Below are 72,089 nucleotides of genomic sequence, written 5' to 3'. Positions count from 1 at the left end.
GCCCATGCTGAGTCCCAGACTGATGATGAACCTCTGGTGTTAACAGCACAGGACATGCTGGAGTTGCAGAGAGAGGTAAGGCAACATCTGGTAGAGATGCCAGAGACCACGCATGGCCATGGGCGGATGATGGAGGAGACCATCCATGCCACGAGTACTGCCATGTCTTAGGTGTGTGAGCACATGGCTTCGTCCATCAAGAGGTTGGTGACCCTCACGAAGAACCAGATCCCACAATTGCATGCAGACCTACACACCATTGCCTTGACCATGAGCTCAAACAGCAGTGCCTGGAGTTTTCTCCAGCTCCTGCACTTCTCTGGTCAGCATGGAGGGTCAAGTGAGCCTTGAAAGGGAGGAGGAGAGGCTGACCTGTGCAGCTGGGTGCTCCCCTCCGGGTGGTCCACGAGTGGACATCGGCTCCTCAGCCCCTCTGCCAATCAGCCCAGCTCCAGTAGCTGTGATGCCTGAGGAGAGTCCTGCACCAGTGCAGGAAACCATCAGGCAGCCGGGGCCTTCCAGGCCAGAGGACGCCTGCTAAAATTATCCCAGGCCAAGGGGTAGCCTGGTCAGCAGCCTGCCTCCAGCCCAGCTGCTTTGTAGGGGTCACACCTTGTAGAAGCACTCGCAAACATATTAAGAAAAACACCTAGATGCACTTGGGCTTTCAGAGGTGTCTGACATTTGCAATTTGTTTTGTATTCTAAAGTTTTATCATTATTGAAGTTAACATTCATTGTGGAAAATGCTTATTCTTTCATACCCTAATTGTGAGATGGTGAATTCACCCTTCTCCCTTATTGGGCTGCCGGTGTAGGCTCAGCCCTCCTTTGGTAAGCATCTCAGGTGTGCCAGAGCGCGTGGTTAAGCTGGACGCTAGGCAAGGAACCTAAATAGAAAGGAGGCAACTGACTGCATTGAGGTGAATCTTTATTGAGTTTACTCTGAGAGGACATCATGGTGGCTGGAAGCGAGTAAGTATGAGATTGTCTCTTGCCTCGTTGGCCCGTTGCTCAATGTGCCAGGCCTGCAGTGCAAGAGGTTCAAGATCCAGTGCGACCATCTCATTAGCCTCCTCTGTATCCTCTTTCTCGGTTTAGGACTGGTGATCAATCATGTCCTCTTCATGCAAGGCCTCCCCCCTTTGCAGTGCCAGATTATGCAGAGCACAGCAGACCACCACGATGCATGAGACCCTTGCTGGGGCATACTGCAGGGTTCCACCGGATTGCTTCAGACACCGGAATCTCAACTTCAGCAGTCCATTGGCCTGCTTGATGGTCGCTGGGGTGGAGCTGTGGCAAGTGTTGTACCACTTCTCTGCTGCATTGCAAGGGTTCTACACAGGCGTGAGTAGCCATGGCTTCAATGGGTTCTGAGAATCTATCCCTAAATGCAAGCAGGGGGCCTGAAACTCTGTGGCACCTGGGACTGTCAAAGTATGTAGGCATCGTGGTTGCTTCCCTGGAAGAAGGCACACACCTGCAGGAAACATTTTCGGTGGTCACAGACCAGTTGAACGTTGATTGAATGGAAGTCCTTTCTGCTGATGAAGGTGGCTGGCTGGTCTGTTAGTGCCTTAATGGCCACATATGTACACTCTATCACACCTAGCACCTGCGGGAATCCCTGAATCCAAAGGCCCCTCGACCTAACTGTCAGGGTTGGTCCAGTAGCGCACATAGTTGGCAGCCCTCTTGAACAAGGCATTGGTCACCTCCTTGACACAGCAGTAGGCTGCTGCCTGGGAGATCACACTCATGTCCCCGGTGGATCCTTAGAATGATCCCGATGTGTAGAAGTTTAGTGCCAGTGTGATCTTCAGGACCACTGGCATAGGGTGACCACTGAATCCCTTAGGTCACAACTCATCCTTCAGCAGGGCGCATAAGTCAGTGACAGCCTCCCCGGAGAGCTGCAGTCTTCACTGACAATGCCGCTCAGACTTTTGGAGGTAGCTGAATTGAGTCTGGTACACCCTTCGGCACAGGTGTGCCCTTCTTGGCATGGCTGTCTGCTGTTGATCTTGTTGTGGAGTTTCACTGGCAGGCACAGCTGCCTCCTGGCCCTCCCTCCATCAGAGATACCACGCCACAGGGGTCCACAAAGGCAGGGTGCACGAGACCCATGCCGGGTGATCAATTGGCCACCAGGGCACTGTACTTGCAGAGATGAAGTTGCCTTGGTACCTTTGCCTCTGCAACTGCTTTCAGCTTATGTGCTAATGGCCCTCAGTGCCCACCCCTGCTGAGAGCCAACCCTCTCACCCTATAATTTGGTCACCTGACCCTCTCACCCAGCAGTATGGCCACCCGTGCAGACCATCTGGCAGTATAGCCACCCAGTACTGCCATTTGAGACCATGCCCACCCGTTACTGACACCCGAGACCACACCCACCCAGTACTGCCACCTGTAACCACACTGACCACACCAAAACCTTTCCACCATTTGCAAGGCACAAGTCAGGAGAGTTATGGAACATTCCCCACTTGCCTGGATGAGTGCAGCTCCAACAACACTCAAAAAGCTCGACACTATTCAGGACTAAACATCCATTTGATTGACTCTCCATCCACAACCTTAATCATTCGCTCTCCACCACCAGCACATTGTGGTTGCAGTGTGTGTCATTTACAAGATGCACTGTAGCAATTTGCTGAGGCTTCTTTGACAGCATTTCCCAAACCTACAATATCTACCACCTGGAAGAAGAAGAGAAGCAGGCAGTAGGAAACATCACCACCTCCAAGTTTCCCTCCAAGTCACACACTATCCTGACTTGGAAGTATATCCCCGCTCCTTCATTGTCACTGGGTCAAAAATTGGAATCCATCCCTAACAGCACTGTGGGTGTACCTTCACCACATGGACTGCAGCGATTCAAGAAGGCAGTTAACGACCACCTTCTCAAGGGCAATTAGGGATGAGCAAAAAATGCTGGCTTTGCTACTGAATAAATAAATAAAAACAAAGTTTAGAAAAAATAATCAAACCCTTAGAGCTCTTTGAGATGCAAACTAAAATCACAAAATTTAGTAAAAATTCCACGGAATCAATGTGCCATAGAAAGTATGGATGGGCGGAACTTCTACCCTCCACTCTGACCTAGCTATGACCCTGTAGCAAGGAGGGGTCATTTAAATTAAAAACGGTGGTGGAAACTACAGTGTAATCTCAGAGTGGCACCTTGCCACACTGATGGGTGGGTGGCAGTGTTGGGCAGGGGGGAGAAGTTTTCAAAAGTTCTACTGTGCTTAATAGGCACATAACTGTTGGGATTTCTGGGGTAGCTGAGGGAGTCCCATCCAGACACAACTCTATGACTCCAAATACGGGCTTGATGTAAGTGGGACGACCAGAAAAGTGCCACCCCTCCATCTGCTCACCAGATCAGGATCTCTTTTACCTTGGCCAATGGATTGGAAAACCAGCAGGTCTGGGTTCCATTTTTGAAACACCACCCATACCCGACCGTACCCCTAACCATGCACTCCCCCCCACCCAAAGCTGCTATTGTATTATTACTGAACAGAAAACATGACACAATACCGATGTTGGTATATATAAAATAAATTAATTATTCTGTAATGATATTGTCACATTAATCTTTGAGAAATGTTATAGCTGGGTGTGAATTAATTTATAAAGTAGTTTTTTAACACTGTTACTAAATAACGTACTTGTCACTAATCATCAATACTTGTAGTTATTTAAATGCCTGAGGAGTTTTGTAATATAATATTATGCATTTTTGTCAAATTTGCTATTGTTTTAAAAAATTTTTTGGGGAACTTTGCATTCATCAATGTAAAGTATAGCAGTGCTGAATGAGCACTTAATGTGTTTATTAACCATTTTAAGGTCGGGTGTAGCACATTTCGATGCAATGTCAAATCCCTCTGCTCCACCCAAGTAGTGTATTTTAGTTCCAATCTCAGAATAACACGTCTTATTGCACCATTGTGATATCATATTTTTCCCCACCAGCAATGTTAAACTTGACCAAACTCATTTCATATATGTCTCTATAGCCAGCAGAAAGAGGAGACTTTTGTCCCATCTGACTGGGTTAGATTTGAACTGTGATCCTGGAGGTGAAATCAATGTGCAACCCCTATACGCTTCATGTTCACTGATGCTATGCTTGTTTCACATATTGGATAATGTTCGTAAAAGCCTTGTCAAGAAAACATGCTCTACCAAATGAGGATTTTTAACTCATCAGTTGGAAACTTTTCAACAGGAGCTAGGATCCTATAGTTAACTTTTAAAAAACTGGCAGCCAAGATGGCCACCATAATTTGCATCAAAATACCTCACATTCCAGGACATCAAATTGGAGATGCATGTCTAACAAGGTTCTATCCAGGATAATGCCTCATGAATTTGGAATCAGCTGACAGCTTCACTTCGGATGGCAAAACATTCAAAGCCATCTTGGAACATTAACAGTGGAGTCATAACTCCAGGGGATGAACATTGAAACAATGAGACCTGAGAGAGATTTAAAATACCTAGACACAAATCTAATTAAATTTCAAATGAAGACACTGGACAAACATGTGACCACCTCCCTATCTGTGGAAAAACTAGCAGTCTTTTGCAAAAGAACAAGCTCCTGAGACTTGGAAACAGACAAGCTTTGAGTGCTAACCAGAGCAGACCCCTTTGGGGGCTATATGTGTCTCTCTCACTCTCTCCTTCTCTCTTTCTTTCCCGATAACATCGCAAGTTTAAATCCTGTCTGTGACTGTGGAACATTCAGGTCTACCACTGCTACAGACAGAGACTCCGGGGAAGAAAGCCACCTACACTCTGTCTCCAAGAAAAACCTGAACCAGATGGACCATCCACAAAGTGCACTTCTACCAGCCAGAGACTTCAAGATCACAATTTCATCCAGAAGGCACCAGAATTACCTGACCCCACAGACTATATATTATTTTTACTTGTTCTGGACTCTAATCCAAACCAGACTATTCCTCATCACTCTGGACTCTATTTGTGTGTATGATTCTCACGTGCGTGTGTGAGTGCAAGTGTAGCACAGTGTTAATCAAACCCCCACCTGCCAAGATTGAGACACACATTATTTTGCCACATGAACATTAAAACTTTAAAAATTGCTATCTCTGACTGGAAATACATTTCTATGGTAACAGACTATGTTGAAACAATGGGGATCCTGCAGTTGCTCTCCAATACACAGAAGTGGTCAGACTAGTTTTAGTCACATGGCGAGCTGACTGGGGCAGAGAAATTTGAGCCTCCAACAAGGGATGTGACGAGACTGTTCCATATAAGGAACTAGTCACATGACTAACCTGCTGAGCACTCTGGGAGCTTTTTGAATTTGACCTCCCAGACTAAGGGTTTTGAGGCAGAATGCCGAGTGTTCTCCTGGAACTAAGAACACCTCTTGCCTGCCAGATCAATCAAAGACTACATTTTCCCCCTTTTAAGTAAAGACATTATTTTTGAATTAAAGTATTCTAAACAACAAACATATGTACATCAAGTTATTTCTTAGTGTTCAACTTGTCTATTTTCTCTAAGTACAGAAATAGTCTTTGAGATAGAAAGGTCTCTTAGGTCTGCAATTAGATTTACGAATTTGAGGTTGTGGATCTGTTTGATCAGCTGGATGAGGCGGATGATCAATATCACTCATAGGAAAAGGAAATGTATCCTCATAACCACTATCCTCAAACTATACTGGTCTGCTCCCTATCAAATGTCTCACATTCCACTTGGTGTTGTCATCCAACAGATAAGCATTGGTACCTAGCAAATGTTTAATCTGCTTCGGACCTGATACTGATGAAATAAGTTTGTGGCCGTGATTTGGCTGCTTGATTCAAACCCAATCTCCAACTTTAAATTGTGGTTCCCTTGTGCCTGTACAGTTGTCAAAGTATGCTTTTGCTTTACTTTGTCACTTTGCGATTTTATCTGCTTTCACTCTGACATTCTCGTTAACTGGTAGTGATGGCTTGAGAATGGTCAGTGGCATGCAAAAGTTAGGACCTACCACAAGTTCAGCTGGTGTCTTTCCAGTCAGAGGGGCTTTACTCAATCTGCTGCCACTGTGTAAACTAGATCATCAATCTCAGGTGCTGCAAATGTGTATTTGTCCTTGGTAAGCGTCAAATTGTGTTTTGCAAGTCGAGTGAGCATTGCTGATAAGTGTTGATCACTTCAGCTTTGTTTCTTCTGTGGTCAACGACATCATCAGGTAGGTCGAACGTCCTCTCAACATCCGACAAGACTGAAGAAACTATCTTCAGGAATCTGGAATGTACTAGGTGCTGAATTTAGCGGTACTGACACACCTTCATGGGTAACAAAAGCTGTAAGATATCGGCTTTGTTCTTCTTGAGGTATCTGAAGATAACTTCGTCACATATCAAGCTTTGTGAAGACTGTGGAGTCATGAAATGATGCTGACAGTTCTTGAATTGTAGTAAGTGGATACTTTTCTGGTATGATAGCTTTGTTGACTGCCTTTATGTCAATGCATTGTCTAAGTTCACCATTTTTTCATCATGCAATGACTAGATTTGATATCCATGGCGATGAGTCGATTCACTCAATGATACCATCTGCTTCTAGTTGCTTCAGCACCTGTGACACTTCAGCATGGATTGCAAATAACAACCATCTCAAATTTTGTGAAACAGGTTGAATTGATGTGTCAATGTGAGGAGCATGACAGTACCCTTTGATCTCCCCAAATCCAGTAAATAAGGAAGGATACTGGCATGTAAAATATGCATCATTAATTGCATTAATGTGTGCTCTGGTCAGCGAGTTTGAATCCAAGCTTATTGAAAGATTTACCCCCAGAAGGCTTCGGCCTTCAACTACATAGAAAGTGAACCTGTCTTGGATGATGTTTTTGTAGCGCACTGGAATTGTGTTCATCCCTGAAACTGGAATGATAGTGTCGTCATAAGCCTGAAGAGTGTCTGTTGCAGGAGTGAGAGAGAATTGTGAAAAATACCGATGGTAGAGTTTGTCAGTCAAAACGGATACTTTTGCGCCAACATCAATAAGAAGTGACACTGAGATGCCTGCGATCTCCACTGAGCACTTCTTAAAGTGACCTGGTGCTTCACGTTTTGTGATGGTAAATACTTGTTGTACCTCAATCTCAGGAAGAGACACCCCCACATGTTGAATCGATGTAATCTTTTTCTTCAACGACCTGCACACCTTTGTAAAATGGTTCCACTTTAAACATAAGTTACACATTTTCCCTCGAGCTGGACATGGCATTGTGACTTGATGAGCATTTATACAATTTGGGCTCAGTTTTGAGTGTATCTGACCATGATGGGACGCATTTTGATGAGGTTGCTGAGGTCTTAATGTACTCAGCCCTTTCACTGAAGCTGGGTGTGCAAGCTGCATCTGCAACCCTGAGTCTAAGGGTGCATGTGTGTAATGTCTTTGAATCTAACATGGCAAATTCGATCTGGACTGCTAAGGTTGTGGCTTTTTCCAAGGTTAACTCATCATCCTCCACGACGTTTTTCAGTTATTTGGTCATAAATTAGTTTGTTGGGTAGTGTGTCAAAATTACATGTAGACGCCAATTGCTGCAATGCTGTCATGTACTGTTTAATGAACTCACCATGTCCCTGGGATCTCTGACGGAATGCATATCACTCTATCATCACACTTTTCTTTGGCCGGAAGTATTTTTCGAGAGCACTTACTACTGTATCAAACATAGACTTATCTTCAGTGAGCTGCTCGAGTATGCACTGGCCTTCTGCTCCGAGAGAACATACAAGTATTGCTTTCTTACAGTTCGCTGCTGTATCTGGGCTGTCTATCCCTGTAGCGCGCAAGTAGGTCTTGAACTCCAAAATCCATTGCTCCCAGCATAAGGGAGGATTTCCCGCCATTGAAAGAAATGGTTCTGGAGCAGATAACATTAAATTTTGCTGAATCTTCCTCATCGCCATGTTTTTGTTATGTTAACCACAGGTTGCTGGATGTATTATATATCTGATTTATCTCAGAGAAATGCAGATATCACAGTTGCATTAAATCATTAACTGGTTTATTTACAGCACTTTAAAATATCTCAGCTCTCATAAGATATCAGTACAATGTCTTCTCAGAACAATCTTTGTCTCTTTTAGTCCCAGTTTCAAACTCTTAAGCTCAGCCCATAGGCTTAAGCAATCAAGCACCATGAACACAGATAAGTGGACAGACTAATACAATAAAACCCAGATCAATCAAACACTATACTGGATAAACAGGGTGCCCTCCTCAGGCCAAAAAGGATGGTTCTGAGAGTAAGAGTGATGCCCGAAAACCTGTGTGTTTCCATTGTAACAGGACAGGTCACCTTCAAGCTGACTGCTGGAAGTTATGGGGAAAACCTGTAGGATTAATCAAGGCACACCAAACCAGTGCAGGAAAAGGGACCCTGATGGAAAGCACAGCAGATCAGGCTGTGGCTTTAATTGTGGCAGTAAAACCCAGTAAACCTACTGCTGAGTGTGGGAAAACTCAACAAAATCCCTGAAAGTTACCAGGATATTGTGACCCAAGCAAAAGTGACCCCATATCCCTCGAATGAGGCAAGTAAGCCCATAGTCATATTTAGGAATACAGGGGCCACTCAATCCCTTCTGCTGGCAAAAGGCATGATCTTTCCCCCAGAGAGTGCATTGAATGCTAGAGTGATAGTGAATGGTATCGGAGGAAAGTATATGCCTGTACCTTTATACTGGGTGCACCTGGAGCGTGACCTCATTTCAGGACTGGTAACCATGGGGATTGTCCCTAGTTTACCTGCTCCTGGGTCATGATCTATCACAGAATCACAAAATTGTTGCCCCTCAGAAGGAGGGCCTTTGGCCCATCGTGTCTGCACTGGCTCTCCAAAAGAGTCACTTAATGCCATTCCCCACCTTCTTCCCATAACGCTGCATATAACAGTCTAATTCCTTTTCGTATGCAAGGGCAAAGGTGGTAGCTTCCCCAGTGGTTTTAGAGAGACCGACAGAGGTCAGGGAAACAGAGCAGTTACAGGAGAAGGTCCCCAGCATTTTCCCTGACTGTGTGGTGACCCACAAGCTCCAGGAGACTTAACTGGCACTGCAGACAAAATACCCTACTGTTTGGTTATCTGAAACTTTCTTTGGAAGATAGAGGACTGAAAGAATGATTTAAACAGGTTTTCCTTGGTCGAGGCTCAGCAAGCCGACCCAGTATTAATAAAGTTAACAGACTGCCCAAACTGAAACTGAAGAGTGCTACTATTTAAAGAATGAGGTGCTGATGAGGAAGTGAAGACCTCCTCACAGACCTGCGGAGGAAGAGTGAACAGTGGTGCCACCGAGGTACCGAAAGGAAATATTAAGAATAGCACATGAACTTCCAATGGCTGGACATAGCTGTTTACAAAAAACCCAAGCTAGCATAAGACAGCATTTTTACTGGCCAAAACTTCACAGAGTTGTGGTGGAGTTCTGTAAAATTTGCCACATATGCCAGGTTGTGGGGAAGTCCCAAACTGCAATAAAACCTGTAGCCCGAATTCCCATACCAGCTTTTGGGGAGCCCTTCAGCAGAGTGCTGGTGGATTGTGCGGGACCCCTGCCAAAAGCCAACGGGGCCTCCAGTACCTACCCACCATTATGGATGTGGCTACCTGATTCCCAGAGACCATTCCCCTAAGATCTATCTCTGCCAAGGTAGTGTTGGAGGGGCTAACCCAATTCTTTATCCGATACGGGCTGCCTGCTGAGATCCAGTTGAATCAGGGCACAAACTTCATGTCTGGAATCTTTCAAAAAGTCATGGGTAACCTTGATTTGCATGTTGATAGGTAAATTGGCCATGGTAAATTGCCCCTAGTGTAGGTAGGAGAATTGAGGGAAGGTGGGGATGTGGTAGGGAATATGGGATTAATGTAGGATTAGTATAAATGGGTGATTGTTGGTCGGCACAGACTCGGTGGGCCGAAGGGCCTGTTTCAGTGCTGTATTTCTCTATGATTCTATGACTCTAACCTGGGCATAAAGTCCTCAGCCTACCACCCACAGTCACAAGGGGCTTTGGAGATGTACCACCAGACCCTAAAGGCAATGATCAGGGCATACTGCTGTGAGTATCCCCATGACTGGGACAAAGGGCAGGGATTTCTCCTGTTTGCTACCAGGGACTTACCCAATCAGTCTACCAGCTTTTGTCCCTTAAATTAGTTGATAGACACGAGTTGAGAGGTCCTCTTAAGTTAATCAAAGAGAGTTTTTGGGAGCACAGGGATGAACCTTCCATGTTAGACTACATCTCCATGTTCCAGGAGTGGCTCATGAAAGCCTGTGCGGTGGCCCAGGAACACCTAAACACCTCCCAGACAGCTATGAAAAGGCAGGCAGATGAACATGCCAGGGCCAGAACATTTTGGTCTGGAGACCATATGCTAATACTACTCCCAATTCATGGTGAACCCCTGAAAGCCCAGTTCAGTGGCCCAAACTGAGTAGCAAAAAGGATTAGCCATGTAAATTATTTAATTGACACCCTAGACAGAAGGAAAAAGCAATGGTTGTGCCACGTTAACATGTTAAAACAGTATCACAGCTGGGAAGGGGGACAACCAAGCCTAGGTCTGATAGGCAGTTAGGACAGAGGAGGACAAAAAGGAGAGTGAGGACGAGTTAGAGGAGGGCCTGGAGGATTCCCAAATCAAACCCCCTACTGTCCGGTTAGTCAACACTGAAATGTTAGGAAAATTAGACACAGTTCTCTCCTACTTAAATGCAGAACAAAGAGGAGCCCTGACAAGGCTGTTAGCAGCATTTACAGAAATCTACAGTGACAAAGTAAGTTCCCAAAAGGGCAAGCCAAAAGTGAGGGGGATGCCTCTTCTAGTTGAAGTGCCACAGGGGAGTGCAGTGAAAGCAGGACAGACAACTGCAAGCAGTAATGTTCCAAAGGACATAGAGCAGATTAGAAAAAAAGGAAAAAGGGTAGGAAAATGACCTAAAGTTAACAGCACTTGTGTAACTCACCAGAAAACAAAAAGTGAGGTTATTGCGGCTCTACCCACTGAAGAATCCAATGATCAGGTCCAAAACCCAAAGCTAATCAAACAAAGGAAGGATAATGACAAAACTCAAAAAAATTAAAACAGAGCCTAGCTAGGGCAGTGTGAGTTTAGATTCAGGACTCAGCAAGAACAAGGGCCCCAAGGAAATCTCAGACACCTCACAGAGACTAAAACAAAATTTATCACCCTCTTTTTGGGCCTCCTTATCTCGAGAGACAATGGATACGCGCCTGGAGGTGGTCAGTGGTTTGTGAAGCAGCGCCTGGAGTGGCTATAAAGGCCAATTCTGGAGTGACAGGCTCTTCCACAGGTGCTGCAGAGAAATTTGTTTGTTGGGGCTGTTGCACAGTTGGCTCTCCCCTTGCGCCTCTGTCTTTTTTCCTGCCAACTACTAAGTCTCTTCGACTCGCCACAATTTAGCCCTGTCTTTATGGCTGCCCGCCAGCTCTGGCGAATGCTGGCAACTGACTCCCACGACTTGTGATCAATGTCACACGATTTCATGTCGCGTTTGCAGACGTCTTTATAACGGAGACATGGACGGCCGGTAGGTCTGATACCAGTGGCGAGCTCGCTGTACAATGTGTCTTTGGGGATCCTGCCATCTTCCATGCGGCTCACATGGCCAAGCCATCTCAAGCGCCGCTGACTCAGTAGTGTGTATAAGCTGGGGATGTTGGCCGCTTCAAGGACTTCTGTGTTGGAGATATAGTCCTGCCACCTGATGCCAAGTATTCTCCGAAGGCAGCGAAGATGGAATGAATTGAGACGTCGCTCTTGGCTGGCATACGTTGTCCAGGCCTCGCTGCCGTAGAGCAAGGTACTGAGGACACAGGCCTGATACACTCGGACTTTTGTGTTCCGTGTCAGTGCGCCATTTTCCCACACTCTCTTGGCCAATCACCCACTATCACGATAAAGGTAAGAATTATCAGGGTGCCAGAACCTGAATGGTTAAAGCCATGTGTTGTGAAAACAACATATAAGGGAGTTAAAGTTTGTACATACAGGAAAACTTGCCACCAGCTGTAATAGAAATTTGCCTGCCACAAGCTTCACTAACAGCCAAATGTTTATTGAGATGAATATTTTCAGAGTACTGCTGGTTGATGCTAGAGAAACTCTAAGCCCATTTGACAACACGTAACCCAAAAGAAATATTTTTTTTCCTAATGGTACCTCATCCAAAGGAAGGATAATGACAAAACTCAAAAAAATTAAAACAGAGCCTAGCTAGGGCAGTGTGAGTTTGAGAATGAATGTGTTTTTCCTTTCCCATGACCTAATGAAAAGATCCTGTTATAGAGAGATACAGCACTGAAACAGACCCTTCAGCCCACCAAGTCTGTGCTGACCATCAACCACCCATTTATACTAATCCTGCATTAATCCCATATTCCCTACCACATTCCCACAATTCTCCTACCACCTATCTACACTAGGAACAATTTACAGTGGCCAATTTACCTATCAACCTGCAAGTCTTTGGCTGTGGGAGGAAACCAGAGCAGCTGGAGGAAACCCACATGGTCACAAGGAGAACTTGCAAACTCCACACAGGCAGTACCCAGAACTGAACCTGGGTCACTGGAGCTGTGAGGCTGTGGTGCTAACCACTATGCCATTGTCACACTTCATTCCATGTGGTGCGGTGGTGTCAAGAAAACATGCTATATCAAATGAAGATTCTTAATTCATCAGTTGGAAACCTACATTAAACTTTCCAAAGGAGCTAGGATCCCACAGTTAACTTTTAAAAAGCTGGAATCCAAGATGGCCACCACAATTTGCACTGACATATCTCCGTCCAGGACAATGCCTCATGTATTTGGAATCAGCTAACAGCTTCACTTCTAATGACAAAACATTCAAAGCCATCTTGGAACAGTAACATTGGAGTCATAACTCCAGGACATGAACACTGAAACAATGAGACCTGAGAGAGATTTAAAATACCTGGTCTCGAATCTAATTAAATTGCAAACGAGGATACTGGACAATCATGTGTCTGCCTCCCCATCTGTGGAAAAACTAGCAGTCTTTTGCAAAAGAACAAGCTCCTGAGACGTGGAAGCAGACAAGCTTCGAGTGCTAACCAGACAAGACCCTAGTAGGGGCTGTGTGTGTGTCTCTCTCTCCAGATAACATCGCAAGTTTGAAACCTGTCTGTGACTGTGGAACATCCAAGTCTACCATTGCTACAGACAGTGACCCCAGGGAAAAAGCCACCTACATTTTGTCTCCAAAAAAAAACTGAACCAGATGGGCCAGCTACAAAGTGTACTTCTGCGAGCCAGAGACTTCAAGATCACAACTTCAGCCGGAAGACAACAAATTACCTGACCCCATATACTGTATATTATTTTTACTCGTTCTGAACTCTAATCCAAACCAGACCATTTCTTATCACTCTGTACTTTATTTGTGTGCGTGATTCATGTGTGCGTGTGTGAGTGAAAGTATAGTGTAGTTTTATTATTTTATCCAGATTGGGCTTAGTTCTTTTTTAAGTACAATAAACTAATCTCTTTTTTGTTTAAACTCAGGAAAACCTGGTTCTTTTATGATCACAACAAAGGTAAAAGGTTAAACACTCACTGAAGTAGTAATCACATCCAATGTTTCAAAAGGAGTACACCCTGTTGCAGTCAAACAAGGAGAAAGACAAGAGGGGAGCCTTGTGACCATTCCTCACCTGATTGTAACAGCCTGATGAAGCAACTTTATAACTGTGAAAGGGCCATACTTCCACCAGTGAATCACAATGATCTTATTTACAAATGAGAAATCATTGCAACTCATTGGATAGAACTTTTGCTTTAGGACGGTAAACAGAACCCTGGACTGTTTCTGGGTGCTGAATCCGTCTTGGGGTGTGTGGGGATAGTGGTCAACAGTCACTCTTTGTCATTTTGACTGGGTGCCCCCTTAATCAGCATGGTGACAGGTTCCCTGTCCAATTAAGGGCTGCAGGTGTGCTCTTGAAGCTGGAGGGCCAATCGGAGGCCTTCCAGCTTGAGAGGAGCACTTGGCTGCGGTAAATTGTAAGGAGCTGAGGCTGGGATTTTGTGAGGCCCCATAAGGTGGGATTTCAGGTGGGAGGACATGGAGTATCGCAATGGGTAGCTGGGGGGTGGGGCGGGGGGGGGTGTAGCTGGAAAGAGGGCCCGTCACCTCTCCATCGTCCAGTGATCTTCCCGGGGTGGGATAGGCCAATGACGGCCTTCCTTCCCAGAGGCCAATTGAGGCCCTTAAGTGGCCTATTAACAGCCAATTAAGGGCCTCTTCGCCCCGCCGCTGGGATCTTACCAGCAGCAGAGGCATCCTCCGCGCCCAGAGGATGCCTTGTAAAACGAGGCACTCTCCCTGTGGGCTTGTGAGGGCTCCCTCCTTCGTGGGCCATTTGTGGCCCACGGAGGACCCCAACAGGAACCAATTCACCCCCCTGGCATCCCCCTCCCCTGGCCCTCTGATTGGCCGGCAGCTCTTAGAGGCAGGTTCCCAATCCCGACAAAGTCTTTAAAGGGACGGGGATCCTGCCTCCTAAAATTTTGATTCAAAAAGACTGGAGGATTGCGTCAGGGTGGGGTATGAAAAGGCAGAGGCGGGGTTCTGCCCGCCTTTTTGGCCCGGCACCAGGAGCCTTGCCTGCAGCACAAAATCCAGCCCTGAGAGTGCACTTCAACAGGAAGGTGCCCTCTCAGCCACTTTTTAAAAAATTTAAATTAAAAAAAATAGAGAGAGCAGCCAGGCTACCACTGTTGGGGGAGGAGCCCCTCTACAGGGCAGCTTTTGGCTGCACATCCACCCAGGCAAACAGGAGAGCCCGACCCCTTTTGGCTATCGTTGGGAATGTGGTCAGGAAACCAGCAGGCTGGCTGGTCTTGTAATTTTCAGGCTCTATCCACCTCTGTTCCTGACCTCGGTGGGGACCAAAAATTCAGCCCATTGTTTTTGAGGATATAAATAATTTACAAAAAGAAAAGTTATCAGAACACAAAGATAATTTAGAGTTGCTGATTATTTTTAGAGCAATTACACTTTAATGTGAGGGTAGCTACAGGTAAAGCATAACATTCAAAGTATGGTAGCAGTGCATGTATTAGAACTGATGGCAACTTTGAAAAGGACAGATGCAGTGTTAGCAAGGAGGCAACAGCTTTCTTTGGAAGGTTAGTTTCAGTATTTGGGTGTGCAAATGGCAGATAGTGTTGGGGAGGGAGATCATAGCAGTCTTAGGGAGGACAGCTGTGGTTTCTGGAGTGAGAAACTAATTGGCAGGAATGCTAAATGAAAATAAAATAAATGAAAGGAATACTAGCTAGTGTTGAAAGGGGAAACTATGGCAGCTGAAGGAGAATATTTACCATGTTGGAGAAGAATAACTGCAGCATTAAATTTGGATAGTTGCAGAATACAGGTCCAATTAAGAAAAGGGGTGACAGCTTTGGGGAAGAGAGCTGCAATGTTGGGTTGGATAATTATAGCATTGAGATCATACTTGTGTGGTGGGGAGAGATTTAACAGCAGCATCACGCAAGTAGTACTGGCCATCGGGAGGGATGCAGGTCCAGGAAATGAAGTGGCAGTACTGGGATAGTTATGCATGTAACAGAATAAAATGGGAGTTCACAAATCCTAAGGGAAGTCAGATGATGATCTGTTTTAAATGTTTTAGTTTTGCTAAACATAGTGCTAGACTTGTGCAACATATGAGATTTTTAGGTGCCATATTCATTCTGTGTATGATTGTGCCTCATAAGTTTAGAATATTGTGCAGCAACTATAGCTATCAATTAACTCTTTGAGGTCTGCACTGTCCTTTCAGATTTCAAATTACACTGCATAGTACTACTCTTACATTTAACAGCTGACAAATTTATTTTCCCCAAAATAGTGATTACATTTCAAAAAATACTTCACTGGCTGTAGAGCATTTTTGTGACCTTCTGAGGTCATGAAAAGTGCTACATAAATGTAAGTTTTTTTTCTTTCATTCAAACTGATCTTTTAATGTAGAGCAGCAGCAATGTAGAGTGCCCAAAAATATACCCCAAAATAACTGTATTGAAACAATAAAATGAGAAACTATATTCTGGCTATTTTTGACTTTGCTTCGGAAATGAAATTCTGGTGCTCAAGTGGTTAATGTGAAAGAAAATCAGTAATATCAGGGCACAAACACTGCAGTAAGCACTACCAAAAGGTGATGGAAAGCTGGCCCAAATAATTGGACAAAATCGCTTTATATTTGCTCATATAATGTTTATATTTGTCAATGACTGCATATATTTCTATTTGTTGTTATTTGTTCAAATAAAACATATAGAACAAAGAACAGTACAGCACAAGAACAGGCCATTCGGCCCTCCAAGCCTGCGCCTAATGCAGTCTCAGCATATCATTTCATTTTTAATTCAATATCTTTCTTGTTCATGTTCTCAGTTGCTGTGACATGAAAAATGGGCATTTATCCTCCTGGATCCAGTTCTTTAAAGGTCAGTTATAATCTGTCTTAAACCTCACTCTGTCTCTACTAAACATATAATCTTTTCAGGTACTGAAGAGGTTAATATTATTTTTGGATTTGATACCTTTTGCCATCAATTTTTTTTTTGTGTGGTGTAAAAAAATCTTCCTGGACACCTAATTATGAAGCCAGCTCACAGCTGTCTGCTTGAAGAACCCATTAGATGCACCAGTTGAAGCTTCCATAATTCCCAAACTTCCTGGATCTGAATATTAAGAATAGATTTTACATGTCATATGCAATTCCAAGGTGGTGTGAATGGTCGTGGAAATGACTAGCTCTGAATGCTTGTCTATCACTCTATTCAATGGTTACAGGTGGTCTCATTTGCCAGTTTCAGATATCTGCTGGCTATGACAGCAGGCACATAATTTGCATGTTCAACAGACAACAAACGGGCTTCTGCATGTCAAAATAGGTGACGATGCGTGACAGTTTCTACACAATGCTGTCTCCTCTTTGCTTGACCTCTGACCTCCCTGCATGTCTCCTTTCACAATCAGAAAATCACACTAGGCTTTTTTGGAATAAATTTGATACCAGACTGATTATCTTATTTCTCCTTTCAAATATAGTATCCTTTGCAGTTTTAGCTTAACTATTACAAAACAGTCTCAATATCCTCAATAAAGTAAATATGTGTGATATTAATGTAGTTGGCAGTTGTAATTAGATTACTGATAAAAATTAATTGGAATTCAATTTGTTTAAGGAGTTTCCTATTTTTTAATGACATGTTAATAGACATTTATTCAGCTACAATATTCATAAATTATGTAAAATTATTTTACTTTTGCCTTGCCTTTAGACAATCAAATAATAAATTGGTTAGTGAAATTTGAGCAAAAACATTAAATTTGATTTTCATCTGCTATGTCATAGTGTAATTTCAGCTACAAATTCCAGTTCAAAAATACTATACTCATGTTGGACACAGTGCTTATTCGTTTTGGGATTAATTTTGACTTTAGATGATAGTTTAAAATGTGTGATTTCATTTGGTCACTGGTTAAACACCTCTTCCTATTTTCATTACCAATGTTTAATGTAGAGCCAGGGAAAATGACAAAGTAGAATGTAATATTAGTTAAGTGCTGAAATTGTTGCTGTTGTTTTGGAAATATCAGCTGCTAAATATTCAGATAGATACAGATTTTAGATTTAGATTTAGGCTATGTAAAGTTTGGGTTCTTCAAATCACGATATAATGTTTACATTAAATACAGAACAGAAAGATCACCAGCAAATGAGTAACATACCACTAACACATTGTGAAAGATTGGATGTCCGCTTATCACTGGCGCAAAAATGGTTTTAGAAGCACTGGGGAGCTTAAACCAAAATTCTGAACCTAAATGGACTTCATTTGGGCTAATTCAAAGGCATTTGCGATGCCTGATTAGTTTGATTAGTTTGGATTATTCCAACTTCAAATTGACCTTTACAATTTTTGTTTAAAATCGTACAGCACAAGTCCAAAAAGACACGTAAGAAAAAGGAACAGTCTGAGGATCAAAAAGGAAACTAGAAATTATCCGAACTGTGACAGTAGTAATTACTGTAAGTAAAAGCAAAATACTGCGGATGCTGGAAATCTGAAATAAAAACAAGAAATGCTGGAACCACTCAGCAGGTCTGGCAGCATCTGTGGAAAGAAAAGCAAAGTTAACATTTCGGGTCAGTGACCCTTCTTCGGAACTACTTTCTTCAGAATTACTTTAAGTAGTTCTTGGATTTGAGTGATGGTGGCTTGAGCACATTCAGGGCTAAATTTAGTGAATGGCAATGGACCCGGAAATGAGCGCTATTCCCGTTAGTCATGTGGATGGCCACCACCCCCCCACCCCCGCGATCACGTGGCGAACAGCCATTTTGAACAATGGAGGCGCAGAGGACCCCCCCCCCAATCACACAGTGGGTGGCGGGACTCAAGAAGCTGAATATGGTGTCAGAGGACTCCAGAGCAGATTTTGCCACCATATTTAAAGCCCTGCCAGCTCTGCTTGCATTCATTTGCTGCCAGCTGCTCAAGACTGTGACCAGTTCTGCATTGACTCTAGACCCCGCAAACCTCCTTCTCCCCCCCACCGAGGCAGACTCTGGAGGGTTACTGAGTCAAGTCACAGGGTGGCCCTACAGTTTAGTGATGCCTCCCTCCAGAATCTCCTCCAGGCTGCAAGGAGAAGAAGGGAGGTTCTCTTCCCTAGTGATGGCAAGAAGAAGACCTCCCACCTGAGCAAGCCAAGTAAGCCTGGATGCCGATCACTGAGGAGGTCAAAAACCATGGGGCCATCCCCGGAACTGGGTACAGTGCCGCAAGAGGGTCAACGCCCTCCTGCATTCTGCCAAGATAAGTGCTCCAGCCAATCTCTTTTTTAGTGATTGCAAGTGGCTACACAGCAGCAAGTGGGACATGGAGAGGCTGGCACTGCAACCGCGATATAGTATAAGGGTTTGAAAGTGTTAATGTTTGAGACAGTGTGAGAAATACCTCCCACCATGATGATGTAAGAGATCATATGTGAGAGGGACTGAAGGGAGATGCAGCATGGCTTCAGAGTAGTCATGCAGACATATGTAAAGCTGCACATAGTTAAAATGTAATAAATGAGTTGATTGCTGTAAATAGAGATATATTTTCATCTTGCACTCATCAGGACAGTCTGAAAGAATACCAATGTAAGGGAAAATAACAACTTTATACTGTATGAGAAGAGACAGCTGATTGATTGGCAAGTGAACTCTGATTGGTAGAGGTGTTGCCGTAGCGAATACATCAAGCTTCGTTTGAAATTTAAACCAGGCAGCTTGACTCTGATTGGTTAATGCATTGCCCTGAGGAATGAACTAGCGAATGGCTGTCAATTATTTTGTTTAGCTGAAATGGGCGCAATGTATGTACATGTACTTTCTGTCTGCAAAGAACAGGGTCCTGTATTAATATATGTCCTTGGGATGTATGGCCTATTTCCCTAGCATCACACTGGCAATGAACTTCATATATCACATTACTCATTTGAGTGATAGGCAGGACATCTTTGTGGCTTGACAGCAGCATCCTGTTAGTTGCTACTGTATAGTAGCAGCGTGAAACAGCTAGCTTCACCTATTGCTGAAATGTTTGGGATACATTACCCTTCCAGGGTAATTTGAGGTAGACTGGACACTTTTCAGGGCCGAAAATGACGACCTTAGGCCCATTCATAAGTTTGCGCAATATACAGCGAGAAATGATCTGATCAGGGTAGCCATTGTCATGCAGGATGCCTTTGATTTGCCCTATTTCAGCATCAAGCTTGCATGGTGAGCCTATTTATGAGGTTGCCGATAAGGCCAATCTTATAGCACATGGAACTGTAAGAATCCCAAGGTGTGAACTGACCAGTGAAGGTAGGCTTGTGGTAGACTGTGGTAGAGAACCCCTTAGCAGTCCCAAAGACTGGCATATCGTATCAAACCCTTCCGCTGTTTGCAACGGGCAAGGTACAGACTGTACCCAACGAGCCTGTGCTTGCAAACCTCAAAACACAGTGTCCAACGTTTGATGTGTTTCCACGATTGGACAACATTTGCTAAATAATCCTCAGTGTGTTAAGAATTACGCTGACAACCATCTTAGATTGACAGTAGGGCTCACAGTGTGGTGCATTTGCGCATACTGGAAGCTACATATATTAATACACAGGGCCCTGTTCGTTGCAGACAGAAAGAACATGTACAACCATTGTGCCTGTTTCAACTAAACAAAATAAATGACAGCCACAGCTGGTTCACTCCTCAGGGCAATGCCTTGACCAATCAGAGTCAAGCTGCCTGGTTTAAATTTCAAATAAAACTTGGCAGTCACTGTAAGCTGATGCATGCTCCATGGCAATGCTTCTACCAATCAGAGTTCACTTGCCAAACAATCAGCACTCTCTTCTCATACAGTATAAATTTGTTGTTTTCCCTTACATTGGTATTCTTGCGGATTGTCCTGATAAGTACAAGATGAAAAGCTTCGACAACATGTCTCTGTTTTCAGCAATACTCATGTTTTGTATTATGAATGAGTTAATGTTAAAATTACTGAAGACTCAGTGATCTCTTCTAGCTGGACTAATCAAATGCACAAATGGTGGCAAACTAACCAAATATACAACAGGCAATGGCAGAGGGGGTTAGGCATCACCTCATCCTGACAGATGCATGGCTGCATCTCAGCCACAGGCCACCTTCTTTCACAGCTCACCCACTTAACTTCCTTGAGCAAGGGTGGTAGTATGAGCTATATGTGAAAGCCCAGTAGGAGATGAGGGCTGATACAAGCAGAACTGTCATGTTGATCTCTCTGTAAAGTATGACCATCTCCATTTTTCCTCTTGCAGGACAAGAGGACCCACAACAGGAGGGAGACAACCCAAACAGTCAGAGGTGTAGAGGATCTTTGGCCTCTCAACACAGCTGAGAAAGAGGCATTAGAATTGGCAGGGACACTGGGCGGCCACACTATATCAGATGGAGAGACTTGAGTCTCCACACAACAGACTGAGGATAGGCTTCCTTCAACATACACATCACTTCTGTAGACCCACATCACATATGGCTGGCATGGCGAGATCTGCACAGCCTAACCCACACATGTTTTTGTTCTCTCATACAGGTCAGTGTCCACAGGCGACTCAACCACTAGGGGGAAAGCTGCCCATCTCTGAGGAAGAGGAGCACTTCGAGGATGCACCAACCCATGACTCATCTGTACCTTCCACCAGTGTAGATACTTTCACCTTGATGTGTTTCTGCTTGGCTGTAGAATCAGGATCACAAGCCGGTGAGAGCACTGCATATGCGTCCAAGCAGCTGGCTGAGGTTGAAACAGACGAGGCCAGTGACATTTGGAGTAGTATGGGTGGCCAGACCCATGCTGAGCCCCAGATTGATGACGAACCTCTGGTGTCGACAGCACAGGGTATGCTGGAGTTGCAGAGAGAGGTGAGGCAACATCTGGCAGAGACGCCAGAGGTCATGCGCAGCCTTGAGCGGATGCGTCCATCCATGCCATGAGTGCTGCCACGTCTCAGACATGTGAGCGCATGGCTTCCTCCATCGAGAGGTTGCTGACCCTCATAGAGAGCCAGATCCCACAGATGCGCGCAAACCTGCACACCATCGCCTTGTTCATGAGATCAATGCGACAGTGGAAAGGTGCAAAATGGACAAGGCACCTGGAATCTTCTCCAGATCCTTGTCCTTTTCTGGTCAGCAGTGAGGTTCAAGTGGTCCTTGAAGTGGAAGAGGAGAGGCTGACTTGCACAGCTGGGGCTCCCCTCGGAGCATTCTGTGTGTGGACAGCCCCTCCACCTGTGAGCCCAGCCTCAGCAGCTACAACACCTGAGGAGAATCCTGCAGCAATGCAGGAAACCCTCAGGCAGCCGGGGCCTACCAGGACTCAGGCAGCCAGAGGACATCCACCAAATTCATCACAGGCCAAGGGGCAGCCTGATCAGCAGCCTTCCTCCAGCTCAGCTGCTAGCACAGGGGTCACACCTCATAGAAGTACTCGTCAGCATATAAAGAAAAGCAACTAGCCACACTTGGGGGTTCACAGGTGTTTGATATCTGACATGTGATGGTTAATATTAAGTTCTTTTGTTTAAGACATTAACTTTAATTGTGTAAAAGTGATTATTCTATCATGCCTTAATTGTGAGCTGCTGACTTCTCCCGTCCCCCTTAGTAGATGTCAATGTAGGCAGAGCCCTCATTTCAATATGATCTCCCATGGGTACTAGCGCATGTTTCAGCTGGGCGCTAAGCACAGAACACAAATGGAAAGGAAGTGACAGACTACATGCATTGTGGTGAGTCTTTGTTGGTTTCTCTGAGTGGACATCAGGGTGGCTGGAAGCAGGTAATTATGAAAGTGTCTCTTGCCTCCTTGGCACATCACTCAATCTGCTTCCAGTGCAAGGGCTTCACCATCCAGTACTGATTGCTCTTCTCCCTCCTCTGTGTTCTCCATGTCAGTGGAGGACTGCCACTCAGGCATCTAATCATCATGCAAAGCCTCCCCCCTCTGCAGTGCTGGATTGTGCAGAGCAAAGCAGATCACTGCCATACGCGAGACATTTGCCGGGGCATATTGCAGGGCTGCACCGGATCGACCGAGACAGTGGAATCTCAACTTCAGCAGCCCAATGGCCTGCTCGATTGTCACTCAAGTGGAGCCATGGCAGTTGTTGTATCTCTCCTCCGCTGTATTGCAAGGATTCCGCACAGGCATAAGTAACCATGTCTTCAGTGGGTGGCCCTTGCCCCCAAGAATCCATCCCTGAAGGTGAGTGAGGGGCCTGAACAGCTGTGGCATCTGGGACTGTCAAAGTATGTAGGCATCATGGCTGCCTTCTGCCCTGTCAGGGTCGGTCCAGTAACGCGCATAATGATAGGCCCTCTTGAACAGGGCATTGGTTACCTCCTTGATGCACCAGCAATGGGCTGCTGCCTGGGAGACCCCACACAATTCCCTGGTGGATTCTTAGAATGATCCAGAAGTGGAAAAGTTTAGTACCACTGTGATCTTCAGGGCCACTAGCTTAGGGTAAACCCAAAATTCCAGAGGTCGCAACACATCCTGCAATAAGGTGCATAATTCGGTGACGGCCTCCCTGGAGAGCCGTAGTCTTCACTGACAATGCCGCTTAGATATTTGGAGGTAGCTGATGGTGCACTCTTTGATACAGGTGGCCCTCCTTGGCATGGCTGGCTGCTACTGATCTCGGCGTGGCATTTCATTGGGCAGGCGCAGCTGCCTTTTGTCCCTCCCTCCGTCTGAGGCACCGCATCATGCCACGGGGTCTAAAAAGACAGAGTGTCTGAGACCCATGGCAGGTGACCAGTGGGCCTCCAGAACACTGTCGATGCAGAGACGACCCTGCCCTGGTAACTGAGATTTTGCTACTTTACCCAGCAGACTCTCTGATGGGCCACAGTGCCTACCCTTGCTGATGGTCAACGCTCTCATCCAGTAGCATTGGTAAACACACATCTCACCCAATAGTTTGTTCACCGGATACAGTCACCCAAACCCAAGCACCCCCTCCCCACCCCCATGCAGAGGCCCTGAGACCCCTACTCCATCTCGCAGAGCCCCTGAGACCCAAACCCACCCTTGCAGAGTCCCCGAGTCCCAAATCCTCCTTGCAGAGCCCCCAAGAACCCGACCCCCCCCTTGCAGAGCCCCTAGCCCCAAACCCCCCCTTGCAGAGTGCACAGCACTACAGTCTGAAAATGGTCTTTGCAACCTGCCTCCTCCTATGCAGTGTTGGTCATGGCTGCCTTCCCATCACAGCACTGAAGCCTCACCTCGGTTGGAAATGCGAAGGCACGTGACTGCTGCCCACCATCCACTTAATCCCAAGCGCCCCCGTTAAATCACGATGAATGATATGAAAGTAAGTGTTCTACAATTTCAAATTTATTCCTGTCGCACTGGGGTGTCGATTTTGCCTTGATGCTTTTCTGCCGCTGACTAAATCTGGAACCGATGACATGAAGCCGGATTTCCGAGCGGACGCTTCCGACATGATTCTCCACTCCCACAAACCACCGCTTCAAATGGCCGCACAAAATTCTGCCCTTAGTGCCCATCGTTAGTTCCCTTGACAAGGTAGTGGTGGGCCTTCTTATTTTATTAGAATTATCTTGACAACTAAGAGACTTGCCATGCCTTCACACAAAGAGCATTAATAGCCAACCATGCATTGCGAGACTGGAATCACATGTAGACCAAACTGGGTCGGGGTGGTTTCCTTTCTCTGAAGGTATTAATGAATCAGCTGACTATTTATGATAATCTGTCTGCTTTATTGGTCATATTTGCTCATGCCAGTGACTGTATCAGATTTATTTCCTAACATTGTGTGATTTGAACTAAAACTTGGTGTGTTGTTAGTTTGCCGCACTATTGTAGCAGCTAAAGAGTTATGAAAGAAAAATTGAGGTTCCTTATGAATGCAAACAGAGTTGAAATTGAGGATAAGCTCAATTAGTTTACATAGTAAATGATAATTTCTGAAATTATTCACTAGAGAGGCTTCAAGTAACATGCCACCTACTGTAGGAGGTATGACCAGTAAACTCAATTTCTCTGAAATTCCTGGGGCAGAAAAAGGACCAAAACCTTGATTTTCACCTGGGAAAGGGTCCCAGGTATTAGGGATGTCAAGATTCTGCCACATTTGAACTGACCCTTTATATTCAGGTTGAGGAATCTATAGGTTGATTCTCCACCTATCCTCCCTCTGTCAAGGGAATATGTCTATGAGAGCTCCCAGGTTACCCTGGGCATGCTGCCATTTTCACCCCTGTAGATCTCAATGAGTTCCACTGTTACTCTTAAGGGGCTGTTAATGTTTACAAGGTGTGGTGTTCTTGGGACTGAAGTAAGATTTAACCAAGGTTAATACAAGATATGAGACTGCATGCTGTTGAACACAATGGATTCTTCTTTATTCTTTTACTTTCATTTTCCAGCCCCTCTGCTGGCATGTGTGTATAATAGCCTCAAGTGGACAAAATGCACAATGCAATTTTCAAAGCATTACATCCCTCCCCTTCTTTATAAATGAGAGCATGTTTCAATGGTTTGTTTCCAAAAATGTAAACAATAAACTTAAATAGTTCACTTTGTAACATAGTCATTTTAATATGGTGGACATTTTCTCTCACAAGTAGGATATCGTCTGACATCAGGTATAGTCTCATTTGACTCATGTTCTTCATCTGAGATGGCAATGTCAGAATCGGATTCAATGCTTATGAGCGGCGTTTTCATTGCTCTGAAGAATGACTCATTTTGTGTGATGATTTGTGAACCATGTTTAGCAGTAATCATTTGATCCTTTCGTGTTGGTCACAATAAATGGTTGGATGTCATAAGGGGTTGTTCATTTTCCAACATGTCCATCACGTTTAAAAAGTACTTTATTCCCTGGATTTAGCAGTCTAGCTCTAAATTTAATGTTTTGGTCTGTATTTACTTTCATTCGATCCTTCCGTTCTCAGTTGCGTTCACATATACGTTGATCATTAGCTCCGCAGGGCAGCGCAGGAAGATGTGTGCGCACAGGATGTGCAAAGATGAGTGTAGCTGGAGGTTTTCCTGTAGTCAAATGAGGAGTTGCCCTGTAATTATGAAGAAAGCGATATAGCTCTTCCTTCTGAGAAAGGTCCCATCAGATTGGAAGTTGGCAAATGTTACAGCACTTTTCAAGAAAGGAGGGAGAGAAAACAGTGAACTATGGGCCAGTTAGCCTAATGTCAGTCATTGGGAAAATGCTGCAATCTATTCTTAACAATACACTTAGAAAAGCATAGTATGATTAGAACAAGACAATATGGTTTCACGAAAGGGAAATCCCATTTGACAAATTTAGAGTTTTTTGAGGACGTAACTCATAGGGTAGATAAAGGGGATGTAGTATAGCTGGATTTCCAAGTCATTTGATAAGGTGCCACACAGAAAGATTAATAGGCAAGATAAGGGCTCATGAAGTTTGGGGTAATATATTAGCATGGATAAAGGATTGGTTAACAGATAGGAAGCAAAGAGTGGGCATAAACAGGGCAGTGAATAGTGGAGTGCCACAAGGGTCAGTGTTGGAGCCTCAGCTATTTACAATCTATATTAATGACTTAGCTGAAGACACTGAGAGTAATGTACTTAAATTTGCTGATGATGCAAAGGTAGGTGGAAAGGTAAGCTGTGGGGAGGACAAAGAGAGGCTGCAAAGAGATATAGACAGGTTAAGTGAGTGGGCAACAAGATGGGTGGCACAGTGGCGCAGTGGTTAGCGCCGCAGCCTCACAGCTCCAGGGACCCGGGTTCGATTCTGGGTACTGCCTGTGCGGCGTTTGCAAGTTCTCCCTGTGTCTGCGTGGGTTTCCTCCGGGTGTTCCGGTTTCCTCCCACATGCCAAAGATTTGCAGGTTGATAGGTTAATTGGCCATTATAAATTGCCCCTAGTATAGGTAGGTGGTAGGGAAATATATAGGGACAGATGGGGATGTGGTAGGAATATGGGATTAGTGTAGGATTAGTATAAATGGGTGGTTGATGGTCGGCACAGACTCGGTGGGCCGAAGGGCCTGTTTCAGTGCTGTATCTCTAAACTAAACTAAAAATGGCAGATGGAATATAATGTAGGGAAGTGTGAAGTTGTTCACTTTTGTCGTAAGAATAGAAAAGCAGAATTTTTTTAAATCGTGTGAAACTTGTAAGTGTTGATGTTCAAAGAGATTTGGGTGTGCATGTACAAGGAGTGCAGAAAGTTAGTATGAAGGTACAACAAACAGTTAGGAAGGCAAATGGCATGTTGGCCTTTATTGCAAGAGGATTGGAGTACAGAAATAAAGAAGTCTTGCTACAGTTATACATGGTTTGGGAAAGACCACATCTAGAGTATTGTGTGCAGTTTTGGTCTCTGCATGTAAGAAAGGATATACTTGCATTGGAGGCGGTACAGCGAAGGTTCACTAAATTGGACCCTGTAATGAGGGGGTTGTCCTAAGATGAGAGGCTGAGTAAATTGGGCCTATGTTCTCTGAGGTTTAGAAGAATGAGAGGCAATCTCATTGGAACATACAAAATTGTCAAGGGGCTGGACAGGATAGACACTGAGAGATTGTTTCACTGATTGGGGAATCTAAAACACGGGAACACAGTCTCAGGATAAGAGGCTGATCATTTATAACTGAAATGAGGAGAAATTACTTCACTCAAAGGGTTGTGAATCTTTGGAATTTTCTACCCCAGAGTGTTGTGGATACTCCATCATTGAATACATTTAAGGCTGGGATAGATAGATTTTTGGTCCCTTAGGGAATCAAGGGATATGGGGAGTGGGCAAGAAAGTGCAGTTGAAGCCTAAAATCAGCCATGATCGTATTGAACGATGGAGCAGGCTCCTGTTTCTTGTGTTCTTGTGTTCCATGACTTGCTCTCAGCTGAAGCTCGTACGTATCACTTTTTTCAAGGTTTGCATAAATCTCTTGAATTCTCCATTTGTTCTTGGCCACTGGGGTGTGATTTTCCAATAGGCAGTTTGTGAATTTACTGAACTCATCGCTGTTGAATGGGGGTGCATTATCCTTACCATTTGAGGAATTCCAAATGAGGTGAAAATCTGGTCAAGCTTTAGGATGACTGCTTTCATTGAAATTGGCATAACTATTTCCACAATTGGGAATCTGCTGTAGTCATCAGTGACAACAAGCAGCTGTTCGCCAGTGGGCAAATCTGTGAAGTGAACGCTAACTTCAATCTATGGTCGTGGAGGGAGTTCGGACATCTTGAGAGAATCATGAAGAATTGAGACTGTGGTTGCTTGACATGGCAAACACTGATTGATTTTCTGCTCTACCATGCGGTCAATTCCTGGGAACCATACCTTTTCCCTGAGGAGTTGTTTGGTTTAGACAATTCCGTGGTGTCCTTCGTGTGCTATATCGACAATACATTCCCTCAATGAGTGCGGAATGACAACACATTTGTTGCGTAATACAAGATCAGATGTGGTTGTAACGGTTAGCTCATTTCGAACATTCTGAAGACCTTGTAGTGTTTGAACAATTTCACTTGTGGACACTTTCTTCATCACATGGCGCAGTGGTTAGCACCGCAGCCTCACAGCTCCAGCGACCCGGGTTCAATTCTGGGTACTGCCTGTGTGGAGTTTGCAAGTTCTCCCTGTGTCTGCGTGGGTTTTCTCCGGGTGCTCCGGTTTCCTCCCACAAGCCAAAAGACTTGCAGGTTGGTAGGTAAATTGGCCATTACAAATTGTCCCTAGTATAGGTAGGTGGTAGGGAAATATAAGGACAGGTGGGGATGTGGTAGGAATATGGGATTAGTGTAGGATTAGTGTAAATGGGTGGTTGATGGTCAGCACAGACTCGGTGGGCCGAAGCGCCTGTTTCAGTGCTGTATCTCTAAAACTAAAACTAAAAATCTTTCCAGTTTCGAGATTCCATATCCTTTGAACATAATTGCAAAGCCTCATCTTGTTTTGTTACTGCTTTGATGTCAGCTAGTTTTTGTGATTTTGGCACTGCATTTATGCTAATGTAATTAAGATGTTGTTCAGCAACATTTTCCTCACGACTAGTAGGACCTACTGTCGGCAACGGATGTCACAAAAGGTAGTCCGCGGGGTTGAGCTTGCCTGGCTGATACTCAATGTGGAACTCGTACTCTTGTAATTTGAGTATTCGATGTTCTATTAGAGTGGATGGTTTGCTATGTGGGTTATTGAACAAGCTCGCTCGTGATCTGTGATCAGTTATGACTTTAAACTCGCTTCCATATAGGTAGAGGTGAAAGTGTAAGATACCCCATGTGATTGAGAGCACTTCTCTCTCTTTTAGCAAATAATGTTGCTCTATGGCCATTAACGATCTGATTGCCATTGCAACGATTGATGGGTTACCTGTCTTTTCTCTCTGCACGAGAACTGCACCTAAGCCAACCAGGCTTGCATTCACGACTAGCTGAGTGTTTATCTCAGGGTTGAAATAGGCATTTGTGCAACTTACTGACAAATGTTGTGTACCGTCTGCTTATTTGGTTTAGTCCATTCCCACTTGCTGGTCTCTTTTGTCAGATTGCGTAGGGAGGCAGATAGCGTAGCAAGGTCAGAAATGAAACTACAATACATGATGAGTCCGAGCAGACTCTGGACTTCTTGCACGTTTATAGGATCAGCAGTGTTTGCAATGGCTTCAACTTTCTGTGAATCAGGTGATACTCCTTCACCACTGAACACATGACCAAAGAATTTAATTCTGCTTTCATTAAACAATCATTTGTTTATGTTCAAGGTGATGTTACATTCACTGAGACGTTGCAGGCATGCATGTAGGCGTGTTTTGAGTACCCTTTCAGTGTGACCGTAGATGAGAATGTCATCACTGATGTTCAGCGTGCCTTCCAGTCCTTGGTGTAGACTGAATCATGTGCTAAAATACCTCAGCTGCTGCATTGACACCAAAGTTGAGGCTCTTGTATCAAAAAAAAAGTCTTATGTGAGTTGAGAATACAGTAATATATCTCAATTCTTCTGCAAACTCAATTTGATGGCAACCTACATTGAAGTAAAGTTTAGTGAAGTGTTTAGCATGTCACGCCAATGTGTTTTGTTGAATGATAATTTTCTTTAATCCACTGACGGGAGATCTGAATTTATATTTTTTTTAAAAGACATTTTAAAAAGAACAGCTAAAAGGATGACTTTGCTGGCAGCTTAGGATGGCCACCTAACTTGCAACACTGTATCCTACATTGCAAGGACTTTGAGGAGGGAGACGAAATGTCTGTTCATCCCCAGCAAGAACCAAGACCTAGGGAAGTTTTAGGGAACTATTTGTTCTCTTTCTTTTAGCAAGGAGGAATACTGTTAACTATTATACTTGCATGACTGAGTGACTGTCATGTGACAAGCCCCACCTCATCTGTGGTTTTAGTCTTGTGTCCCTCTCTTTCTCTCTCCATTCCAGCTTGAAAGCTTTCAAATCCTGCCTGTTGACTGACCACCTTTGCAAACTCAGGCTACAATCAAAGACCCGGTTGGAGGAAATCATCCACATTGCTGTCTGCAAGAGAGCCACTGAATCAGTCATCTACCTCTTCAAACTAAAAGCCTCAGGACCACTGAATTCAGCTGGAAGCCAGCCAAATCACCAAACACCACAGACGTATACCCTTTTTTCCAATGGACACTAACTCAATCAATCTACCTTTCCCCACTCTGTAACCTATTTGTGTGTGTGTAAACCTCTAGTGTGTGTGAGTGAAAGTTGGTGTGTAGTATATTATTTTCATTAGTTTGGTTTAACCTCCATCTTCGTTAAACTCAAGAAAACCTGTCCAATTGGTTCTTATTATGATCATAGCAAGTAAGTAATTAAACACCTACTGACTTGGCCAGTACATCCACTTTAAGACAGAATTAAACCTGTTGTGATCAAACAAGGAGAGAGAAAAGAGGGAAGCCCTTCGATCCCTCCTCACTTTCTCTATGGTATCATCAATTGTCAGTGCCAAGTGCCTTTCTCATTTCATGGCCTGGTTTGGTGATCGCATATCAATGCATATTCAAATCTGGTTCGGTCTTGGGTTTCATAACAACTTTAATGGGTCTACCTTGTTGCCATGGTGGTGTTCTTGGGACTGAAGTAAGACTTAGTCAAGTTTAGTAAAAGATATGAGACTGCATATTGATGAAAACAATGGATTCTTTGTTATTCTTTTACTCTCACTTTCCAGCCCCTCTACTGGCATATGTACATCATAGCCTCAAGTGGACAAAAGGCACAATGCAACTTTCAAAACACTACACAAGGGTAAGGTAACTGATCCTCATGGCATCAATTAACTTCTGTAATATTACTTGTCCCTTTGGTATGTGATTTATTGTTAAGACTCACAGAACTACAAGTAATATTTGAAGTAAACGTGGGTTTTATTATACTTTATCTGGAATATATATACAAACAGTTACTGCACAAGCTACATCGATACACATCTTGCTCTGTTGGGCCCCACCCACAACTGACTGGTCATGTGTGACACGACATCACTTCCTCTGGTGATCTTCACTTATAGCTTCTTAAGCTGGTCTGCTCTTAAGGTAGTCCCACATCATCCCCCTTTTTTCGAAAGATAAAAACATATGTACAATAAACAATGACATTGTGCTTTGGGCTAACGATACGTCACTAAAACAAAATGTTATTTACAGGTAAGAAAATTTAACACTCCCTAAAACACAGGGGAGGTTTGCTTATTCATCCCGATCTTGTCATCGTGAACCTCTTCCCAGACCAGAGCTTGTCTTGATGACTCTTCTGAGATTCAGAACTCTGTTTAGCATGTTCTTTCTCTGTGCTCATGGCCTCTATACATTTATCTTCAGATTTTGTCTTTGGATGTGTCCGCGATGCCACAGGGTTATCGCATGTAGTGTTGTCATACATCTCTCTGAGCTGACTTCGGTTCTGTCTGAGAGTCGCACCATTGGGTGTCTGGACCACGTATGATCTAGGCTGGTCGCATATCCTCGCAGCCTTTGCAGGATACCAAGTTCCTGATATTTGATTGCGGGCTCTAACCTTCTGTCCTACTCTCACTCAAGCTAATTCTAGTTCTGCTTGCTTGTCATGTGATGTCTTCATCTTCCTTTATTTAGACAGAAGTATATCCTTCACTGTGGAAAACTTAGAGAGATGATGACTGGGCAGGGTAGTTCTTACCTGTCTTCCAGACATTAACTCTGCAGGTGACGCTAAGCCCATGTCTGACAGTATAGCTCGGAGGTGCAGCATTGCAACCTTGAGATTTTGTCCCATCGGCCTACACTTTAAAATTAGCAATTTGATGGTGCACAGCATGTGTTCCGCCATGCCGTTGGACCACCAGGTACACATGTCTTGTAACGGTCTTCCTGCATATTGTGACCCATTATCGGAGATGATTTCTTCCAGCACTGTGTTAGGGTCTGAAGTTCTGTTAATGGATGGTAAGGGTGTTAATTAGTTAATTGTATTCAAGGGTGTATATATAAAGAAGAGCCAGCCAACACTGGCTGGTAGTGGTGTTTGGAGAGCAGGTGTAAGCTCTGTGACAAGCAATCTACACCAAAGCATCCTAGTCTCAGTGTCTTCTTCACAAACAGGCTTGGAGATTTCTCGAACACACACCAAATAAGCTGAACAGAGCACTGACTGAATCAGCAACCACTGCACTTGACGTATTTCGTAGCTGCTTGATGACTGGAATCTTGGTGAAGTAATGTTTTTTTTTAATGCATTCATGGGATGTGGGCGTCGCTGGCTATGCCAGAATTTATTGCCCATCCCTAATTGTCCTTGAGAGGCTGCCTTCTTGAACCGCTGCAGTCCATGTGAGGTAGGTATGCAAACAGTGCTGTTAGGAAGGGAGGTCCAGGATTTTGACCCAGTGACAGTGAAGGAACGGCGATATAGTTCCAAGTCAGGATGGTGTGTGACTTGGACGGGAACTTGCAGATGGTGATACTCCCATGCATCTGCTGCTCTTGTCCTTCGAGGTGGTAGAGGTTGTGGGTTTGGAAGGTGCTGTCGAAGGAACTTTGGTGCACTGCTGCAGTGCATCTTGTAGATGGTACACACTGCTGCCACTGTGCATCGGTGCTAGAGGGAGTGAATATTTGTGGATGGTGTGCCAATCAAGCAGGTTGCTTTGTCCTGGATGTTGTCGAGCTTCTTGAGTGTTGTTGGAGCTGCACCCATCCAGGCAAGTGGAGAGTATTCCATCACACTCCTGACTTGTGCCTTGTAGATGGTGGACAGGCTTTGGTGAGTCAGGAGGTGAGTTACTCGCCGCAGGATTCCTAGCCTCTGACCTGCTCTTGTAGCCACGGTATTTATATGGCAGCTCCAGTTTAGTTTCTGGTCAGTGGTAGCCCCTAGGATGTTTATAGTGGGGAATTCAGCGATGGTAATGCCATTGAATGTCAAGGGGAGATGGTTAGATTCTCTCTTGTTGGATATGGTCATTGCCTGGCACTTGTGTGGTGCAAATGTTGCTTGCCACTTATCAGCCCAAGCCTGGATATTGTCCAGGTCTTGCTGCATTTCTACATGGACTGCTTCAGTATTTGAGGAGTTGCGAATGGTGCTGAAGATTGTGCAATCATCAGCGAACATCCCCACTTCTGACCTTATGATTGAAGGAAGGTCATTGATGAAGCAGCTGAAGATGGTTGGGCCTAGGACACTACCCTGAGGAACTCCTGCAGTGATGTCCTGGAGCTCAGATGATTGACCTCCAACAACCACAGCCATCTTCCTTTGCGCTAGGTATGACTCCAACCAGCAGAGAGATTTCCCCTTGATTCTCATTGACTCCAGTTTTGCTGGGACACCTTGATGCCATACTCGATCAAATGCTGCCTTGATGTCAAGGGCAGTCACTCTCACCTCTCCTCTTGAGTTCAGCTCTTTTGTCCATGTTTGAACCAAGGCTGTAATGAGCTCAGGAGCTGAGTGGCCCTGTCGGAACCCAAGCTGGGTATCACTAAGCAGGTTTTGCTCAGCAAATGCTGCTTGATGGCACTGTTGATGATTGAGAGCAGACTGATGGGGCAGTAATTGGCTGGGTTGGACTTGTCCTGCTTTTTGTGTACAGGACATACCTGGGTAATTTTCCACATTGCCGGGTAGATGCCAGTGTTGTAGCTATACTGGAACAGCTTGGCTAGGGGTGCAGCAAGTTCTGGAGCACAGGTCTTCAGTAGTGTTGCTGGAATTTTGCCAGGACACATAGCCTTTGCAGTGCCTTCAGTCGTTTCTTGATATCACATGGAGTGAATCGAATTGGTTGAAGTCTGGCATCTGTAATGCTGGGGACTTCAGGAGGGGGCCAAGATGGATCCATAACAAGGAAGAGATCATCACCTTCAATGTAAAATTAACCTGTGACAATCTTCACCTAAGGATGTGAAGGTGTTTCATGTGGGATCAAGGGTTCCTTCTGTTGATTTGGCTGACAATTTTGATATGCCTCACAGGATTTCACCACTGTCTCAACATCACTATTGATTCCTGGCCAGTAGACCATCTCCCTGGCAAGGGGTCTGGTATGTTCTACTCCCAAATGCCCTTGATGCAAGTGGGCTAGGATATCAGAATGCAGAGCTTCAGGTATCAGGACTTGTTTCCCTTTAAAAATCACCCCCTGTGATATACTGAACCCGTCTCAAGAAACAGCGTAGATGTTCGGATACTTCCTGTATGGTGCCAGGCCATCCGTCCACAATCACCTTCCACAATAATAATAAGGTAGGGTCATGTGCCATCTCATTTCTCAGTTGTTCACATTTGTGGGGTCCAAAAGTCATGAGGTCGTCTTGGAGACATCCTCACTCACAGTTTCCACACCATGGACATGCAAATCAGTGAGACATTTGCATTTTTATTCAGGTTAGGCAATCTGCTCAGGGTGTCCAGTGTAACAACTTTGCTGCCTGGTTTATATTGGGTGTCACCACCCAATATTGGGTGTGACCATCAGTCTCCACAGTAAAATGTTTTCCGAACAAATCTAAAGATACCAAAAACCAGAGCTAAAGTTTTGTGCTTAATGTTAGAATAATTGGATTGGGTTTGCGACAAGCTCTTCAATGCGAAGGCGAGTAGCTTCCCTTCCTGCATGAGGCAGGCACCCAATCCCTTCTGAGACGCGTCGACCTTGAGCGTGGTCTGTTTGGTCAGGTTGTAACACTGTAGCATGCTGTCTTTACTTGACAGAGCTAAATTTATGGACTCAAAACAGCTGCTAGTAATCTTCCTGTCACGAGTAAGAGGTATTTATTTTAGAGATACAGCACTGAAACAGGCCCTTCGGCCCACCGAGTCTGTGCCGACCATCAACCACCCATTTATACTAATCCTACACTAATCCCATATTCCTACCACATCCCCACCTGTCCCTATATATTTTCCTACCACCTACCTATACTAGGGGCAATTTATAATGGCCAATTAACCTATCAACCTGCAAGTCTTTGGCATGTGGGAGGAAACCGGAGCACCCGGAGGAAACCCACGCAGACACAGGGAGAACTTGCAAACTCCACACAGGCAGTACCCAGAATCGAACCCGGGTCCCTGGAGCTGTGAGGCTGCGGTGCTAACCACTGCGCCACTGTGCCGCCCACAGTGCCGCCCATATCTTTATGCAGCAGTTCCCTAAGCGGTGCAGCTTGCTCAGCGAAATGGGGGATGTAAGGAGCCAACAGGTTGAACAACCCTAGACACTGTTGTAGGTCTTCCCAGTCCTAAGGAGGTGGCATGGCTCTGACATTTGTGATCTTATCTGGGTCTGGGCATATTCCTGTGGTGCAATATATCGACCCAAAGAAGCTGATGTGCCCAACTTTGACTTGGCACTTCTTGCTATTAAACACAAGGTCTTCACGATAAGCAGCCAGCTTCAGAAATTGCAAGTTTCAGTCATGCTCTGCCTTCGTCTGTCCCATCACCGCAATATTGTCGACTATACAGACAAAGCCCAGGACATTCTCCACTATCCTGTCCATATATTGTTGGAAAATGTCCTGGCTGACACACAGACCAAATGGTAACCATCTAAAACAGTATCTCCTGAATAGTGTTCTAAATGTTGTGAGTAGCTGGGACTTCTTGGCTAACTGGACGGACTGGTAGCCTTGCTTCGTATCGAGCTTTAAAAAATACTTAGCAACTTAGGATTCAGGTCCTCCAGGGTTGGGATTTTATGCGGGCTTCTCTTGAGAGCGAAATTTAGTCATTGTGGGTCTATGCAAACCCTAAGATTGCCATCTTTCTTCAGCACACAAGTAATCGAGCTGCATCAATTGGAATGGTGTTGCAATCAGCAGATACTCCATTTCGCTCCATCTCATCCAGCTCCACTTTAAGCTTCTCTTGAATGTGGATGTTGCAATTCCTTGGCACATTGATAGTAGGAACTGCATCCTCCCTCACATGCAATATGGCATCATCCTTGAAATCGCCAGTCACATCAAACCTGCGGCTAGTGAGATTATTTTCCAAAATTCCCTGGATTCAGGGAAGGTTCCATTAGATTGGAAAATGGTGAATGTAACTCCACTATTCAAAAAGGGAGGAAGACATAAAGCAAGAAACTACAGGTTAACATCTTTATATCTGTCTTAGGGAAAATGTTAGAAACTAGAATGCATTATCGCAGGGCACTTAGGAAAATTCAAGGTAATGAGGCAGAGTCAACATGGTTTTGTGAAAGGAAATCATGTTTAACCAATTTATTGGAGTTCTTTGAAGAAGTAACATGTGCTGTGGATAAAGGGTAACCGGAAGATATAGTGTTCTTAGATTTTCAGAAGGCATTTGATAAGGTGCCCACATCAAAGATTATTGCGAAAAATAAAAGCTCATGGTGTAGAGGGTAACATATTGGCATGGATAGAAGATTGGCTAGCTAACAGGAAACAGAGAGTAGGTGTATATGGGTCATTTTCTGGTTGGTAAGATGTAACGAGTGGTGTGCTGAGTGCTGGGGCCTCAGCTTTTTACAATTTATATAAATGACTTGGATGAAGTGACCAAAGGCATGGTTGCTAAATTTGTTGATGACACAAAGATAGGTGGGAAAGTAAGTTGTGAAGAGGACATAAAGAGGCTACAGAGGGATATAGATAGGTTAAGCGAGTGGGCAAAGATCTGGCAAATGGAGTATAATGTGGGAAAATGTGAAATTGTCCATTTTGGCAGGGAGGATAAAAAAGAAGCATATTATCTAAATGGTGAGAGATTGCAGGCCTCTGAGATGCAGAGGGATCTGGGTGTCCTAGTGCACGAATCACAAAAGGTATGCAGGTTCAGCAAGTAATTACGTAAGCTAATAGAATGTTAATGCTTATTGCAAGGGGAATTGACTACAAAAGTAGGGAGGTTATGCTTCAGTTAATCAAGACATTGGTGAGACCACATCTGGAGTACTGTGTACAGTATTGGTCTCCTTATTTAAGGATGTTCATGCATTGAAAGCAATTCAGAGAAGACTTACCAGACTAATACCTGGAATGGGTGGGTTGTCTTATGAGGAAAGGTTGGACAGGTTAGGCTTGTATCCACTGGAGTTTAGAAGAGTAAGAATTGACTTGATTGAAACACACAAGATCCTGAGGGGTCTTGACAGGGTGGATGTGGAAAGAATGTTTCCTCTTGTGGGTGAATCTAGAACTAGGGGTCACTATTTAAAAATAAGGGGTCACCCATTTAAGACAGAGATGAGGAAACATTATTTTCTCTCAGAGGATTTGAGTCTTTGGAACTCCCTCCCTCAAAAGGCAGTGGAAGCAGAGTCTTTAAATATTTTTGAGGCAGAGGTAGATAGATTCTTGATAAGCAAGTGGGTGAAAGGTTATCGGGTGTAGGCGGGAATGTGGAGTTGAGGTTACAATCAGAACAACCATGATCTTATTGAATGGTGGAGCAGGTTCAAGGGGCCAAGAGGCCTCCTCCTGCTCCTAATTCATACCTTTCGGTGCAGTGCTGACTTCATGTATTGTGATGATTTGTAAATCTTGGCATACGTGATGTCTTGATGTCCTGCAACAGCTGGTCCAGCTCTGTCTACAATATAAAAAATTTATGGTCGCCATTCGGAGCTCCCAGTGCTGTACTGTAAGGTTCTTGTTCCAATGCACTTGATTGGAGAACCATTGAAATCAGTCTATGGTGGGTTGCGGTATAGATTCCCATTTCCATGGATACATGTCCTTCAGTATATGTTAGGCAGAATATTTGCACTTGCTCCGGTGTCAATTTTCACTCTGAACTTATGCTTGCCACCCTTCTGTGGACATACAATCCCAATTATGGTGAATGCCTCAAATTGCCTTATAGCATTAACATGTTGATCCAAATTAACTATTTGGAGTGCTTGCTCACTGTTCACGATTCTTCATCCATGTCTCCTGGCAGTCTGGTTCTCTGCTGACCTGAAGGACCTTGCTTGTCTTTTGTTGTGTGTTGGTATATCTTTTTTTGCATTTGCCATCCTGTCTTGCAGATGTTCTCTCTGCTTGTGATCAACCACCATTCCTGTCTGCACTGCCTTGCCCAATGTACTCGCATGCCACATGCTTTGCACCAATCCTGGTATGCCGGACACTGTGAATTGAATGAGTCAGGCCATATTTGACACAAGGCTTAGCAGACTTCTGAGCCTTGGTTACCATACCAATTGCTATGGGGCGATGGTGGTTGAGTGGCAATTTGACTAAAATAGTAATCTAGCAGCCCAGGCAAATGTTTCAGGGACAGGGGTTCAAATCCCACCATGGCAGCTGGTGGTATTGAACTTCCATTAATTAATAAAAATCTGGAATTGAAAGCTGTTCTCTGTAATGGTGCCATGACGTTATCACTGATTTTTGTAAAAACCCATCTGATTCATTAATGTCCTTTAGAGAAGAAGGACGACACAATGGCGCAATGGTTAGCACTGCAGCCTCACAGCTCCTGCGACTTGGGTTCAGTTCTGGGTACTGCCTGTGCGGAGTTTGCAAGTTCTCCCTGTGACCTGCGTGGGTTTTCTCCGGGTGCTCCGGTTTCCTCCCACATGCGAAAGATTTGCAGGTAAATTGTCCCTAGAGTAGGTAGGTGATAGGAGAATTAAGGGAAGGTGGGGATGTGAGAGGGAAATGGGAGTAATGTAGGACTAGTATAAATGGGTGGTTGATGGTCAGCACAGACTCAGTGGGCTGAAGGGCCTGTTTCAGTGCTGTATCACTCTATAAGAAGGCAATATGCTGTCCTTACCTGGTCTGGCCTACATGTGATTCCAAACCCACAGCAGTGTGGTTGACTCTTAAGTGCCCTCTAAAATGGCTGAGCAAGCTCCTCAGTTGTCAAGGGCAATTAGGAATGGGCAACAAATGCTGGCCTTGCCAGAGATGCCCACATCCCATGGAATAATAAAAAAGCTGCTCCCAATGTTTGCAACTGCTGGAGCTCAGCCAGGATGGCTTCAAATTTCCTTCCATCATTGAGTAGTGCATCTATGGTGTGCCTTTTTTTGCTTTTCTCGCAGGTCTTTTCAAATGGCCTCTAGTGGGGTAGATGTGATTACTAGCTCTATCACCCGTTCTGACAGTTTTATATCTGTGAAGTCCCAATATTGAGCTTTGTCTCAGCACCTTGCAACAGACTGGTCAATGGACTCATCTTGCCCTTGCTGGTAGCTCATAAGCTCAAGCCTATGTACTGGGAAATTTACCTTTACTTTGAGTTGCTGCTCCAGGATTGTCCATATCTTGCTAGGGTCCTTCTGATCCTCAGCTGACAATCCTGACGTATTGATCCGTTGCAGACCCTTGTTGACCAGTGCGATCTTAATTTTGGTAGCTTGTTTCTCTGGTTCGCTCACTTCTTGATCTAGTAAACACAGTTCTATTCACTGTCCAAACAGTGCAAATTCAGACGCTATCTCCAATGCCTTCCAGTCTATAACTGAATATCTGAAAGACATTTTCTTAATGATACTGAGTTTTTTTTTTACAAATACAGGCTTTTTCACAGGTTTTCTTTTTCATAGACACCATTCGTTTTTTCTCCTTTTTAAGACAGATTAGTTTTTGCAGGACTGCCTCTTTTTCAGAGTGAGACTACTTTTAAAATAAAACAAAGCGACAGCTGTGTTTGAACAGTTTTTTTTTTAACTCAAGAGATAGCTTTCTGTTGACACAGCTGTTCAATTTAAAAAGAACCTCAGAGAGCTGGGTTATTCAAACAGAGAGAGAGAGAATTTTTTTAGACGGCTGGATCTTGTAGTACCGGCAGCTGCCGCAACCAGCCTTTCTCACTGTGCTGGACTTCCAGTGGCGCTGTCGAGTTCTTCCCACACCTTTCGGCTTAGGCCCCACCCATGAAGCAAAAAGGTCAGGAAACTGAAACAGTAATGGCATCAGTTACTGCTTTTCAAATTTTTTGACCCATTGCCAGATAGGTGAAAGCTCCGATCTCCTGGAGAATTGCCGACTGTAAACTCAGAATTTCAACACCTCCTGGGTTCCTGTCTGTATCTAGCTCATTGCAGTGTTGTAGGGTCTCCTGCTGAATGCTGTCAAGGATATTCAGCCTCACCAGGTAGGCAGCTTGCTTTTCTTTGCTTGCTCTTCGTGTGTTCTTCAGAAAAAAAAAATCAAACATTTCCATGATATAATCTTTGGTAGTCTTTAGAAAAAAAAATCCCAAACATTGCCACCATGTAATATTTGGTGATCTTCAGAAAAAAATATATATCCCAGATGCTGCCACCATATAATATTACTTGTCTCTTTGGTGTGTGATCTATTGTAAGCCTCACAGTACTGCAAGTAATAGCCAAAGTAAACATGGGTTTCTCTTATACTTTAACTGGAATATATATATGTATACAGACAGTTACTGCACAAACTATATCTAAACAGATCTTGCTCTATTAGGCTCCATCCACAACTGACTGTCATGTGCGACATGACATCACTTCTTTTGGTGATCTTCATGTACAGCTCCTTTGGATGGTCCCCTCTTAAAGTCAACCCACAACACCTTTGCAAAAAGATTTACCTGTTCTATTGGGAATGGAAGATGGGGAGGCTATGAGTTTGTTTATGTCCACACCAGGCCTCCTTTCCTCAATGGAATAGAATGGTTCCAATCTGCCTTGTTTATGTCAGCAGAGCAGAGCCCCAAGAATTTTGAGGTTCATAACTTTACATTTAATTTTCAGTGGTGCACACTGAGACCAGGGACAAAATCTGCAGAATATCGTGATGAAGTCAATAAGTTTGGGAAAGATCTCATTGGATTGAAAAGAACCCAACATGATACCTATTTTCACAAGGGATGAAAAGTAATGCTAGGTAGCTATTGATCCATTTTTCATAGATCAAATGCTGATAAAATAATTAAATCAATCAAGAACAATAATTGTTCTGATGACGGGTTATTGACCTGAAACGTTTACTCTCTTTCCCTATCCATGGATGCTGCTTGACCTGATGATTATATTGAGCATTTTCTGTTTTTATTAAGAACAAATTTGAACATTGCCTACAAGGAAATAAGCTAGAGAGGTAGCACTCATTATTTCAGAAGGGGAAGATCCTGCCCAACCAACTTTCTTCTTTTGATGAACAGCTATCCCAAAAAAATGTGGACATCCCTCCGATATAGCATGCTTAGAGTTCAGACAATATTTGATCAAGTTCCACATACAAGGTTGCCGCACAAGCTTAAGGCACAGCTATCCTAACCTGGAGTATCTTCTCACTGCTTCGGAAAGGATCAGACCACTGATAGGTTTTCATACACATCACCCTCAACCTTTACCCACAGTAAGGGCATCGCAGAGCAGGTATCATATTCCTTATGGGCATACCCTTGTATGTCATTATCATAGAAAAGGGGAAAGGAATCACAGAACTGAGTAAAGGAAACCTAGACAGCATTTAAGGTGAATGGACCCCTTCCCCCCAAATATTACACCCCATTCCCCCATCCCAAAGAAAATATACAGAGCACCAGTTATATAAGAGCCTTAGGAGTTGTGTGTAAGAAGGATGTGGCTTCTTCAAAGAGACAATGGACTAAAATTGGTTTGTGCCATTTTTCAGGTGTGCGGCTTGCAATTTGTGACCTACCTGTATTTGTTGAGGTGGAAATAGCAGCACGTAAATTTTGTGCTTCCCACCTCATTTACCTGATTGCAGCCTAGGGCCTCTTGCATCTCCTGTGCTGTTGGCTGTCTCCTTCTACATTTAACAGGGAGCCGAGAAGCATGTGTTAATTGCATGTTGTATAGTCAGTCTTCTGTTTTTAAAGGCAGTCTGTCTCTCTTAAAGGAAAACTGCACTGAATTATTGGAGCCTGTTGCTGAATGCTATTGCTGCAATTCTAAGCAAAGAAAATGGAACACAGGGGAGAAAAAGGGTTCCAGGGTCACAAATATGGTGCTGGAGGCTGTAGTGGTGGAGGTGGATAGGAGAAGAGATTCCATGTTTCCATGGGAGGCCAGGAAACCCTCAAGGACAACCCTCAGAAGAAAGTGGGAGCAGGTGGCCAGGGAGGTCAATTCCCAGCCTCTGCGCCCAAGGACCTGGCAGCAGTGCCACAAGAAGTCTAATGACCTCAAGTGGGTGATCAAGGTCAGTGAATGCATCTTCGCATGACATCACCTACCCACCACTCCACCAGCCTCTCACACTGCTCAACGCACCAAACCCCATCACTCACCCAGCACCAGTCCCTGTCACTCAGACCTCATGCATAACATCCAGATACTCCATCTCACCCTCACACACCTACTAATGCTGCCAGGCTCACACCCACCTCTCACTGCCTTCCCATACCTCCAGCTTATTCAGATGTGGTAGGCACATCAACCAAACACAGTGCTGTACAATCATTGACATTCTTCACTCACTCTTGCAGGACAAGGTTGTGAAGGAATATAGATATAATAGGCTTGATTAAGTAGAATTTGGAAAGAGCGTATTATGCCTTTAGAGTTAAAGATTGAATAAATGGTTAGTTTTTAGAGCTCACAGAATTGCCCCTTTAAGATGGAAGAGTTAAACATTTCAAGGTCTCCGTTTGAATAGAAATGCTGTTACCAGGGGCTTGGGAGATAAATACATACATTGAAATAGTCTGTGTGACCCTTAGTGACAGGTAGAAATAAAACTTAATTGGTTTATGGGGTTGTTGTTCAGACAGGTCAGCTCCGGAGGTTGCTGTGGTTACCATGGAAAGGGTAATTAACAATTCATGGAATGTACTCACAGGAATAAGAGAGGTCAGGTAAACATAATTATGCATATTTTGACCAGATAAAAGCTCATAAACTTCAAATTCCAGTAAAACATTAAATTAAAGATATAGATTTTAAAAGGGAACACAGGAAGGTCACATCTAATACAAAAGTCATATGACACCTTAGAAATAGTATAAATATACAAGATTCTGCAGCAAACACATAGGAGCGTTGAATCCTCAAACAACACTTCTCATCCCATGCCTTATTTGGGGATTTAAGGTACAAGTTTACTTTAAATTTTGATGGATATTCTGGATATCCTAAGATCATTTTGCTGTAACATTAGCAAGGTTAAACTTTTGGATTCGTGTTAGAAATAAGAACATGTGTTACATCTCTCGGTAATATTTGATATTGTGATATACTTATCCATTTAAGAAGTTTATTGCATGTTAAATTCTTTAATAAATATATAAAAGTTAATATATCTTCTGATGTAGTATTCTGTATACAACAACAAGAACCCCCTCTCTGTGTCTCTTTAAGTGGAGAGATACGTATTGAAGAGAGTTTCCCAGATCCTTATAATATCTGGGATATTTTTTACTTAGCCACAAAAATATTAGAAGTTGGCGATCCAAAAGATGGTAAAATTCTCTGTTAGTTTTATTTCTTTGAGGGAAAGCTAGTGCAATTCTTTGGACTGAAATATGTGTCTGAGAATTTGTCTGGTTTGAACTTGATTAAATGAGATTCGTGGGGATGTGCTACTGATTTGGTTTAGTTCCTACAAGGGGTTAAAGTCATAGAAACATTGAAACATAGAAAATAGGAGCAGGAGTAGGCCATTCGGCCCTTCGGGCCTGCTCCACCATTCAAAAAAGATCGTGGCTGATCATCTAATTCAGTACCCTGACCCCACTTTCTTCCCATATCCCTTGATCCCTTTGACATTAAATCACTCCAAGGTGGCATACAATAGAAGAGAACAGAGCAGAATGAGTGAGGGGCAAGGACACCTGCATCTCCTGAGCTCTATGGAAGGGGATGGCAGTCCGCATCATGGCGTCAGTTGTGACAGAGTCTGTTGCTTCTGGCATTGCTGAGAACATCGAGGATGACAGCATGTTCCTGCCTTATGACCCTTCTCAACTCCCAGTTTGTCCTTATCCTGCAATCTGACAAGATAGGCAAGCTGCAGATCTTGTGACCATGAACCTCTTGCTTCCCTCCCCACCCCATTCCCTCACACCAACATTCCTATTCTTATTTTCTGATTTCAAACACCGAAGAACTGCTGCCTGCCCAGTCACAACACCCCACAGGAGGAGTGTAGAGAACAACAGCATAGCACTGATGAAGGGACACTGTCACCTGATTTGACACTCACAGTCACTGGCTCAGATACTGGAACTGCACGTACCTTAGAGGCTAGTATAGAGTTGGGACCAGCATGTTGTGAGTCACTGGGCATGAGTGGGTTGCAGCCAGGCCAGTGTGTAAGGGATGGTTTATTTGCCAGCTTTCTGGCAGGTGAGGTCGCAGATGAATTCTGTTACAGGGGACTCAGATGAGGACCTTGATAGGGCAGTATACAGGACAGCGCCAACTGGCATGCATACTGTGATGCTGGCTGCATTGATTCGCCTGCAAGTCAGCCTCCTGTCACTGTCAAGGAGCATGGAAAAGTCTGGCTCTAATTTGGCAGAGGGCATCAAGAAGAACTTTCCCTGTCCACAGCCTCTGCTCCATCACCTTGTCGTGCTGCAGACCCAGAGGCACAGCAAATGCAGCTGTCACACCTGTTGCAGCCTTTCTGTAGACAGGTCACCAATCCTCTGCCAGTCCTATAAGGTTGCCACAACAGTCCCTGCCAAATCCAAGAAGTCACCACAACACCTCCAAAACACTCCAGAGTACTTCCAGAGACTTTGCAATAGAAGTTACTCAAAATGACCTTGCCTGCAAATTGGGTGCCGGGCCCTTTAAATAACATTAGTGCTGGGCCCCTCTTGCAGCTTTGATCTGTGGAGAGTGACATGCAAATTCATTGAATGGGCCAGCCTTTTCCAAATTTGGATCCCAATGGTGTCCGAGTCTCGCTGACCTGCTCCATTTTCCCAGAGGTGGTAAATTCACAGACCACCTCCAGAAGCCCCATTTAATTAGGGAGAGGGAGTAGGATGCGCAGATAGGAGGCTCAATCGGAGCACCCGAGACTGTAGGTGGGCAGCAGCCCCAGTGGGAGAGGTGGGCGCTGCCGATGCATGTAGGGGACCGCAAGGGTGCCTCAAGATGGAGGCATCCTCTGAAGACTTCTAACATATTTTTACAAACTGTGGCCATAGCTTCCAGGCTATCATTGTGAAGAGTATGTGCCTCCACAGGATGACCTGTAACCCACTGATCCTCGTGTCTCTGGGAGGGAGGATTTAAAGGAAGTCTTGCTAATTCCCTGGCAACGGCCGGGCTTTGGCTTCAGTGGCGGGGTGGGGGGGGGTGGGCGTTGCGCCATCGGTAAAATTGCAACTGTTAGGAAATAGACATCTCAGTTGGATTAATAATGAGACTAATGGATGCCCCGCTGCTGCCCAGTGGGTAGCCCTCCTCCTCGAGATGCCACTTTCAGAAAATGTTCACGGAGGCATCAACACATTGGGCGATCGACACGCCGCGCTCCTGTGCAAAATTGCCAGTACACCCACCTCTTAACCCACCTTTGCCTCAGTGACAAAATCCAGCCCAATATGTTAGCACAAGATAAATAAATGCATCCTTTCCCGTATGACTCTATACTCCATGAATTACAAAGAATGAGGTAGGTGTATTTTCTTTTTTCTATTTTCTAATAATTAAGTCCAAACTCAACACAAGGAAAACTACTCTTTCCTCACATCATGCTTCCCTAGGGTGGCTACATGTGCCTTTGTTTCACCTATTCTGAGGAGGTACGTTGATCATACTGCACAAAAGATTATGGAACTGAGATGGCCCTCCTCTCATGACAGCTTGCTCCTCACAGGAAGCCATTTCTGACTGTCTCGGACAGTTTGGTGTCACTTCAACCATTTCACAGCAGTATCAGACAGGTAAACTCCAGCAATTGACAGTCCACGGGCCTTAGATCTGTGACACCACTGATCAGCAGGCCGATTGCTGTAATGGCAGCTATCAGATCCTGAAAGCCCTGAGAAACATCAGCATACATTACGGCAGCAGTGGTCTGGAAGTCAGCTTGCAGAGCACTGGCCACAATTCCAACAACAGCTGCAGTCTATTTCTGGAAAGGTGGGGGTGAGAGTGGAGGCACCAAATAGTCCTTTGCTACTTCTTAGGTGCGATTCTACTGCAGATTCCACTGAAGCTGCTAAACTCTATTGGTGCCTGCAATGAAGATAAAACCTCCCTGATATTGCTACAAATAAAAACTATAGATTCAAGATTCTATTACTGCACATTCTTGAAGACTGACTTTAGAACCTGATGTAGGCACAATGTTCCTCAAACATCTTTATTGTCAGATGAGCACCCATGTACTCTGTGTCCTGTGACTCTAAAGCTCCAGGCAACCTTCAAAGATCATAAAGATAAATATAGATGAAAGAGATCACCTAGCCCATGTGGTGCCTTCTTTGCAGAGAAATATCTTTCCATCATAGCATCTAACTGTCTCTCAATTTACTTCAGATTTTTTGCCTCCATTTGGAAGGCCATTTCTGGCATTGATCAATCTGCTTTCTGACATCAGTTTCCCTACATTACTACAATGATTGCACTTTGAAAGCACTGTCAAGAACTTTGCAATGTTGTATGGATGTGAAGTGTGCTAAAATTCTTCCCTTTGTCAAGGGACCGCTGGACATCACCAGCCAAAGGGTACATTTGTTAAAACAAGCTTATCAAAATGTGGAGCTGAGGGTTGGGGTTGGAGGTGGGGGAGGAGGTGGTCCTTCTGTCACCACTGTAGTGCTGAAGTCAGTGCCAGCTGTCACTCGGCCACCTCCCTTCACCTGCCCACCTGAGTGCAGGTGTCAGTGATACAGTGCTTCAAATTCCAATGCCAGTTTGCTGGGTGACTGCCTGGGGATGATCAGCATGCATCCGTAGCTTGCCCGTCTCATTAATATGAGATACGAGGCCCAAAATTGGGTGCACCTTGGACCAGCATGGGGATCATTGCCTACATCCAGTTAGTGTCAGCCTGCCAGCAAGAACCAAGCTCTAGACCCTTAAATTCTAAGATTGGAAATGGAGTGAAGAAACAGATGGATCTTAGTGTGCAGAAAACAGATTATTAGAGGCAGCAGCATAAGTAGGCAATGCAAAGGCAAAAAAGAATCCTTTACTGTAGCCTTCGGAGGCTGCACAGCATCTGAAAAACAGGCATTTTGTGGCCCAATTTAACCATTTGTTTTCCATGAGCCCTGTCCAGGAGCTGGTGGGTACTTGACTGGGAGCTGGTGATAAGTCTTATCACATAGACAGCAACGACAGTCTTCCCAAATGATATTGTAAAGAGAAACCAGCATTTTAATCATCAAAAGAGGAAGGATGCTGCAGATTGAAATTTGGACAAGAGAAATAATTTGAAGCTGAAATGGATCTGGTTGGATCTGGAAGAGAAGGAACTGTGCAATATTGGCAGCAAATTTACAATCTGTCCTCCTTGATATGTAAAAGGATAGCCTGCCTTTCAAATCCCATAATATGCCAAAATATATCAATGGCTTATTGTCTAAGAACCCACTTTTGAGGCACTCACCATAATTAATTAATACTCCACAGCTGAACACAATTTTCAATGTTTTAAGAAGATTTTTAGATTCTTCGGAAGCATTTAACTATCATTATTAAAGATGGGTTGTGATTAACCACTCTTATTTCAATAATGTAGTGGAATTCTATTCTCAGGATTCACACTTGTCAAAACTCTGAATTCCCATGAGATTCTTAGTGGGTTGTAAATGTTCTTTTTTTTTTCACGCAGAGGAATATATGACCCCAGGTTATTGAACTCAAAGGCCATTGCCAGGGCTAGGCTGCTCAAACAGGACTGAGCTCAGTCCATTACTGCCAACAAAATTATCTCCACACAGGTCACTAAAATATCAGATGCCCTAAGAGGAGTTTCATTACCTTTGTTTTTGATGATTATGTAAGATTTCTACCACAGAAGAAATCCTAAGTGGAGGTTTTGCCAGGATTTTGTTGTTCTTTTATTTACTAATGGGTCTCATGGTACCGCTCAGAGAGTTCTGAAGATGTGGACAGGAGCTTTATACTGTGTAATGCACAATGTATTCTACCACTAAAGAGTAGTAGTGTGTTATCTGTTGTGTTCCTTTCAGGCCATTAGGTGTAAATGTTGAGCCTTCTTAAAGCCAGTTAAGAATATAAGAACAGGAGTAGGCCATACAATCACGTGAGCCTGTTCCGCCATTCACCTGGATCATGTACCTCAAATCCAATTACCTGCATTTGATCCATATCCCTTGACACTCTCACCTAATAAAAATTGGTCAATCTCAGCCTTGAAAATTTTTAATTGGCCCAGCTTCCATATCTTTTAGAAGGACAAAATGTCACATTTCTATTGCTTTTTTTGTGAAAAATTGCTTCCTAATTTTACTACTGAACAATTATGCTCACTTGTTCTGGATTCCCCCAACAGAGAATAAAGCTTCACTGTAGCTACTCTATCAAATCTTTTTATTATTTTAATCACCTCAAAAGATCACACCTCAACCTTGTAAATGTAAGGAAATACCACCCAATTTTATGCAAACTGTCCTCATAACTTAACCTTTTAAGCCCAGAATAATTCTGGTAAATCTGAGTTGTACCTCCTCAAAAGCCTATAGATTCCTCCTGAGAGGTTGTTCCCAGACACACCACAGTACTCCAGATAATGGACTGGATTTTATCCTGGTGATGGGGATCCCAGCATTGGGCCAGAAGGCAGAAGGGAGACCCCACCTTGGCCCTCTGTCAGATCCGCAGTGGAATTCCATGGCGGGCAGTTAATTAACTGCCCGCATCGGAGACGCCTTCTGTTTAAGGGACAAGCTCATGCCTCCAGAGCTGATGGCTAGTCAGAGGGCTGACAACTCTGCAGTACCAGAAGCGTCACTGGGAGCAGTGGCCACTGTCAGTACTGCAGGAGGCTCGGAGTGGCAAAGATGGAGGAGATGTTAGGATGTAGGTAGGTATGGTGGAATCACTGGGACCAGTCAGACAGGCCCCGGCGAGGAAATGGAGGTGGTGGGGGGGGGCTCCTGCTGCGGGGGTGGCCATCACTGCCAGGGGACTCTTTGTGGGCCATGGATTGCCCAAGATTAGGGACCTCCCGAGCCCACAAGGAGAGGGCCAGGTGGTGTCTCCTCACAGCGGCAGGCCCCTTCTTAAGCCACTTAAATGGAAAGGATGGCCATCCTCCAACTTAACCGCCATGGAAAAAATGGCATGGGGACAGGACAACTTTGCGCCCACCACCCAATGCCACCCATACCATTTTTGTGCTCCCCCCTCCGTTCCCATCTTCAAGGGCAGGACTCCAAGGGCAGGATAAAATCCTGCCCAATGTCTGACCAATGCTTTGCACAATCAAAGCATACCTTCTGCACCCCACCCCTACCACTACCCCACCTTCCCCCCTCCCTCCGCCACAACCTTTGTATTGCAGCCTCATTGAGATATTAGTCTTTTTATTACTTTTTGTACCTGTGTACAAGCTTTTAGTGATTTATGTACTTGGACAGCCAAATTCATTTGTTTCTCCATAGTTTCTAGTCCTTCACCATGAAAAGAAAATCTGATATGACTTTGTTGGATCCAAGGCGGATGATGTCACACTTAGCAACATTGAACTCCATCTCCCAAAGTTTGACCCAGTCACTTATTCTGTCTATATCCCTTTGTAACTTCCTGCTCTCATCGACACAAACCTTCTGGTAGAAGTTAATGACTTAGCAATTTCTCAGATCAATTAGACTGACTTTCTATCTTCTAATATACTTTTATGTGTGACTCCTGCAGTTAATTAAAAAAGTATTTTCTATTAGTGAGAAATATTTTCTATTCTTTGGTACCAAAAGTTCCAAATAGTCTGCTTCACCAGTACAAATGCTGTAGAGTAACCTAATGGTCAGTCAAGCCATCTTGGGGTTATTTATATGGTAGGGGCAGGTTTATCCACTGTTATATTGTAAAGTGATCCATGGATGCTCTATTAGAGTTCCCTGTGACTCTTCTTGGGCTGAAGAACATTCACTAATATTACTATCTTAAGGTCCTAAAGGACTCTTAATTGCAGTAACTAAAGGAGACTTAAATGCAGTAGCTAATGGTAATTGGTCCCCTCTGGGATCAATTAACTTTGTTCATCTTCTATGACATTCCTGAAAGCCTCAATGGAATGCCAGCTCTGATGTCAGTCTTTATAAGGGTGTGTAGGGCAGAATTTGAAGGGTAGCCTCAGTACTTCCCCAGCATGATGTAAGGGGAGAAGGTAGAATATCTTCTCGCAACAACCAACACCCCCACCTCACTTAGTCTGCCCACATCAGAATTTAAACTGGGGCTTTGAATAGGATAATGTCCCAGCAAAACAAGGATCTGCAGTAAAAAATTGGAGAAGGATAGGCACGTCTGCACATTTTAATCCCTATGAAGGAAACAATGCTGGCCATCACGGCACTGTTGAGGCTATGGCCTCTGCTGCCACTGGATGGTGTCAGCAGTTCCAATCCTCATCCTTTCCCACTCCTCCCTCATCCACAATCTCTTCTGAATTACAAGCTGCAGATGGCATAAGCGTGCACTTCTTAATTTCCCCTTGCACCTTACCACAACCCAACCCTTGTCCCTTTTCTATTTTAGATTTTTTTTTCATTCATGGGATGTGGGCATCATTGGCAAAGCCAGCATTTATTGCCCATAGGTACACCCACAATACTGTTAGGGAGATCCAGGATTTTAACCCAGCAATGATGAAGGAATGGCAATAGATTTCCAAGTCTGGGTGGTGAGTGACTTGGAGGGAAACTTGCATATAGTGGTGTTCCCATGTGCCTGCTATCCTTGTTCTTCGAGGCAGTAGGGGTTGTGGGTTTGGAAAGTGCTTTTGAAAAAGATACCTAAAAGCGACAGTACCTGACTGTTATGAGGGAACTGCCCTTGCTAACACCTAACAGGTAAGAAGCTGAGAAGCAGGAGTATGAGTTGGAGGAGGAGGAGGCGGGGGAAGCTGAGGAAGCGGAAATGCAAGGTAACTTAAGAGCATAAGAAATGGGAGCAGGAGTAGGCCATTTGGCCCCTCAAGCCTGCTCCACCATTTAATAAGATAATAGCTGATCTGCTTGTGATCTTAACTCCAACTTCCTAACTGCCCCCATATAACCCTTGACTCCCTTGTGGATCAAGAATCTGTCTCACGCAGCCTTGAATATGTTCAATGACGCAACCTCCACTGCTGTCTGGGGAAGAGAATTCCAAAGATTAACGACCCTCTGAGAGAAGAAATTCCTCCTCATCTTCGTCTTAAAAGGGAGACCCCTTATTTTGAAACTGTGCCCCCTGGTTCTAGATTCCCCCATGAGCGGTAACATCCTCTTGGCATCCACTCTGTCAAACCCCCTCAGAATCTTGTATGTTTCAATAAGATCACCTCTCATTCTTCTAAACTCCAATGATTATAGGCCCAACCTGCTCAACCGTTCCTCAAAAGATAACTTCTTCATCTCGAGAATCAGCCTAATGAACTTTGTGGGAACTGCTTCCAATGCAAGTATATTCCTCCTTAAGTAAGGAGACCAAAACTTTATGCAGAACTTGAGGTGCAGTCTCACCACTGCCCTGTACAGTTGTAACAAAACTTCCCTACTTTTATACTCCATCCCCCTTGCAATAAATGTCAACATTCCATTTGTCTTCCTAATTACTTGCTGTACCTGCATGCTAACGTTTTGTGATTCATGTACAAGGACACCCAGATCTCTCTGTACCACAGCATTCTGCAGACTCTGTACATGTAAATAATATTCTGCTTTTCTATTCTGCCTGTCAAAGTGGACAAGCTCACATTTTCCCACATTATACTGCATCGACCAAATTTTTGCCTACTCACTTAACCTATCTATTTCTCTTTGCAGACACTTTTCACGGTATTTTAGGCTTTGGAGGTGGGGAGAGCATTTAATGAGGTGGAGTGGTGGTGGGTGGGGACCCATCCACCTTCCCGCCTCTACCCCGATTAAGTAAGTGGCAGGAAGGCCCGTGGACAGTCTTCCCGCCCCGCTGTCAATTGAGGCCTTTAAGGGGCAATTAAAGCCCAATTAAGGGCCTTTTCCCTCCACTGCTGGTATTAACCCAGCAGTGGTCGGGCCTACCACTACATGGGGAGCATGACATGCATATCCATGCAGGGTTGCTGTGGTTTCCCGGTGGGGTGGGGGTGAAGGGGAGGGTCCCACATTCAAAGTGCTTGAGCAAGGGGCCCAGCATTGGGAAGGGGGGATGATGAGAGTCACTCCCCTGCCCTTGCTGCTGACCGCCGCTCCCCCATACCCTCTCCCCGTGACCTCCATCCTGAGAAACCCCTCCTGCCTTCACTTACCTCTAGCCTGGGAAGCTCTGTGATCCTGGGCCTCCAGTGGGTGTTGTTCCAGCAGCAGCCACCACCTCCCAAGTGGTGCTGTGTGCAAAAGAAGTGCCGGCCTCTGATTGGCTGGCTGCTTTCGGCAGGTGGGACTTCCCACCCCCGGAGTTTTGATTGCAGGAAAGGCCTGCCGGTGGCCTCTCAAGTACCTGATTGGCTTGTCATTCGGCAGGCCTTCCCCAAATGGGCAACACGGGATTCGTTGGCTCTCCAGCCGGCAGCTGAGACCCATCACCTTCATAAAATTCCCCCAATTGTACCCTCCTCACAACTTGCTTTCCTACCTATCTTTGTATCGTCAGCTAATATGGCTACAATACACTCAGTCCCTTCTCCCAAGTCATTGATATAGATCATCGATATTTGAGGCCCAGCACTGATCCCTGTGGTACTCCAGTTACAGTTTGCCAACCTGAAAATGCCCCATTAATCCTGATTCTCTGTTTCCTGTTAGTTCACCCATCCTTCATCCATGCTAATGTATTACCCCCAACACCATGAGTTCTTATCTTGTGTAGCAACCTTTTATGTGGGCCTTATCGAATGCCTTTTAGAAATCCAAACACATTACATCTACTGGTTCTCCTTTATCCACCCTGCTTGTTACATCCTCAAAAGAGCTTCAATAAATTTGTCAAACATGATTTCCCTCTCATTAAACCATGTTGACTATGTCTGATTGTATTATGATTTTCTAAATGTCCTGCTACTACTTCCTTAATAATGGATTCTAATGTTTTCCCAATGACAGATGTGAGGTGAACAGGCCTGTAGATTCTTGCTTTCTGTTGCCCCCCTTTCTTGAATAAAGGTGTTACATTTGCTGTTTTCCAATCTGCTGGGACTTTTCTAGAATGTAGGAAATTTTGGTAGATTACCACCAATGTATTCACTATCTCTGCAGCCACTTCTTTTAAGACCCTAGGATGCAGGCCATCAGGTCCAGGGGACTTATCAGCCTTTAGATCCATTAGTTTTCCTAATACGTTTTCCCTAGTAATAGTAATTGTTTTAAATTCTTCCCTCTCTTTTGCCTCTTGATTTTTTGCTATTCTTGGAATTCTTTTTGTGCCTTCCACTGTGACAACAGATACAAAATACTTGTTCACAGTCTCTACTATTTCCTTGTTTCCCATTTTTAATTCCCCAGTCTCATCCTCTAAGGAACCAACACTTACATTTGCTACTCTCTTCCTTTTTATATAATTGTAAAAGCTTTTACTATTTGTTTTTATATTTCCTGCTAGTTTACTCTCATACTCTAATTTTTCCTTCCTTTTTTAGTCCTCTTTTGCTGGTTTCTAAAATTTTCCCTATCTTCTGGCCTACCACTAATCTTTGCAGCATTGTAGCCTTTTTTTCAATTTGATACCATCCTTAACTTCCTTAGTTAGCCATGGATTGTGCATCCTTCTCATAATCTTTCTTTCTCAATGAAATGTATCTTTGTTGAGAGTTATGAAATATCTCCTTAAATGTCTGCCACTACTTCTCTACTGTCTTCCTTTTTAACTTATTTTCCCACCCCCCATTAGCCAACTGTGTCTTCATAGCCTTATAATTGCCTTTATTTAAGTTTAAAACACTGGTTTTGGACTAACAATTCTCACCCTCAAATTGAATGTGAAATTCTATCATGTTATGATCACTCTTGCCGAGAGAATTCTTTACCGTGAGGCCATTCATTAATCCTATCTCATTACACATTACTGGGTCTAAAATAGCCTGCTCCTGGGTTGGTTCCAGAGTGTATTGTTCTAAGAAACTGTCCCTAATAACAAGAAGACCAAGAGGAAGGAAGACGACAATGTAGACAGCCCTATCTGTCAGGGCTCTTTATAGTCAGATTGTTCATGAGCAATACCAGTAACCTCACCCATTCCCTTCCATTCACCAACAGTCCCACACTCCTTATCTTTCATCACTTTCTGACAACACTTATTGTGTTCTTCAGTTCACTACAGAAATAAAAAACACCACCAAATGCAAATTGAAATCCAAATTTAACAATTCAATCATTAAATAATGCACACAAAAAATCTAATTACCCTTATGTATTTCCTTAGATTTTGCCTTCTGTGTGTCTTTACCTTTCCTTGTGCTCCTTCGAGGTGTTTCCCCAGTCAAAGTCACAAGTTGGAAGGCTTCAATTGAAGAGACTGCAAATGGTGGACAATCTCGAGCAGTTCTGGGCCTACAGCACCCTGGGTGGCAGTAGTCTGGGCTGGCTGGATGACAGGCAAAAGCAATAGAGCTAGCAGAGTGGCAGTAATGGGAGCAAGAATACTGTCATCTGAGAGAGGACAGCAGGTTTCTGTTTATGGAGCCACTTCTACTCACCCAGATCAGTGCCTCAGCAATCCTACTGATCTGTTGGAGAACACATTGCTGGAATGCTGTGATGCCATGGAAGACCCTTTGAACAGTGGCACCCAGTGCCACAATGACAGCAGTGTGAGATTCCAGTGCAGCATTCAGAGCTTTAATGGAAGCTATTTGCACTGCAATGGAAGCTGTAAGATTAACCATCAGACGTTGCATCATGGTGGGACCATGATAGAGGTGACAGCCTGTAGAATGTTGAAAAGGATGGGCTCCAAGCTTTGCACAAGCTCCGTGCCAAGTTGGTGCTGGACTCTTCCGTGCTTCTTAACATTATGTATAGGGATTCTGGCACGCTTTCCAGTGCACCAAGCATTTGGCTGTGCACACCCATCAGCTTTCTTCACGTAGCTTGCGCCATGAAATTCCTCATTTGACTGCTCTGCAGCAGAACTAGTATGTAACCTCACTCTTTAGTGAACTGGCATCTGCACTATCCTTTCCTACCACCCTGGCTCCTTCATACTTGTGTCCAGTGTCTCATCGCATGAAGATCCTGGCTCTATGCTATCCTCTAAAGTTCATGCAGTGCTAGTCTCTGAGCAAGTGACTGCGAGTATAAGATTGAGTGACAGTGTCTCTTCATCGTTACTGTCGCCTTCCTCTTCCTCCACTGACTGGACATTTTTTTATTCCTTCACAGGATGTGGGCATCGCTGGTTAGGCTAACATTTATTGTCTATACCTAATTGGCCTTGAGAAGGTGGTGGTGAGCCGCCTTCTTGAACCGCTGCAGTCCATGTGGTGTAGGTACACCCACAGTGCTGTTAATAAGGGAGTTCCAGGATGTTGACCCAGCAACAGTGAAGGAACGGTGATATAGTTCCAAGTCAGGATGTTGTGTGGCTTGGAGGGGTACTTGCAGGCTGTGGTGTTCCAATGTGTCTGCTGCCCTTGTCCCCTTGTCCTTCTAGGAGGTAGAGGCCATGGGTTTGGAAGGTGCTGTCAAAGTGAGTTACTGCAGTGCATCTTGTAGATGATACACACTGCTGCCACTGTGTGTTAGTGGTGAAGGGAGTGAATGTTTAAGGTGGTGAGCAGGGTGCCTATCAAGCGGGATGCTTTGTCCTCGATGTTGTCGAGCTTCTTGAGTGTGGTCGGAACTGCACTCATCCAGGCAAGTGGAGAGTATTCTATCACTTGTGCCTTGTAAATGGTGAACAGGCATTGGGGAGTCAGGAGGTGAGTTACTTGCCACAAAATGCCTAGCCTCTAACCCGCTCTTGTAGTCACAGTATTTATGTGGCTGGTCCAGTTAAGTTTCTGGTCAATGGTGACTCCCCAGAATGTTAATTGTAGGGGATTCGATGATGGTTCCTTTCAATGCCAAGAGGTCACTGCTTGTTAGTTATTGCCTGGCACTTGTGTGCCAACTCACCAGCCTAAGCCTTGAATGTTGTCCAGGTTTTGCTGCACACTGGTATGGACTGCTTCATTATGTGACATGTTGCAAATGGAGGCAAGACAAGCAAGTAAGAACTGTGTGCTTACACCCTTTGTTGATTATGAATCAGAAGAGGTTTTTTTTAATTCATTCATGGGATGTGGGCATCGCTGGCTGGGCCAGCATTTATTGCCCATCCCTAATTGCCCTAACTGAGTGGCTTGCTAGGTCATTTCAGAGGGCATGTAAACCACATTGCTGTGAGTCTGGAGTCACATGTAGGCCAGACCAGGTAAGGACAGCAGATTTCCTTCCCGAAAGGACATTAGTGAACCAGATGGGTTTTTACAACAATCGACAATGGTTTCATGGCCATCATTAGACCAGCTTTTTAATAAACTCCAGATTTATTAATTGAATTCAAATTCCACCTTCTGCTGTGGTGGGATTTGAACCCATGTCCCCAGAGCAATACCCTGGGTTTCTGCGTTACTAGTCCAGTGACAATACCACTACGCCACCGCCTCCCCATAGGTTGTGGGATGAGGGAGAACTGGGAAGAGAGAAGGAAGATTAATTATGCAGATACCGTCACCATTGATTCCTCCAGCGCTGTCAGTGGCCACAGTCTCAGTGATGCCCCTTCCAATGATAGTCAGCACTATCTCCTCCATGGGGTTAAAACATGTGGGCATGCTTGTCCTGCTATTTGGTGCCACCTTCACCGACAAGAAAGAGGGAAGAGTGTCAGTGAGTGTCTGTCAATCTGCTTGGGTGATGTAGCCATTATGGTTGAATAGCTGCCAGTATGGGAAAGCTGTGAGTTGTGAGTGTGAGGGAGTACTAAGTACTAAGTGAGGGAGGATGAAGTAAGGCATATTGTTATGATCCTGTATGTTTTTTTTGGAAGTATGTTGTGTGCCTTTAAGGCTGGAAAAGGATCAGTACTGCTTTAAGGCAGCAAGCCCCAGGGACTGAGTCAAAGAATGCATTCTCGTTACAGTAGGATACAGCCAGCTTCAAATGTGCATTCTCATTGCCGTAGGATACAGCCATTCGGAGAACAAGGACAAAGATGCCATGTTGCCGATTGACGTTTGAAACTAGCTGAAAACTAGCTTTTGAGACACAGTTAACAGACACAGAGAGACAGCTGGACCAGCATAATAATTTAACCTGATGGAAGGGAAGTTAGACTGTGACAATCCTTTATCCCTCAAAATTTCTAAAGACAAAATGATGCATTAAAAAGTATTTGCAAGTTGTTAATTGCAGAATTCATTGCTGGAGAAGAAAAAGCATCACTTCAACTGCTGAACTAGACTACGGACTATGCTACTGTTGAAGAACCTTGTCTTCCCCCATTGGGCGGCTGTGAGGACTGTGGAAGATTCCACTTCAGCAGGAGCGTAAATCTGCAAGGACACTATTTTCTGTTCTATTTTAAATGTTGTTTATATCTTAATAGTTTTAAGTATTTAGTTTTTCTAATTAAACAGTTAATTTGTTGATCTAAATATCCTTGGTTTGGTTAACCTCATTCGGGGGTTCATAGATGGTACAATTTGGCTGGGTCTTTCTTTAATTTGGAAAGTTTAAAATGATATGTTAGGCGATCTGTGGAGGGGCGGGACTGAATCAACAGTGCGTTTCTCCCACCACAATCAGAATCATATATTTTGATTGGGGGCTTTGTCTTGAGCGGACGGTCATAACAGTATGAATTGAAGAATTGTGTAATGATTGACATAGAATGTTGGTAGATGGGTGAAGTGGGCATAGTGAATTGAGCGGTGGATGCGGCTACTAGTCCAGTTACTAGAATATCCCATTGAAGATTGAATTCATTCATCTTGACAAATAGTGTCAGATCACTAAACTTCTTCCTACACTGCATCCAAACTCTTAGCATTGACCTCCACCATCACCTTTCCCACTAGCTCCGGAGCATTTGGCTGGATTTTAATGTGGTGGCAGTGGCCCCGCCCACTGGATCAGAAGTCGGTGGGGGGGGTTGGGGGGGGTGGTGAGCTCACTTCCACCATCTGTGGAAGCCACAACCGTATTTTGCTCTTTTCAGGCAATTAGCCTGAAGTCGTGGCTTCCGTCCCTCTAAGTCAGGATGTCCTGCCTCCAAGAGCTGCCAATCAATCAGAGGGTCAGCAGCTCCAGTCCCAGCATCACCACCAGGAACAGTGGCCACTGCTGGGACTGCAGCAGGCCTCTGAGCAGTAGCCATTGGTTAACTGCAGTTAAGTGGCGTTGGGGATTGCTGGGTCCAATCAGGCAGGCCTTGGCGAGGTGGGGAATCGATCATGAGGGCAGTGGGTGGGGTGGGGGGTGTCTTCTAATGGGGGTAGCACTTGCTGCTGTGTGTCCCTCTGCGGAGTACCGGGTGCCCGATTAGGAGGGACCCACCCATCAGGCCCACAGGGAGGCCACCAGGTTTTACTGGGCAGTCACCTCAGATGGTGAAGTGCCCATCGGCTGCTGGTAAAATAACAGTTGTGTTGGGAAGAGCCCCTTAATTGGCCCTTATTTGACCTAAGGGTGGGTACGCCACCCATCATCTTCTCCACTGCTGATAAAATACCAGCAGAGGCGGGTGGGTGACAGGCACGGAACCCCTCCACACCCCCCTCCCCCCTTCCCCCACCGTCTCACCCAATTTTACGCCCCCCCCACCCCCCCAACCCAGCTCACTCACAGGGGCAGGTGTAAAATTTAGGCATATGTTTCCAGGGCCTCCTGCCCGCCTGTTGTTGCAGGATGTCACTCCTTCTCTCTACCTCTTGCACCAAGGCCTCTAGTACATTATTAGAAAACTTCGATACTGCTGTCTCACATGTTCAGCTAGTCCTCAAAGTATTACAGCACAGATTCAGTTTACAAATGATTCCCATCTCTTGTCGCAGTCACAATGCACCTTCCCTTTAAGAGGTGTAGGGTGCCTTTAAGTAGCACTCGTCTCATGTGATATCAGTCCCTGACAGGTGCAGCCAATGCAGAGGTCATGCGGACTGCATGCAGTAGTCTTTTAAAACAGCAGACAACATAACTTTAACCTGCAAAACAATGAAAGGACACAGTTTAATTGTGCACTGTGATCCCCATACCATCTTTCAGGGGTTAACATATTTAACCCCCTATAAAGTTCTGTTCAAACAAAATACCGCTTATGTTGTAACCTCTCCCGCATAGAGTCATAGAGTCATTCACAGCACAGAAGGAGGCCATTCGGCCCATCGAGTCAATGCCAGCTCTCCATGGAGCTATCCCATCAGTCCCACTTCCCCACATGTTGGATAATGCAAAACACTACGTAAGATATAACAGTCAGTTCACAGGTATACTTTAAACATTTACTCCAGCAAATTCATTAGGCATTTAAATTTTTAATAAACAATAAACAACACAATTTCCCCTATTCCATAATGCATGAAGGGAAAATTCCACTCCTTGTATAGATTGGAACTTGTTTCAGTGCACAATGCAAACCATTTTGGCATGAGTCACAGATCTGATAATTCTTAGACAAAGACATAAATATAAATTTGTAATTAGCATCATCACAGTTATTGTGATTTTAAAAACTTCTTTTCAGTCAATGACTACATGTCCATCACACATTTATACTAATAGATACTATACGGTTCGGCAAGGGGACGAAGGGTTACAGAACAAATGCAGGTAAATGAAGTTAAGATACAGATCAGCCATGATGTAGTTGGACAGAGTAACTGACTTAAAGGGCTGAAAGGCCTAATTTGTTCCTATGTTCCTATTATAGCATGCCAACAGCAGAGGGAGTGCTGGACTTCTGCTATCAAGTACACAATGGGGTACATTTTCAATTTGCACAGGTTGTAACAATGGCACTGCAGATCATCAATGGAAATGAAAATCGGAGCGTTTCTGAATGCGCAGCCGATCCACAATGCTACCTTTACACCTGGGCAGTTGAAAATCTACCCCAATGTTAATAGAAAATCTAATATCCCTGCTGCTAATAATATAAACCAGGTGAGTTCCACATCTCTGCTGCACTGGAACACAATGGGCTGAATTTTATGGGCCCCCATGAGATGGGTTTGGAAATGGGGGGACCTATAGAATTGCGATGGGAGGCAGGGGCAGAGGGCCTGTCACCTTCCTGTCACAATGCAATTTTGTTGGGGGTGGAATAGGCTGAAGACCCCCTTCCCACCCAGAGGCCACTTGAGGTCCTTGAGGCCTATTAACAGCCACCTAAGGGCCTCTTCCCCCTACCATAGCCATGGGCAATGTGTGGCCCATGGAGGGTCCCTGCCATTAAACAGACCACCCCCTGGACCCCTCTCCCCCTGCACTAAATGGCCCTCTACCCCCCAATCACCTCCATCTCACCAGAGCCTGCCTCACTTACTTGAGGTCCTGGTCTCCAGCTCTGGGCCTGAATCCAAGGCCTCTGCAGTACCTGTAGTGGCCACCGCTCCCGGTGGCACTTCCGATACTACTGAGCTGCTAGCCCTGTGATTGGCCAGCAACTCTTGGAGGTAGGATCCCCGTCTTTAAATGGACAGGGATCCTGACGCCAGGTTGTTAATTGCGTTGGTGCCGTAGAATCACGCTGGGGAGGGTGGAGGGGCTTCAAATTGCTGAGGCGGGGCTGCCCCCACCCTTTCCCTGGTGCCAGGAGCCCCACCATCAGTGCAAAGTTCTGCTCAATGTTTCATGAGCCTGTCATCGCTCTTCTTAAAATAACTTACCCTCAGTCTTTGTTATCTATTGCTCTATCTCAAACCTCCTTTACCTCTTCAAGGTCTTTGAACATGTTAGGCTGGATTTTATCAGTCCTCTGGAGATGGACTGAGAAGTAGGATAACTCATAAAATGGTGGTGGTTGAGGCGTTGAGAGGGAAGACTGAAGTCTTCCCCCCCGCCACGGATTATTCGCAACGGCAGGAATGGCTGCAGCACGACTGCCTGCCGACTGGAGGCGGGTGGCCAATTCAACCAATTAATTGGCCAATTGATGGGCACCCCCTGCCCCCACTGGTGTATTATTGACGTTGGGACGGGGCCCCGCAGCATGAGGAAACCGTCAGGTAAACCGTGGCAGTCTCCCAGCGGGTTTCCGGGGGAGGGGGCGGGGGGCCTTCCTTTATGAACGTTCCATGGCACAAGGAGGGGCCCCCAGAGGCAATAGCTACCCTCACAGCTCCAAAGCCACCACTGGAGGGTTCACCCCACCGATTGCTGGGAATCTGCTTGCTTGGTCCTGGCACATCAAATAAAAAGTCCTTACCTGGCCTTCAAGGGCCCTCAACATAGAGGCGCCCTCGTCTTCTTCCTGCCACCTCAGCTGCAGCTAGCCGGGGTCCCGCTGTCCACCCCCTTGGACTTGGGACCCCCTTTCGGTCCCAGCGGTGGGGCAACCTGGGATTTGGGAAAATTTCAGCCATTGTCACCTGCCAGATTCATGTCCATCTATCTTGGAACTCCTCAATTTAATCCCTCCAATCAGGCTTTCCGACCTCTAACAGCATCAAAACAGCTGAAACCGAAGTCACAAAACAATATGCTGTACGGCTGTGAGCCTGTTGTGCTTTTGCTCCTCAACTCTCTGCAACCTTTTATACATTTGGCTACACAATACTCTTCCAACGATTCACTTTTGTTCCAGCTCTATGGTATGGCTTTGACTATTCCTCTATTGCCTATTCCACTGGATGGAGAACATTATCTTTGTTTCTCTTCCCTGTACCATTGGAGTGCCCCAAGGAACCATGCTTTGAAATTTGGCTCCTCTTCCTCTTCCTTATCTACATGCTCCCCATTGGCAACTTTATACACAGACCTGGGGTCAGCACGCACATGTACGCCAATGACACAGAACGCTACCCCGTGTTTGACTTTCTCTATCACTGTAACCCTTCCACTCCTATTCTCCATTCCTCTAATTCCAGACTCTATTGCAGCTCTTGACCTTCACTCCACAATTGGCAGCTCTACATCCCACTTTCTGGAACACCCTGCCTAACCCTCCCACCTCTCCATTTTCATCCTTGAAGACCTTCCTTAAAAGTCACACTTTTAACAAGCTTTTAGTTACTCATCCTAGTCTTTCTTTTGGCTCAATATCCATTTCCCTCACTCCTCTGTGAAGTGCTTTAGATTTATTTATATATGTTGAAGACACTTTATAAATGCAAGTTGTTGTTATCGGCATCATTATCATTGCTGAAGTGGGAATCAAGCACCTCTTTTTATTGAGATCAGAGACAAATAGGACTGGATTTTCTGGATCTTTTTTCCCAGGTCCTAAACCCGCCATTGGGAACTCAGAAATGCCAGTAGCAGGACCCCGAGGGAGGTTTTCAAGGAGGTGGCCAATTAAGAGGCTACCTCCTGAAGCCCACGCAGGCGGGCTCCACAGCCAAGACAGTTAATTGGAGAGCCCAAGGCTATGGATGACCAGCAGCCCCATAGGGCAAGGTGGGTGCTGTTGTTGTAGGTTCGGCAATGAGAGGGCACCTCAAGATGGAGATGCCCACTGAAGACTGTGGAAAGTTTAACAATAAAATGTGGCCACAGTTGCCAGGTCAGCATTGTGGAGTGGGAGCCCCTGTACAGGATGGTCTGCAATGGGAGCTGTGGCCCTCTAGCAATTGTGGCTGCATGTGGGAGGGAAATTAAATGAGGCATCTCTGGCTCCCTGGCTTGCTGCCGGGCGGCCGCCACCATCTAGCCGAATAACTTTGAGGAGACCCCTTCAGTGGGAGACCCAAATGCCATGTGGAAAATTCCAGATGGCATATGAAGAGAACCTCAATAGGCACTTTAATTGGCCTAATGGGCTACTAAGATCAATGTCTCAGCCCTAAAGCAGCCTGACTGAAGACAGGAATTCCAAGTGCAGCTCACAACCAATCTGGAAAATCTTCACACATCCAACACAATTTCAGAACAGAAGGAACAAATCAAGTCAGCTGTACTAGACTCCTGTGTCCAGACCATTGGGTTTGAGCATCGTCCTCACCAGGACTGGTTTGACCAAAACGATGCTGAAACAAAAATGAGCAGCATTCATTGCCTGGCAGAACAACCCAAGGTTGCAAGTCAAGAAGGCAGCATTCCAACAGCTCAAGGCTGACACACAAAGACAAATCCAGAAGATGAAGGACAATTGGTGGGAAGAGAAAGCCTGAGCAATCCAGTAATATGTCAACCATCATGGCATGTAAAGCCTTTTTGAAGTCAGCAGGGCCATCTATAGACCAAGGTCAAATGGACAAAATCCTCTTCACTCACAGGATGCTGTCTCTTCTTAAGGATGACAATGACATCCATCAAGGCTGGAAAGAATATTTTCAACAACTTCTCAACTGTGAATCCACAATGGCAGCTGATACTCTCCAGGCTATCCCCCAGTATCCTGTGTAGAATCCATGGGTGAATGGAAGAGCTGCAACGAGCAATCAAATAAATGAAAAACAACGAAGCCTGCGTCCCCAATTGTATTCCAGCTGGGGTCTTCAATGCTTCAAAGACTTTTGCTCACATTAAGACTCCATGCACTCATCCTACAGATTTGGAAGGAAAAAGAGCCCCCTCAGTCCCACCCCACTGCCGACTTCAGAAATGTGACAATTGTAACTATTTTCAAGAAGGGAGTTGTGGAAACTATCGAGGTATTTCCCTCTTGTCCATAGCAGGCAAAATCCTGACAACCATTGTCCTGAATCACCTACTTCCTGTGGCTGAGGAAATCCTCCCAGAGACATTAGGCCGAATTTTAATAGCTCGCCGCCGTTCCCTGCAGCGAGCTTCAAACAATGTGCGGCACTGTGGAGCTGCTGCGATATTTCGCGCGGCTCATTAACATGGAATGGTGGACCGCCTGCCCCTGCTGACATAGAGGGGGTGGGCGCTTCGTCCATGGCAACAGCATCTGGCGCCACCGCGCAGGCACCGATGCCATTTTTAAAGGGCTTCAAGCCCTTCAGTTTAATTTAAAATTTTAAAGGTCCTGTTGTTCTAAAAATTGAAATAAATTTTGAATGTCACTTTAAATCCCGTCTTCCACCCCACCCCCCTCCCCACTGAGTACTCAATAATTTGCCCTATCCCCCCAAAATAAACTTTTATTCTGATGCTGTACCTTCCCCTCCCACAGCACTGCATTACCTTTGACCCTCAACTTCTTCCCACCATTCCCCCAGCCAGTAGTAGGAGGTTTCACTGCTCCCCCCACCACCCTGAAAATTTCACTCCTCCCCCCTCCTCACCAGTGTCACGCCTCGGAACTCCAAACAGAGATCCAAAGGCATGGGAGTTCTGGCCACCGGCTGGAATATCGGCATGTGATGGCCGTTGAGACAAGGTAGGTATTTATGCACACATTACCATTTATTTAAATATTTAAATCAAGGCTTTGCCACCGAGCGGTGGGGGGGGGGGCTGCCCTGCGGCCTTGGCACCACCAGTAAAATGGGGCAGAGCCTTCCCCGCCTCGCGACCCATGGCGGGCCTCTCCCAGAAGGATTTTCCGGGCCCCACTCCCACAATCCCCGTTGCGGGAGCTGGTAAAAATTCAGCCCATTGTGTGGCTTTAGACCTGGTCTTTGTTGACAGACAAATCCAAGAAAAATGTCGAGAACAACACCAGGAACTCTTCATTGCATTCATCGACCTGACCAACACATTTGACTCAGTAAATTGCGAGGCTCTGTGGATTGTGCTCCAAAGACTGGGATGTCAAAGAAACTCCATCCCATTCCTACAATTGCTCCATGATGATGTGACTGAAACAGTCTTGAGTGGGAGACCTGAAACAGACTCCTGCAAAATTCAAACCGGGGTCAAGCAAGGCTGTGTGATAGCCCCCATACTACATACAATCTACCTGACAGTGGCTATTCAGCTCATCAAAGATCAACTGCCCTCTGCTGTGAATATTAAATACTGCCTAGATGGAAAACTCTTTAACCTCAGTCGCCTCCATGCCAAAACTAAACTGATCACCATAGACATACATGATCTACAGTTTGTTGTGACTGCAGTGTTGTTGCCCACTGTGCACCAGATTTGTAAGCCACTCTTGATCTCTTCAATTGTGCATACAAGAGACTCAGCCTGTCCTTGAATTTTGCCAAAACAAAACTCATATCAACCCACACCTGGTCAGCCATATATTCCACCTCCCATATATGTTGAAGGAGAGACTCTGAAATATGTTGAGCACTTCCCATACGTTGGCAGTGACCTTGCTCAAAAGGCCACCATTGATGGGGAGATCCAACACCAGATCAACTGCACCAGGTCTGCCTTCTAACAACTGAAACAAAGTCCTCCGCAAGTCAACGAAAGTCCCAGTGTACAGAACAGTTTTTCACCACACACCTGTACTGCAGTGAGACCTGGACTGTGTATCAGTGACACATAAGAGCGCTGGAGAAATTCCATCAGCAATGCCTCCGCCACATCTTCTGGATTCAACGGGAGCACCGTTGAAGCCAGCTCCGCAAGGATTCAGGCAAAACTCCTGCAAGCCAACTTTTTTTTTTATACATTCATGGGACGTGGGCGTCACTGGTTATGCCAGCATTTATTGCCCATCCCTAATTGCCCTTGAGAAGGTGGTGGTGAGCTGCCTTCTTGAACCGCTGCAGTCCATGTGAGGTAAGTACACCCACAGTGCTGTTAGGAAGAGAGTTCCAGGATTTTGACCCAGCAACAGTGAAGGAATGGCGATATAGTTCCAAGTCAGGATGGTGTGTGACTTGGACGGGAACTTGCAGGTGGTGATGTTCCCATGCATCTGATGCTCTTGTCCTTTGAGGTGGTAGAGATCGCGGGTTTGGAAGGTGCTGTTTAAGGAGCCTTGGTGCGTTGCTGCAGTGCATCTTGTAGATGGTACACACTGCTGCCACTGTGCGTCGATGGTGGAGGGAGTGAAAGTTTGTGGATGGTGTGCCAATCAAGTGGGCTACTTTGTCCTGAATGGTGTCGAGCTTCTTGAGTGTTGTTGGAGCTGCACCCATCCAGGGAAGTGGAGAGTATTCCATCACATTCCTGACTTGTGCCTTGTAGATGGTGGACAGGCTTTGGGGAGTCTGGAGGTGAGTTACTCACCATAGGATTCCTAGCCTCTGACCTGCTCTTGTGGCCACGGTATTTATATGGCTACTTCAGTTCAGTTTCTGGTCAATGGTGGCCCCTAGGATGTTGATAGTGGGGGATTCAGCGATGATATTGCCATTGAATGTCAAGGGGAGATGGTTAGATTCTCTCTTGTTGGAGATGGTTATTGCCTAGCACTTGTGTGGCACAAATGTTACTTGCCACTTATCAGCCCAAGCCTGGATATTGTCCAGGTCTTGCTGCATTTGTACACGGACTGCTTCAGTATTTGAGGAGTCACGAATGGTGCTGAACATTGTGCAATCATCAGCGTACATCCCCACTTCTGGCCTTATGATTGAAGGAAGGTCATTGATGAAGCAGCTGAAGATGCCTGGGCCTAGGACACTATCCTGAGGAACTCCTGCAGTGATGTCCTGGAGCTCAGCTGATTGACCTCCAACAACCACAGCCATCTTTCGTTGCGCTAGGTATGACCCTAACCAGCAGAGCGTTTTCCCCCTGATTCCCATTGACTCCAGTTTTGCTAGGGCTCCTTGATGCCATACTCAGTCAAATGCTGCCGTGATGTCAAGGGCAGTCACTCTCACCTCACCTCTTGAGTTCTGCTCTTTTATCCATGTTTGAACCAAGGCTGTAATGAGGTCAGGTGCTGAGTGGCCCTGTCGGAACCCAAACTGGGTATCACTGAGCAGGTTATTGCTAAGCAAGTGCTGCTTGATGGCACTGTGGATGACACCTTCCATCACTTTGCTGATGATTGAGAATAGACTGATGGGGCGTTAATTGGCCGGGTTGGACTTGTCCTGCTTTTTGTGTACAGGATATACCTGGGCAATTTTCCACATTGCCGGGTAGATGCCAGTGTTGTAGCTATACTGGAACAGCTTGGCTAGGGGTGCGGCAAGTTCTGGAGCACAGGTCTTCAGTACTATTGCGGGAGTTTTGTCAGGACCCATATCCTTTGTAGTATCTAGTGCCTTCAGTCGTTTCTTGATATCACACGGAGTGAATCGAATTGGCTGAAGTCTGGCATCTGTAATGCTGGGGACTTCAGGAGGAGGCCGAGATGGATCATCAACTCGGCACTTCTGGCTGAAGATTGTTGCAAATGCTTCTGCCTTAACTTTCACACTGATGTGCTGGGCTCCCCCTTCATTGAGGATGGGGATATTTGTGGAGCCACCTCCTCCATTTAGTTGTTTAATTGTCCACCACCATTCACAGATGGATGTGGCAGGACTGCAGAGCTTAGATCAGATCCATTGGTTATGGGATTGCTTAGCTCTGCCTATTGCATGCCGCTTATGCTGTTTGGCATGCAAGTAGTCCTGGGTTGTAGCTTCACCAGGTTGACACCTCATTTTGAGGTATGCCAGGTGCTGCTCCTGGCATGCCCTCTTGCACTCTTCATTGAACCAGGGTTGGTCTCCTGGCTTGATGGTAATGGTAGAGTGGCAGATATGCTGGGCCATGATGTGGTTGAGTACAATTCTGCTGATGGCCCACAGCACCTCATGGATGCCCAGTTTTGCATTGCTAGATCTGTTCGAAATCTATCCCATTGAGCACGGTGATAGTGCCACACATCATGATGGGTGGTATCCTCAATGTGAAGGTGGGACATCGTCTCCACAACGACTGTGCGGTGGTCACTCCTACCAATACAGTCATGGACAGATGCATCAGCGGCAGGCAGATTGGTGAGAACAAGGTTAAGTATGTTTTTTCCTCTTGTTGCTTCCCTCACCACCTGCCGCAGACCCAGTCTAGCAGCTATGTCCTTTAGGACTTGGCAAGCTCGATCAGTAGTGGCGCTACCGAGCCACTCTTGGTGATGGACATTGAAGTCCCCCATCTGGAGTATATTCTGTACCCTAGACACCCTCAGTGCTGCCTCCAAGTGGTGTTCAACATGGAGGAGTACTGATTCGTCAGCTGACGGAGGGTGGCAGGTAGTAATCGGTCAGAGGCTACCTTGCCCATGTTTGACCTGATGCCATGAGACTTCATGGGGTCCACAGTCGATGTTAAAGACTCCCAGGGCAACTCCCTCTCTACTGTAGACCACTATCCTGCCACCTCTGCTGGGTCTGTCCTGCCGGTGGGACAGGACATACCCGGGGATAGTGATTGCAGTGTCTGGGACATTGTCTGAAGGTATGATTCCGTGAGTATGACGATGCCAGGCTATTGCTTGACTGGTCTGTGGGACAGCTCTCCCAACTTTGGCACAAGCCCCCAGATGTTAGGAAGGAGGACTTTGCAGGGTCGACAAGGCTAGGTTTGCCGTTGTCGTTTCCGGTGCTAGGTCGATGCCGGGTGGTCCGTCCAGTTTCATTCCTTTTTATTGACTTCGTAGTGGTTAGGTACAACTGAGGGTGGCTTGCTCGACCATTTCAGAGGGCATGTAAGAGTCAACCACATTGCTGTGGGTCTGGAGTCACATGTAGGCCAGACCAGGTAAGGACAGCAGATTTTCTTCCCTAAAGGACATTTGTGAACGAGATGGGTTTTTACAACAATCGACAATGGTTTAATGGCCATCATTAGACTAGCTTTTAATTCCTGATTTAGTAACTGAATTCAAATTCCACCTTCTGCTGTGGTGGAATTTGAACCCATGTCTCCAGATCAATATCCTGGGTCTCTGGGTTACTAGTCCAGTGATAATACCAATATGTCACCGCCTCCCCCTGGATTGGACATTCTGTCCGGATGGCCGAAAACTGTCTCCCCCACCAGGTCCTGTTTTCCCAACTTTGAAATGGCCAGCATTCCAGGGGAGGGCAAAGAAAACGCTTTAAAGTCACTCGGAAGCTCTCTTTGAAACATGGCAGCATTGACATTGATGACTGGGAGGAGCTTGCTACCAATCGTTCAAAATGGCAACAACTTGTCCATCAAGCTGCATCATGCTTTGAGTCCAAAGGCCTTAATGATGAGGCAGAGTGGCGGCAGAGAAGGAAAGAAAAGGAAGGAAATCCTGCACTTCGGATCCCACTATCTCGTGAGACATCCTGCCCCAATGTGCCCAAAGTACTACGGGTCAAGAATTAGCCTGTTCAGTCACATGAAGACTCATGGAAGATACTCCTGACCCTGAGTAGACATCATCCTCCAATCAAAGAACAGCCAATGCCAGTGGCATCTCTGGCAGGTGGATAGCCATCACCGCCAACTTCCCCCCCCACCCCCCTCCACTCCGGAGGCAGCCTCCCTCAAAATAGGGTAGAGATGGGAACATGCTGGCAGACTGGCACACCGGCCAGTAGCGCGAAATTGCTGGCGTGCTCACCTCCAAACCTGCTACCTTTGCTGAATGGAAATTCAGCCCATAGACACACTGTTTCATCTGTATGTTGTTTTCTTGTACCCAGATGTTGGAAAGAATCACACTTTAAACTTGGAAAAGGCTGGAGTCAGTCTTGTTTATTCCAGCGCTGTGCAATGTGCTGCAGAACCTGATTCAACTGGTTCTTGTATTATATATAACATGACTCTGCAGTGCAGCCATGAATGTGGCCCCCTACTGGAACACTTACACAAAACAACTAGTTCCTATTTAATTAGTTCCTAACACTTTACAGATAGTATAACAATATATACTTATGTAACACACACTATAAAAAATAGGCTGCTTCAATTGTGCCAGAGGTCATGTATCTCTACCTAAGCACTATTCTTTTTGGAACCTAAGCACTGGCATAAGACTTCCTTCTTTGTGGAATTCAAGTCACACAGGGCATAAGTCATGTTATTACAGAAAATGCAAGAATAAAAATAAATGTTTGAAAAACCAAGAAATTTAACACATTTCAAATAACTGCAGGAACCAAATAGTTAAAGGGAAGCAGTTGGAACACTGGAGGTGAATTTTGTGCATGCATGACACACATCATACATGTGGGAGCAGAAATCCTCAGGCTTATAGTGAGTAAAATATGCATGCACAGAAGCTTGAGCTGAAAGTCAGACACAGATGAGCTCATGGGAAACACAAAAAGAAAGACAGGGGGTCATAGGAGGCAAAAGCTAAAAATGTAGACTTGTGAGAAGAAAGCTGGAAACACACAGTCTCTTGGGAGGTACTAAATCCCTTCATCTACAAACAGCAGTTTAACCAACTAGCAAAATCCATTTTTAAAGTCTGCTGCAGTTGTCATATTAAAGAGACAGGGTGGTTTTTGTTGGCCTTTAAGGTTGTGATGTATGCATATAGTTAGCCACTGACATGACAAGTAGCATCCCTAGTGGTAGTGGTAGGGATGTACTTCATGGGCTAAGGATATGAAGTCTTTGATGCAGCTGCACAAAACACAGAACTAGTTGTGCCCTGGAATTCTTACGAGTCAGTATGCTTAAACCGGCTTGAGCTGTGACATGTGAGTCAGCGTTGGAGTGCTATCACAAATACTTGTCCGCCGAGAGCATGCATCTGAAATTCAGGCACGCACTGCCCATCATTTTTTGACCATTTAAAATAATGGTTGGAAAATAGTGCACAGCACATGCCCAAATTTCTGATAGGGCATTTTGAAGAGCAAGGCTCCTTGTCAGGAAAGGAGAACTGGAAAATCAGCCCTTACATGTACATTACACAATGCCTTCACATCATGCAAGGTGCATTACAAGTGCTGCTGACAATTGTGAGATTTTTTTAAAAATTCTAAATCAAAAGTGAATTTTAAAAGACAAAAGCTGATTTTTGCCACTGTTGGCACCACCATTCATTCATTCCTTTTAGTTGAAATAAAAATCCACTTTTTGCCATTTTTCTCTCCCTCTCTCCCTAATGCTGGGGTTTCATTACCACCAAGGGCCCAGTGTCAGGACGCAATCTAAGCTCTCACTGTTCACAGATTGAGTCCAATCCTGCCCACATCCAAAATCTCTGCAGAGTTCACTGTCTCAGGATCATGAGAAGAACCCAGGATAAATGTCGCCTTCCTTGTTTGGAGGACTTGACAATTGCTGCCTTGGCTGGGAACAGTTTACTTTTTGATATTAAAAATCTTTAGGCAGGAATTTCCCTTTATCAGTAAGATTAGCTCTTGCATCTGTCTTGCTCTAACATAGTGAAGGGTTGCAATAACACTGAGCTCCACTCCCCTCATTTAAATATCATTTATATGTTATTTTAGTCCCATTCTCTGCTTTCTTGTCTCTAAGGGCTAGAAATTTGGTTGTGTAGTGCTGCCTCGGGCTTACCGCCACTTCCTAGTGGCATGTTGCATGACCGGTCGCTTCCTGCAGCAGGAGAAGGGCATGTGCAGGTACGTCCCCTGCATGCGATGGTAGGCTTTGAATTAATGTTACCCTGGTCCTCGGGTCCAGACTCCGGAAGTTGACCTCCCTGACCACCTGATCCCACTGACTTCTTGGGGTGGTCCTTGGGGGCCTCCTGGCCCCTTCTGCAACTATGGTATCTCCTCTTGTCCACCACCACCATGAATGCCTCCAGCTCCGCATCCATCACTCTGAAACCCTCTCTCTGCCCTGGTGTTCACTTTGCCATCATTTAAAGTGCTGCATTGTTCTTTAATGCAGCTTCTTGTTAAGAGGGACAGCCTGCCTTCATAGGGCGGAATCC

The sequence above is a fragment of the Heterodontus francisci genome, chromosome 2 (assembly GCF_036365525.1).
Source record: "Heterodontus francisci isolate sHetFra1 chromosome 2, sHetFra1.hap1, whole genome shotgun sequence".
Classification (NCBI taxonomy): Eukaryota; Metazoa; Chordata; class Chondrichthyes; order Heterodontiformes; family Heterodontidae; genus Heterodontus; species Heterodontus francisci.
The sequence above is the reverse complement of the archived record's forward strand: the minus strand, read 5'-3'. Positions refer to the sequence as shown.